This window comes from Zeugodacus cucurbitae, chromosome 2 (assembly GCF_028554725.1).
Source record: "Zeugodacus cucurbitae isolate PBARC_wt_2022May chromosome 2, idZeuCucr1.2, whole genome shotgun sequence".
Taxonomy (NCBI): Eukaryota; Metazoa; Arthropoda; class Insecta; order Diptera; family Tephritidae; genus Zeugodacus; species Zeugodacus cucurbitae.
In genome coordinates this window covers 52,532,916-52,592,133 of record NC_071667.1, presented here as the reverse complement: position 1 = coordinate 52,592,133, position 59,218 = coordinate 52,532,916, and the positions used below count along the sequence as shown (strand labels likewise).

The window sequence follows — 59,218 nt, the reverse complement described above, 5'->3', positions numbered from 1 at the left end:
GTACACTGCATGAAATAAGCTGTGATATGAAATTTGTTTACGTTTCTGGTTTTTTTGTTTATAAGTTATTGAATAATAAATAAAAATAATAAAATAAAGTATCTTTTATAAACTACACATTCGTATTAACAACTAGGAGTTTGAATTATTTGGATATGTGTTTTTGTTGTGAAGATATAACATTTCAAATTTTGTAAATTCATATGCATGAAATAAGCTGTGAGCCACTGTACATATGTATGTATAGTAAACACGATCACCTTCAATGATATTATACAATTTCTCAGCTTGTTCGCGAAATGCGGTAATAGAAATTAATTTGAGCATAGACAGTAATTTGAAATTTTGAGCGCGCTCCGTGAGTACGAGTGTTTCGGGCACAGTACATACAGTAGAAAATCTTATTCGGGGGGAATTCTCGGTGGTAAGATAGCCGCCATCTTGGAAAAACGCAGTGCTGTATATATTGAGTACTCCATTTTAGTAAAACTTTAGTTATAAAAAAAGGTATACAGTAGAAAACCTTTGGTTTGTTTACATTATTTTTCATCTTTTAACACACCACCGAGGCGTACTTGGGTTGTGTGCTACGCTTTTTTTGCAACAATTGTGGTAATTAGGGTGTTGTGCTAGTATTTAATCTTCACAAAAATTTTGAAGTCTGATGAACAGATGATAAATATTATAAAGTTTTTTTCATTATTATTGTGATTATTTTAAAATATTTCGTATGTTTGTTCAATGCTATTGTAGTATTAAATGTTATTTATTGCAAAGTTAGTAATATTTTAGATTCATATGTATAATGAGGTTCAAATATTTATTGCATCTTAAACTTAAAAAATTAAAAAAAAAATTATACCTGGGTTGGTAACAAACCACTTGGTCCTTTAATTTTTTTGAAAATTTATTATTAGATACCAACCGTTATGATATTTACATTAGATGAGACGACACTAGGAGTTTTCGAGAGAAAGGTTTGGCGTAATATATAAAACCCCCCCAAAGTAATTGAATTTTTAAATAATATAATTTAATTCTACATAGTCATTTGAAAAATTGTAATTTGTTGTTTTCAAAGCAATCTTTCTTCCGACGATGTATGAATATGTAAAATAAATGAATACATTAGTCACTAACAGCGTTGCCGTTTTGATACAATTGTATCTTTTTTGATACTTTTTTTCTAAATTTTGTGATTTGATACCTTTTTGTTCCTATTTTGATACTTTTCTGCTGATAGAATTTAATTTTTTGAAACTATGAAAATGTTAAACTAAAAACAAACCTATTGTATCTGGATAGTATTAAAAAGTTGTGGGAATGTAGGCCAATTAAAAAACCCAGAAAAATATAAACTGGACTTTGCCTTATAACTCTGTGGCTGCTGATCTGGATTTTTTTAGATTTAAGGGGAATTGTGAGTCGAAAATGGACTTCTTTTGAAAATTAGTTCTGAACTGAAAAGTCACCAATAAGGTTTCTATTATTTTTTTCAGAGTTTATTGTTAATCATAATATAGGAAAAATAAAAACTCATTTATTATGACTTTCAGTTTTCGTTCCATGAGCAAACTGTTGTGAAATAAATTTAAATTAAAAAAATTATGCTCATTGCAAAAAAATACCTCAGTGTCTTAACTTAACCGCTGATGTAGAAGATCCCGATGATTTCGTTGCTGAATTTAGAATGTGGAAAAGGTTAAAAATCATTTCTTCATATTATATTTTCTAACTAAAATTTTGAATATATTTTCAGGAACTGGTTAAATCAAACAAAGAGATCCAAAACTTTTTTAGACGCGATAAATTGTTGCGATGCAAAAATTTTCAAAACAGTGCATCGTTTTTTAAAGATCGGAGCAACAATCCCTATATCTGTCGCTTCAAGTGAACGCTCGTTTTCCTCACTTCGCAGGCTTAAAACATATTTAAGAAATAAAACTGGAGAAGCACGCCTGAACGGAATGGCTCTCTTGAATATCCATAGAGATATAGACTTGACGGAGGAAGAGATTTTAAAAGTTATGGCCCAAAATAAAAGAAGATTAGACTTCAATTTGTGAATAAAATAATGAAACATTGTCTTTTTACCTAAAATAATAGGTAATGTCTAATTATATAAGACAGCTATATACATAATATTTGCTATATTATGACTAATGTTTTACTAAAATTAAATACTCAATATATACAGCACTGTGTTTTTCCAAGATGGCTGCTATCTTACCACCGAGAATTCCCCACGAATAAGGTTTTCTACTGTACGTACTGTGGTTTTGATATCGCACATTTGTCGATATACATATACATATGTATACACAGTTTATAGCAGTGTTTGACAAACTTACATATGCAACTGACTCACTAGCACTTTCAACCACTCCAAATCTTTCTCAATTTAAGTTTAGGACCGCAGCCGGTTTCTTATCAATTATTTTTGTATAAAAATAGCACACAAAATATATTTAAAAAAAAATCATTTTGTATTAACCACATAATCATTTATAATTTTGCAACAACTGTAAACAAATTAACATAACTGAGAAATAAATAATTGGAATTTTTAATACGAACTAGCTTGCAGAAAAAACTTAAAGATAATAAATCTCTAATAAAGAATCTAATCGCTGAATGTGTTGCTAAGCGCAGATCTCAAAAAACTGAATCGATTTCGCTAATTCTAATTCGTTGAGAAAATTTGCTAGAAAAATCTAAACACAACATTTTTCAATACCCGATACAAAAAATGTGTAATCTATACATATACATATGTATGTATATAAGAGAAAGTCGTGGAAGTACACTAATTATAACCCAAGAACGGTTGAACCGATTTGCCTGACATTTGGTGGGGAGGTAGCTTAGGTCTCGGAAAAGGATATAGGATACATTATATATAGGATTTGTTGTTAGATAACGTCCCAAGCTGCAAGCCTGCTCATGAGTTAGTAAAAGAAACCGAAAACGGAAGAATTTATGTAATTTATTTTCCGCCAATCGTCACTCCAACTCATGGATCCGAATTCAATTCGACCTTTAAAGCTGCATTACCACAGCAGTTTATTGGCAATGGTTGTGACCACGGCGGAAAGTCTTGAGACGTGCCTCAAACAAACCGATTTGTTTAATGCTGTCTCTTTAACTGCATTGTCATGGATGAAAATATCCCAAGAATCATTCAACAAATGCTTTAACATAATTTTTAATGAAGAAGAATTCGACGAAGAGGTCGATGTTCCCCTCACTATACTATACATCGTGATCACAAATACCTTACATTTACTAAAGAACGTGATTCCATATGAATAATTTAATGTCAACTATTTGACCGCTTGGAATAATGAGAATATCGTATCGTTGATGATATACTGGCTTTTAATAATCATGATCAAGAACGTGGCTCCAACCGAATCTGCAATGGAGAATCCATTGGATGCACTTAATTGGTTTCGAAAATGTAAACAGTGGGCAGTTGATAATAATATTGACAGTTCCAAATCGCGTTTACTATGAAGTATGCAACAGAGTTTGCAGATGAAAAACCGTCAGGAATGGACATTTAATGATTATTATTTTTTGCATACATTTTCTTGATTTTAGTTCAATATAAAAGAAAAATATTTCGTGACGATTACGAATAGGTCTGACATTAAATAACTCGTATTAGTGGACATCGACTGTATTTTTTTCCGAACATTCAAAATAATAATTTGGAACATAACTGGTTCATTAAACGGACTATTTTGGCAACAAAAAATGTTGATATTGACGAAATTAATTTCAAGATATACAGTTGTTGCCAGAAGGACTAATCAGGGTTGTTGTGGGATCTGATAGTTGTCGGAATCAGAATTCAAACCGACATAAAATTCTGTTTGCTGTCATGAATTCTGATATTATTGCTTTGATGTTCGAATTAGAATTTTTATAGTATATAATTTCATATGTGACAACCCAGTCCGAACTAGTGATGAGTGATATTTTGCTACCGGTGATTTTTTTCACTGTGATTAAAAATCTCAAATAGCAACTGCCATACATTTTTGTAAATAGCAGTGAATTACAACAATAACAATGGCAGTTCAATAGTATGAGTTCTATCACAGTAGCTATAGGAGTTCATTAAGTCTTTTCCGATCACAGTAACAATAGCAGTTCGGAGAGTAGTAATATCAGTTCAGTGATCACAATAACAATTTGATAATTTTGGATAAAGTGATTACGAAAGCAGTAAAATGTACGCAAAATTTATTAATTAGTTAATTGTGATTACAAAATCAGGTAAATTTTGGATATTGTTGAAATCAATAATTATGAATATACAAAAAATTAAATAAATAAAATGTGGAGTACAAATTCACATAAATTCCTTTTTTTTTGTTGCGATCGCAATAGCAATATGAAATCACAGTGATTTAAAAATAGCAATATCGCCAATTACTACACCGAACAAGACGAAACAAAAACGCATGTTTGTAATTAAAATTCCAAAAAAAATGTATTGGTAATTTTGTCCCATGAATAAATAGTGTCACAGCTGATTCGAATATTGGTCTTGCTTATATTCGAAAATATGAAAATCGAATAGAATTCTGTGACACCATTGAAATTCAGAATTGGTTTGACATTCTGACATTCAGCAATAAGTATCAAAACCTATTAGGTCTATAACTTTGCTTCCACCGTTTTTCAATAGATGTCTCTAGGGTCAAGCACTGGCCGATTAAATCGATTAAATCGTTTTATATCGATCTTGGACATTTGTGTCAACATTAACCCAACAAAATATTTGTAGAGATCTGTTTGCATCGCAAACTTATTCTCAACTGAAAATGTCACTTTTTGAGACGAATTCTCGACATTTGGACGGAATACGCATGCTGCCAGAAAGATTGTCAAAAGTAGGAGCTAGCGACGGCCAATATTTTGAATAAAATTTTTGCAACCGTTTTTATACAAAAAAAAACAGCGGAAGCAAAGTTGTAGACCTAGTTCTACAATGCTGAGTAGTCAGAGACCAACTAGTTTTCTCCTAAACAAATCCATTTACCTTACATTTATTTTCGTATTGAAAAAGTGATTTTAGAATATTAAATAAAAGAATATATGTATTATGTGTAACACGAACAGATAGAAATAAACATAAATAATATTCACGTAAACAATTTCAAATTGATTTAATTTTTGTTAATGCCTGTTAACTCTTTAAGGTTGTTTATCAAATATCGGTGCTAAAGCCACCACCAGCACCACCGGTTCTAAATAAAATGGATTATATGTAAGTAAATAATCAAAAAGTAGTCCACAACGACAACAAACCTGTTGGAAATCATATTGGAAATATGTTCACCACCGCCATTATCGAACCAGCCACGCAGTTTATTCCCTTCCGGGATATCCGGGTTTATTTTCATAACAGAGCTATTGCGCTTGTTTATTTCCTTATCACCATTAAATTCCGTTACACGTGCACCTTTGACTAAAATCACTTGTTGTTGTGCGTGGACATCGAAGTTAACGGCATCATCATCCCATAGTTTTAAAATCACCTAAAAATTACGAAGGTTACTTTCATAACATTATATTGCTTGATTTTAGCTTACAGCAGCATTGCTGGAGTCAACCAGTGTCAGTTCACGCCTTTTTTTGCCGGAAGGGAATGTGTGCAGTTCGCCAACTTCTTTGCAAATACCGATTGTATCTAGAAAAGAAAAACTTTGAAGTTTCTTGAATCATTAGCTCCGTATAGTATAACACACCGACAGTTGTATTTGGTTCTAGGTTCGCCAATTTCGATATGGGAACCAAATCGTATTTAATTTCTGGTATATCATTATCGTCTTCCTCGCATGGTTTGATTTCTGTTAAGCCCGTCAGTGTCATTTCATAATCATGTTTCAGGGTGTTAAACTGTTTATTCGCTGGTTTCAGCTGACATTTCGATATATAGTAAACACGACCAACTTCAATGATGCCATAAAATTTCTTCGCTTGTGCGCGAAAAGCGGTCGCACGTATCTCTCCAGATTCATCTATTAAATTCACACTAAAACTTATACCTTCACCCTTTGCATTTCTAAATGTGTGCATTGGGTCTTTTGCTGTAACACGGGCTTTGATTACCCATTTATTTTGGTTGGGACTTAAGCTGGATATAGGATGAATATGCCCCATGGTCAATGATTGATTCAAGGAAATTTTATTATTGTTGTTGTATGGTGATGGATGGGGTTCTGCTTTCTTTGCATTACTTGTTGCCGTAGGTTTGGGAACAGTACCATTGTTGGACGAACTCGCTTTATTACTTTGTGCTGCGTCTTCCTCGGTGTATGAAACTGGAGTACCGATCTTTTTACCAACTTCAGTACCCGGGTTTAAAACGCTCAATTCGAGTATTAATAAGTACACGCCTTCAAAGATCGGAATTGTTAAAATATGATTCAAAATATACGTTTGTACACCTACTTTCCAGCATCCTTGCCATTGACCACAGATGTTATATATTTGTCCACTCGCACTATCGTGTATTTGGAGAGCTTACCTTCTTCATGCAAATGATTGAGTTGAGTTGCTAATATGCAATAACTATTGAGAAATTTTCCATCGGAAATAAGTAGTCGCAAAAGATCTGTTTCGACGACTGTAATTTTCTTGATAACCAAAATTTGCAAAACAGGCTCGTCGACTTCCTCGCCTCGCATGATCCGCTAAAAAGACAAAGATAAAGTCACTAGCTTACCCACGAACGTTGTTTTGTCATAAATATACATTATTTCTAGGAAATATTTATAAGAAACAACTAACACTGTAAATGGGTGGGTATATTCAAGAGAGGAAGGAAACAATGTAGGGATGATCGCAATGATTTAAAGCAAGCGTTCATCAGTGTTCGTTGAACTTGAAATGGCGGGAGTGTCTGCCAGAAGTTACCTGAAAGAAGTAACGGAGTGTCTCCAAATAGTTGGTCGTCGTTTTTTTATATCTCTTAATATCCTATCCAATGAGGAGGATGGAGTCATATGTAGAAGTTCACGTAAGTGAGGAAAGTTTCTGACTGTCATTCACTTGGGAGTGGCCAGGAACGATTCTTTTACATGTGGCTCAAGCAGCTCACGACTTCCGGTCTTAGACCAAGTATCCTCTGGGTAGCCAACAGACATCCGTTTGGAGGCGAGCTAAAGTGAGAAGGCGAAACCCGCCTATGCGGTTGTGCGTAGGATTTGGGACCCACCACATAAAAACACCCCCCAATGAAAAAGAAAAAACAGCCTCGGATGAGAGACCCCAATTTGGATGACGACCACTTGCTTGCTTGGCGATTTCAACGCTAGGGTGGGTAAAGAAGGTGTCTTTGGCACAACAGTCGGAAAATTCAGCCTCCATGACGAAACATCACCAAACGGTCTGAGGCTGATCGACTTCGCCGGGGCCCGAAATATGGTCGTCTGTAGTACTAGATTCCAGCATAAGAAAATCCATCAAGCTACTTGGCTGTCCCCGGATCGAATCACTCGCAACCAGATCGATCATGTTGTGATAGATGGACGACATGTCTCCAGTGTTTTTGATGTGCGTACGCTTCGTGGTCCCAACATCGACTCGGACCACTATCTTGTAGCAGCTAAGATACGCACCCGCCTCTGTGTAGAAAAGCGTACACGTCAACAAACACAAGGAAGGTTCGACATCGAGAAGCTGCAATCACAACCGACAGCCGAACGATTTTCTACTCGACTTGCACTCCTGCTCTCTGAGAGCACTCATCAGCATCTCGGTATAAGGGAGCTGTGGGACGGCATATCAAACTCCTTACGTACAGCTGCAACCGAAACCATTGGTTTTCGGAAAAGTCAAAAAAACAGCTGGTATGATGAGGATTGTTGTCTCGCAGTGGAGAGATAACAGACTGCCTACCTCGCAATGTTGCGATCGACCGCAACACGAGCGGGATGGGAAAGATACCGAGAGCTGAAGAGGGAAGCGAGACGCATTTGCAGACAAAAAAAGAAAGAGGCCGAAATGCGTGAGTACGAAGAGCTTGACAAGCTGGCCGACAGGGGTAATGCTCGAAAATTTTACGAAAAGATCCGGCGACTAACTGAAGGTTTCAAGACCGGAGCGCACTCCTGTGGGACCCCCAGAGGTGATCTAGTTATTGGTGATCAGAGTATACTGAGTTTGTGGAGGGAACACTTCTCCAGCCTGCTGAATGGCAGTGAAAGTACAACACCAGGAGATGGCGAACCCGATTCCCCAATCGACGACGATGGAGCAGATGTTCCATTGCCCGACCGTGAAGAAATTCGAATAGCAATTACCCGCTTGAAGAACAATAAGGCGGCGGTTGCCGATGGATTACCGGCCGAGCTATTCAAATACGGCGGCGAAGAGCTGATAAGGTGCTTGCATCAGCTTCTTTGCAGAATATGGTCGGAAGAAAGCATGCCTGACGATTGGAATCTCAGTGTACTCTGCCTAATACACAAAAAGGGAGACCCCACAATTTGCGCCAATTACCGTGGGATAAGCCTCCTCAACATCGCGTATAAGGTTCTGTCGAGCGTATTGTGTGAAAGACTAAAGCCCACCGTCAACAAACTGATTGGACCTTATCAGTGTGGCTTTAGACCTGGAAAATCAACAACGGACCAGATATTCACCATGCGCCAAATTTTGGAGAAGACCCGTGAAAATAGAATCGACACACACCATCTCTTTGTCGACTTTAAAGCTGCTTTCGACAGCACGAAAAGGAGCTGCCTTTATGCCGCGATGTCTGAATTTGGTATCCCCGCAAAACTAATACGGCTGTGTAAGCTGACGTTGAGCAACACCAAAAGCTCCATCAGGATCGGGAAGGACCTCTCCGAGCCGTTCGATACCAGACGATGTTTCAGACAAGGTGACTCACTCTCGTGTGATTTCTTTAACCTGATGCTGGAGAAAATATTACGAGCTGCAGAGCTAAACAGAGAAGGTACAATCTTCTACAAGAGTGTACAGCTACTGGCGTACGCCGATGATATCGATATCATTGGAAACAACACCCGCGCCGTTAGTTCTGCTTTTTCCAGACTGGATAAGGAAGCGAAGCGTATGGGTCTGGTGGTGAACGAGGACAAGACGAAATATCTCCTGTCATCAAACAAACAGTCAGCGCATTCGCGTCTTGGCTCCCACGTCACTGTTGACAGTCATAACTTTGAAGTTGTAGATAATTTCGTCTACCTGGGAACCAGCATTAACAACAATAACAATGTCAGCCTGGAAATCCAACGCAGAATCACTCTTGCCAACAGGTGCTACTATGGACTAAGTAGGCAATTGAAAAGTAAAGTCTTCTCGCGACGAACAAAACCAAACTCTACAGGTCCCTCATCATTCCCGTCCTACTTTACGGTGCAGAAGCGTGGACGATGTCAACATCCGATGAGACGGCACTAGGAGTTTTCGAGAGAAAGGTTTTGCGGAAGATTTATGGTCCCTTAAGAATTGGCAACGGCGAATACCGCAGACGATGGAACGATGAGCTGTATGTGTTATTCGACGACATAGACATAGTCCAGCGAATAAAAAAACAGCGGCTACGCTGGCTAGGTCATGTTGTTCGAATGGATGAAGGTGCTCCAGCTCTGAAAGTATTCGATGCAGTACCCGCTGGTGGAAGCAGAGGAAGAGGGAGACCTCCACTCCGATGGAAGGACCAGGTGGAGAGGGACCTGGCTTCGCTTGGAATAACCAATTGGCGCCAAACTGCCAGAAGGAGAGATGCGTGGCGCGCTGTTTTGGACTCGGCTATAACCGCGTAAGCGGTGTCTACGCCAGCCAAGAAGAAGAAGAATGACTCAATCAGATGTTTGTACATATGGGTTATTTTGAATGTTTAATGTCAGCTAAAACGCTGAGTGAGCTGTTCTGCATCCATCTAATAAAGCTGCTACAATGCTAGATGATGCCGTTTTTTTGTATTATATCCCAGCGAAATTATTAGGAGCGAAATTAGGATTGTTTTTCCAGTTCAACCTGGTACATCCAAAAAAACACGAGTCCCACTTCCATTACCGAAACTGTCAGCACAATTCTTACGCACTTCCATTTTCATGACGTAATTTTTCCTGACGAGGAACATATTCTGACTGGCTCATTTTTAAATGTATGTTCACGACAATGTGAGCTTTCCTTGACCCAAGTTCCAATGGCCACTTTGAAATTATTGTTGAAAAACAAAATAACTTAATATTGAATTCGTTTATCTTATTATTATAAAGATTTTAATTTAAAACTATTTCCACAAAATATTGATAATGAAATGTACCGGTAAAGTAACGACCGTTGTTGTCGGGAGCTCACAACACGAGTTGATTTACATATCTATGTATAACACATTTAAAAGTGAAAACAGTCAACCAATCTTAACATTTATGTGTGTATAAAAGTAGCTTATAGCCGATCCTCAGACCTATCCGATATGTACACAAAATTTCAAGAAAGTCGGTTCAGCCGTTTCGGAGGAATTTGGCAACAGGTGACGTGAGAATTTTATATGTGCCGTATATTAGATATGTATGTAAATACATACATATATGTTAATGGATTTTCTTCTACTTCACAATGCTGGAACGGAATTATTACCTCTATAACGCCAGTGGATAAAGGAGCTATGTCCGTCATACTTTAATTTTTATTTTATTAACTTAAAAAACAAAAAGATTTCAAAACAGACGAGAATACGCAATTGGTATATATTCGCAACTAGTATCTAGAATGCACTAAATACAACACTAATAAAAATGAATTTGAACAAAGAAAGTTCAGAGAGCTCAGAGAGTACAAGCGTTTCGAATGTGCCCAGTCTAAAGTGTTTTGTTAAACTTTTTTGATATTGTATGTGTGTCTTGCACTCAGTCTTGCTCTTGCCTTGCTCAGAGCGTTCTCGGCTTCGGACAAAAACTGTTTTGTTGAAAATATGTAAATATATTAGTGAATATCGTAAGCATGCTGGTATCCGTCAATACAAAAATTTTAATAAAACTAATTGATTAGTAAAATACTTTTATATTTTTTATGAGTAAATCATTTGAAAAGAATTGACCTCAGTTAGCTTACACCGAGCATTGTCAGCGGTCTGATATCGAGAAGGTTCATGGTGAGACAATAGTTAAACTGGTTCTTTTTTCGCAGGGTTACTGACATCTATTCAGAGAACTTCTAGAACTCAGAAAAACTCCTATGTTAACTGCTAATACAACAGATACCTCGTCGCCCGAGGGAATGAATTCGCCAATATATAACAGTTATGCACACTGAGATTTACCATCTTTTCACATCATTTGCAACAACAAAATGGTTATCATAATCATAATCTGTATAAAATATTGTTGCGAGCATTTTGTAAAATTATGTACTTCGACTTATTTACTAATTATTTTATAGCTTCATTAATATTAAAATTAAAAAAAAAAAATTCTGCTTTAATACAGTTTACCACTGAGATGATAAATTTGTTCTTAAAAGATTAGTCAATATATTTGAAGGTATGCAGAAGTTATATGTAGGTTAGGTTAGGCTGATCGACAGTCCTTTGTGAAGCCAGGATCAATGTGCTTGATTAGATTTTAACAATCGAAAAAGCGTCCGGAACCATCTATATCCGCTAGTTGTCATTGTTGTCCAAAAAATGGAGATCCACGAAATCTTTTTGTTGATCTCGCAAAGACGGAAATCTACAGATTAAAGAAATGAGATGAAATGAGATGAGAAACCCGTACGACTAAGGAGAGATAAACTTTACTAATGTTTACAAAACGGATGTCTATTGGCTACCCAGAGGATACTTGGATATGCAAAAGAATCGTTCCTGGCCACTCTCAATTCAATAAAAAACTTTCCTCACTTACTTGAACTTCTACACATGACCACATCACTGTCATCAAACAAGAACAGCGGCTACGAGGTCAAAGTCATGTTGTTCGAGTGAACGAAAACACTCCAGCTTTGAAAGTGTTCGATGCAGTACCCGTTAGTCGAAGCAGAGGAAAAGAAAGACCAAGTTGAAAGTGATCTGATTTCCAATTGACGCCAAAATGTAAGAAGGAGAGAAGAATTACAACGGTCCATATGATTTTAATGGTTGGAATGAATTGATCATATCATATACCGCTCGTTTAGAAGATTCGGAAAGGCTGCGTGGTCTGAATGGAGCACTCCAAGGTGCACTCTTCCGAGAGAAGAATTGCTTGGAAAGTGAGCAATCAGAACCAACTTGAAGGCAGTGTTTCCTCGCAGATCTTAGTTCATTTTCCATTTATGTTGTTAAGATACTCCAATTAAAAAGAGCACAACATTACAGATTCTATATTGATCAACAACAATGAATTACTAACGGCACAAACGGTAAATAATGAATGTTTTAAATGTACAAAAGAAATACGCTGAGCAAGGAATTTTAAAAATTTATGGAAATCAAATTGAAAATATTTTCGCGGCCGGCATTATCGAAACAGCCACGCAGTTTATACCCTTCCGGGAACCCCACCCCATAGTGTTAAATACACCTAAAATGTTCAAGGTTAATGTAACCTTGTTTATTTAATTTCATTTTAGCTTACAGCAGCATTGCTAGAGTCAACAAGTGTCAGTTCGCGCTTTTTGAATTCCTTATTGGTAGTGCGTGAGGTGAATGTTTGTAGTTCGCCAACTTCTTTGCAAATACCAATTGTATCTAGAAAAGAAAAGCTTTGAAGTTTCTTGAATCATTAGTTTCGTATTGTATAACACACCGACAGTTGTATTTGGTTCTAGGTTCGCCAAGTGCGATATGGGAATCAAATCGTGTTGAATTTCTGGTATATCATTATCGTCTTCCTCGCATGGTTTGATTTCTGTTAAGCCCGTCAGTGTCATTTCATAATCATGTTTCAGGGTGTTAAACTGTTCATTCGCTGCTTTCAGATGGCATTTCCATACATGTATGTATAGTAAACACGATCAAATTCAATGATATCATAAAATTTCTCCGCTTGTTCGCGAAATGCGGTTATAAAAATGAATTTGGGCATAGACAGTAATTTGAAATTTTGAGCGCGCTCCGAGAGTAAGAGTGTTTCGGGTGTGTCCAGCTAAAGTGTTTTTTGTTAAAGGTTTTGATATCGCACATTTGTCGATATACATATGTATATACATATATACAGTTTATAGCAGTGTTCGAGAAACTTATATGTGCAATATTAATATCTACTCAACTGACTCACTAGCACTTTCAACCACTCCAAATCTTTCTCAATTTAAGTTTAGGACCGCAGCCGGTTTCTTATCAATTATTTTTGTATAAAAATAGCACACAAAATATATTTAAAAAAAAATCATTTTGTAACGGGTGATTTTTTTGAGGTTAGGATTTTCATGCATTAGTATTTGACAGATCACGTGGGATTTCAGACATGGTGTCAAAGAGAAAGATGCTCAGTATGCTTTGACATTTCATCATGAATAGACTTACTAACGAGCAACGCTTGCAAATCATTGAATTTTATTACCAAAATCAGTGTTCGGTTCGAAATGTGAAATCCGCTTTTTTATCGACAAATTTTGTTCAGCGATGAGGCTCATTTCTGGTTGAATGGCTACGTAAATAAGCAAAATTGCCGCATTTGGGGTGAAGAGCAACCAGAAGCCGTTCAAGAACTGCCCATGCATCCCGAAAAATGCACTGTTTGGTGTGGTTTGTACGCTGGTGGAATCATTGGACCGTATTTTTTCAAAGATGCTGTTGGACGCAACGTTACGGTGAATGGCGATCGCTATCGTTCGATGCTAACAAACTTTTTGTTGCCAAAAATGGAAGAACTGAACTTGGTTGACATGTGGTTTCAACAAGATGGCGCTACATGCCACACAGCTCGCGATTCTATGGCCATTTTGAGGGAAAACTTCGGAGAACAATTCATCTCAAGAAATGGACCCGTAAGTTGGCCACCAAGATCATGCGATTTAACGCCTTTAGACTATTTTTTGTGGGGCTACGTCAAGTCTAAAGTCTACAGAAATAAGCCAGCAACTATTCCAGCTTTGGAAGACAACATTTCCGAAGAAATTCGGGCTATTCCGGCCGAAATGCTCGAAAAAGTTGCCCAAAATTGGACTTTCCGAATGGACCACCTAAGACGCAGCCGCGGTCAACATTTAAATGAAATTATCTTCAAAAAGTAAATGTCATGAACCAATCTAACGTTTCAAATAAAGAACCGATGAGATTTTGCAAATTTTATGCGTTTTTTTTTTTTTAAAAGTTATCAAGCTCTTAAAAAATCACCCTTTATTAACCACATAATCATTTATAATTTTGCAACAACTGTAAACAAATTAACATAACTGAGAAATAAATAATTGGAATTTTTAATACGAACTAGCTTGCAGAAAAAACTTAAAGATAATAAATCTCTAATAAAGAATCTAATCGCTGAATGTGTTGCTAAGCGCAGATCTCAAATAGCTGAATCGATTTCGCTAATTCTAATTCGTTGAGAAAATTTGCTAGAAAAATCTAAACACAACATTTTTCAATATCCCATACAAAAAATTTGTAATCTATACTAGGGCTGTTAAAATTATTCGATTAACCTGTAAACCGATTATTCGAATATCCGGTTTGTAACCGTTCGTACGAATATTAACCGGTTAGCACTATTCGGTTAGTCGCAATGTTCCGACTATTCGAATAGTCGTTCTACTGCGGTTATTCGAATAGTTATACTGTCACTATTCGAATAAATGAAAATTGTTTGCAGTCTAAAAGATTTGATTTTTTGATATATGTCCGTATTTTCCAGATATATACAATGTGCGGTATAAATCGGTTGAGAAGTGTTCGGTCAGAAGGGCACGAGCAAAACCGACCACTGACCGACCCAAAAAACCGGTTATTCACACAAAACCGACTACCCACTCGTCGAAGTTTTGCCCCAAAATGCCCCAAAGCCCCACCCACCGACCGCCCACACTGCCACGAGTTTGTCCCAAAAAAAAAACCGGTTCCAAAAAGTAACCGGTTACTGCAGTACTAGGCATATGCCGCAAAAAACCGAAAAAATTCGGCAGCAAGTGGGTAGAGGTATAGAATAGCGACCTCAAGAAACATACCACACAGTGTTGTATCAGTCATATTTTAATTTTGCATGTGAAACAACAACAGTTGGTATAACAGTCATAAAAAATAGCGAGTTTTTTGTTAGTTCTAATATTTCACCTTTTTCAATAAAAATAAGAAAATTAATGAACTTGCACTATTCGAATAGTCGACAACGAAGGGTTAACCGAATAGTCGAAAATGAGCGGTTAATCGAATAGTCGATGACTGACGACTATCCGAATAGTGCAAACCGAATATTATTATTCGAATAATGCCCTATTCGGTTAATTCAGTTAGTCGATTAGTCGAATACCAAGAGCTCTAATCTATACATCTTCTAATAATAATATTTCTGGTACAGATACATACTATTAAAAGAAAGAGATTCCCCCTGAATTAAATTAGAATATCTGAGAGATTTACCGATATTTTGGTTGAAAAATTACCCTAAGGCACCGATATCACAAGTATGATTACAGCTCAAATACAGTATTTGTGTTTTATTCCGTTATCTTCATTGGATCCTAATGTATATATTATAAAGTGAAGGAATCAGAAGGAATTTAAAATTGAGTTTTATGGAAAGTAGTCGTGGTTGTGAACCGCTTTCGCCCATATTCCACCCGTGTCATCAGGGTGTCAAGAAAGTGTTATATAACGAATTTCATTGAAATCGGTCGAGTAGTTCCTGAGTAGTAGTTCCTCATAAAAATCAATCGAACGTATTGAAAATGAAGTCGAATCCGTGAATTATCCAGTGGAATTTCCAAATTCTTTGAATTTGAGTGGCATGCCGCCCAATCATTCGCGTCTCAAAGTTGTATCTGTCATAATTATGCTTCCCAATCTTCATTCATTCGTAATTGAAGCCGACTAATAGTGAATGTTGTTTATCAAACTCAAATGTGGTGGGGAGATAGCTTAGTACCGGGAGGTATTTTATACTTTGTATCCCGTTCCCGTGGGACATCTTCATCATCACAAATTTCACATTACCTTGTTTTTTCTTGATTCATTTTGAGATATATGAGGTTTATATTTCTAATATTACCCGCAATGGCCATCCATTTGACCGTTCTGCCATCTGATCTGATTGAGAACTTGATTAAAAATCAACATATCTTAATACAAATTGATACACTTAACCCTGACAATATGGGAATGTTGGTATTTTAGATGGTCTACTCTTCAAATTTACCTAATATGTGTACAAATTCTTAGTATAATAAATTTAATAGTTTTCTCGGGAACATGTTTGAAACCCCTAATTTGTAGGCGAACAAATTAATTAATTGAAAACCGTCAAAATCTACGGTACCCTTCAGCAGGCTAAAGTTTCCAATTCGTTTAACAGTCGCTAATGCTATAAATATGTAACAAATACACATCTTACACACTGTGTGGCATTGTAAAAACCTACAATAGTTCTACAATGCTGAGTAGTCAGAGAACAACTGAACCTGTCCCCGCTTCTACATTGTTATAACGATTGCAAGTACACTCAGTATGACACCTACATGCATGCATGGCTTTTGAAACCTTTAAACCCACTTCCCCACATGGAAAAGGAATTATTTCGCGAACTCACTGAAAATATATTGTTAGCGATTCTTGATAGGATATAAATTAGAACCCCCTTCGGCTAACTAAACCCAACTGACGCAGGAAAGGTGGTGACTGACGTTGAGAACTACAATCACCATCACAATTAGTTTTCTCCTAAACAAATCCATTTACCTTACATTTATTTTCGTTTTGAAAAACTGATTTAAGAATATTAAATAAAATATGTATGTATTATATGTAACACGAACAGATAGAAATAAACATAAATAATATTCACGTAAACAATTTCAAGTTGATTTAATTTTTGTGAATGCCTGTTAACTCTTTAAGGTTGTTTATCAAATATTTATTGTACTCCTTGTAATCCAGAGGCACGACAGATTGTACTGTCAGCTTGTTACGTTGCATATCCTGTAGAAAAACCCATACAAATTATATTAATTAACAAATTTCAGGGAGAATAACTAAGGGCAGCGCTGTGCTTACACCAAACTGTTCCATTTTGCTGCGCAATTTAAATATGTACGAATTGAAATTGATTGAGGAGAGCACTTCTTCACCTTCCGGTGGATTGTTTTCGAGTAGATCACCAATTTCTTGTGCCGAACGCTTCATTAACTGTTCACCCACTTCGCTGAAGCAAGTGACCCAACGATTTGATGTCCAATCGCCAATACTCATCTGATAGGAGGAATATTGAAAATGACATACATACGCACATATATACAGAAAAGAAATATGCATCCCTAGTAGAACTAATTTATCTTACATTAATTAATAGCCTGTATTTGAAGTTGGGGAAAACTGCATTGCAACGCTCGCAACGATAATGACCATTGTTCTCGTCGATAACCTTTTTATTGCAATCCGCTTGTGGACAAGCCTTGTAGAAAGCATTCTGACATTTAACTATATGGACAACGGCTTTGCATTGGAAATAGTCGGGCTTGTCGCCAGCGCCCAGGTTTCTGCTGCGGGCCTCGTGGAATGTTAACCACTCGGTGCTAAAGCCACCTCCAGCACCACCGGTTCTAAATAAAATGGATTATATGTTAGTAAATAATCAAAAATTAGTCCACAGCAACAACAAACCTGGTGGAAATCATATTGGAAATATGTTCACCACCGCCATTATCGAACCAACCACGCAGTTTATGCCCTTCCGGGATATCTGGATTTATTTTCATAACAGAGCCATTGCCCATGCTTATACTTTTACCACCATTAAATTCAGTTACACGTGCACCTTTAACTAAAATCACTGGTTGTACGTGCCCATCGAAGTTAACGGCATCATCACCCCATAGTGTTAAATTCACCTAAAAATTGTCAAGGTTACTTTCATAACATTATATTGCTTGATTTTAGCTTACAGCAGCATTGCTGGAGTCAACAAGTGTCAGTTCGCGCTTTTTGAATTCCTTATTGGTAGTGCGTGAGGTGAATGTTTGTAGTTCGCCAACTTCTTTGCAAATACCAATTGTATCTAGAAAAGAAAAGCTGTGAAATTTCTTGAATCATTATTAGTTTCGTATTGTATAACACACCGACACTTGTACGTGCTTCTAGGTTCGCCAATTCCGATATGGGAACCAAATCGTATTTAATTTCTGGTATATCATTATCGTCTTCCTCGCATGCTTGGATTTGAGTTTCGCCCGTTAGAGTCATTTCATAATCATTTTTCAGTGTGGTGAATTGTTTATTCGCTGGTTTCAGCTGACATTTCGATATATAGTAAACACGATCAACTTCAATGATATCATAAAATTTCTCCGCTTGTTCGCGAAATGCGGTTGCGCGTATCTCTCCAGATTCATCCATTAAATCCATACTAAAAAGTTTACCTTCACCCTTTGCATTGCTCCATGTTCGCATTGGACCCTTTGCTGTAACACGGGCTTTGATTACCCATTTATTTTGGTAGGGACTCAAACTGGAGATAGGATGAGTAAGCCCTGCTGTTAATGATTGATTCAAAGTAGTGTTATTATTATTATTGTAGAGTGATGGTTTGGGTTCGTTTTTCTTTGCATTATTTGTCGACGTGGGTTTGATAGCAGCACTATTATTGGCCGAACTGCCTTTATTACTTTGTGCAGCGGCTTCTTCGGTGTATGAAACTGGAGTACCGATCTTTTTACCAACTTCAGTACCCGGATTTAAAACACTCAATTCGAGTATTATAAGTACACGCCTTTAAAGAATGGAATTGTTAAAATATAATAAAAAAAATATACGTTCGTACCTACTTTCCAGCATCCTTGCCATTGACCACAGATGTTATATATTTGTCCACTCGCACTATTGTGTATTCCGAGAGCTTACCTTCTTCGTGCAAATGATTGAGTTGAGTTGCTAACATTGAATAACTGTTGATAAATTTTCCATCTGAAATAAGTAGACGCAAACGATCTGTTTCGCCGCCTGTAATTTTCTTTGTACCTAAAATTTGTAAAACAGGCTTATCCACTTCCTCTCCTCGCATAATGCGCTGAAAAAATAAGTATTTAAAGTTATATATGTAGTCATGAATATATTTTGGATTTCACAATGCCGAAATGCAATTTTTACCTCTATAACGCCAGTGGATAATGGAGCTATTCCTGGCATATTGTAATTTATATATTATTTTAACTGTAATGAATAATCAGTTAACGATAATTATTTCCAATTGTAATTATTTCGAAAGATTTCCCAAATGTTTGTAGTCGTACAAGAATTTACAATGTTTTTTGCAAGCTCAGTGGAAATATTCGCAGACGCTGTCAATCGATTTTAAAACAGGCGGGAATACGCAATTGGCATTCACCATAAATTGTACTAAATGTTATGAAATGTGCATAGCAAGCAGTATTGAGAAGTGCTTTAAAAGTACAAAATAAAAATAAAATAAACAAATAGGCTCTCATATATAGTAAATATTTCTTTACTTACGCTGAGAGCTGTCAGAAAAAATCACATCAAGAGCAAACAATTTCTATTGGTTTTATAGGTTTACGATAAGAAAACCCTTTATGCATGTTTCATGAACTTTTAATTATGACACTCTAATCGCTGAATAATATTTTCAATTCTACTGTGAATGAATACAAATATCTTAGAAACAAGAAGAAAAGTTTTGCCGAAAACAAATGTGAATTCTTATATGAATATAAATCTGTAGGCAGTGTTTTCAGAATTTGTAAAAATGGTAAATATTAAATGAATTAATATATATAAATATATAAACAATAATATTAACGAGTATTTTTTTCATTACAGGCACGTAATGCGGAGAAAGCAATGTAAGTAAATGTCGCTAATTATTATATTAAAAAAAAAAAACATTGTGGTCTGTTCCATTTTCAGGACTACATTGGCGCGTTGGCGCGCAGCTAAAGAGGCTGAATCTGGAGAGAAAGATAGAAGACCATACCTAGCTTCGGAGTGCACCAGTTTACCAAAGTGTGAAAAATACCGATTAGAAATTATTCGCGAAATATCAAAGAAGGTAGCGCAGATACAAAATGGTTGGTATTTATAATTAAAGTAGACCCTATACTGATTTTAATGTTTTCTCTTTTCCAGCCGGCTTGGGCGAATTTCGGATACGAGATTTAAATGATGAAATAAATAAGTTACTGCGTGAAAAGCGACATTGGGAAAACCAAATTTCTGCATTAGGTGGCCCTCATTACCGGCGTTATGGCCCAAAAATGTTTGACGCTGAAGGACGCGAAGTTCCCGGAAATCGTGGTTATAAATATTTTGGTGCTGCAAAAGATCTGCCCGGAGTACGTGAACTATTTGAGCAAGAACCACCTGCCCCACAACGTAAAACACGTGCTGAGCTAATGAAGGAAATAGATGCGGAATATTATGGGTATCGGGATGATGATGATGGCACATTAATTCCAATGGAAGAACGCATTGAACGTGTAGCCATACAAAAAGCATTACAAGAATGGAAAGAGAAAATGGCACGTGATGGTCATGTAGATGAGGAAGAAGAAGAGGAAATATATGGTTCATTAAAGACAACTGCTGATGATAATGATGGTGACGCGGACGCACACAAAACGGCTTCGAGTACAGAAGTTGTTAATGATCCTTTGGAAATGTTAGCACCTCGTTTTACAGCACATGTCCCAGTACCAACGCAAAAGGACATTGAAGAAGCACTGCTAAAGAAACGAAAACAAGAGCTATTGGAAAAATATGTGGGCAGTGAATGAAGCATTTTTTTCATTTAATTACTTATTTTTACTTGAAAAGTAGTTATGGGTGTACTATAATATTTTATATTGTTATTAAAATTGCAAAGTATATTTTATACAACATGAGACATGTATTTTTATTAAATGTACTAGATAATTCAGATATTTTCTATATCGAGACTTTAAGACATAATCAAATATGAATTAGACTTATTTCATTACAACTTAAATAAATATTTATTTATTTTTGTTTTCAATTTTTATATACCTACTATATAAATATAACCTGATATATCCCACAAAACAAATACGGTTTTATTTTGTGGATCCTGGTGTGTTTATCTCCTTTTCCATAATGTTGGCATCACTTTTCGATAAATGTCATCGTTGTCAATTACGAGAAGTCTTCTTCTTCTCCGTAAGTCAGCAGTCAACAGCGCAGTAGAAGAAGAAAGAAAAAATTTGTCATTTCGCATTTGGTGTAAAGAAAAAAGTGAAACAGTGAAAAAAGGCTGCGACAAAGCAATTAATAGTGAAAATTTAGATATAAATTTATAAGAAAACCGTGATCAATATGTTAGCATTAATAAACAGAATACTGGATTGGTTCAAGAGCATTTTCTGGAAAGAAGAAATGGAACTGACGCTGGTTGGATTACAATTTTCAGGCAAAACAACGTTCGTGAATGTTATTGCAGTGAGTATTTTGCCAAAGTGCGTGTGCGAAATCGTTTTCAAACCACCCACTGTTGTACACCCGCATTTCTAAACGCTTGAGTATGCGTTAATGCCCACACAAATAATGTGCGTTTACAGTGACACCCTAAGACAATCCCATTTTTCCTTTTTTTCGGTAAGCGAAAAAAGATCCCTTCTAACCAGCAACTAACGCCACTCCCCACCAAAATTTCTTCATTAAATATGCTGCTACTGCTACTATAGTATTCGCTATTGCTTTGCGTCATTGCCCCCATAACTGTCGTTGTACTTTTAGCAGCTATCAACTACAAACATTGAGGCTATTCTATTGTTCTGTGATTTGTTTATATGTTTTTATTGTAATTCACACATGTACTAATTATGACTGCAGATTAGCTTGTTTTCAGCTACCGCAAAACGGACAATATGAACTTAACAAATAGATAGATGTGAAAGACTTGTTTTTAATAGAAATCAATAAACTGTCATCTGATCGCACATAAAAATTTCTGAGCCCTCGCACTAAGGCAATTGTTTCTTTAACGCTCACTTGAATATGTTCGCTTTAATTGTCTTCAATATATATATATAATAGCACATGTAAAGTAAATAAAACACGAAAACAACTAAATTTATGTCTAATAAATATTATGCAGTAAATCAATTCAAACATTGCAATGACAGTTACATAAATGTATAAAGTTTTTTGTTATAATAGTATAAAATGTATATCTGCTAGCACCATTGCCTATGAATATTAGTAGTAAAGTTATTTCCCTTCTTCTATCAAGCGATTAGGGTAATCAACTTTTAAGGTTTGCCAATGACTCATGTGGTGTTGTTGCATTTGTTGTTGATAACATACTTCTGTAAATATAATCCATTGTGTATATGTAGATTCGTTTGTATTTAAATGCTGATTACACTGCTGATCTCAATTACCTACTTAATATTAATATATGTATGTCTGAACTTACATATTAATGTGATCTTTGTAATTTATAATATTTTATTTTCCAGTCTGGACAATTTGCCGAGGATATGATACCGACTGTTGGTTTCAATATGCGTAAAATCACCAAAGGGAATGTCACTATTAAAGTTTGGGATATCGGTGGTCAACCGAGATTCAGATCGATGTGGGAGCGATATTGTCGCGGTGTAAATGCTATTGTGTAAATACTCAATTGCCTATAAATTAGTTAATTTGGGCTAATAACAGTGATCTATTTAGGTATATGGTTGATGCAGCTGATTTGGATAAAATGGAGGCATCTAGAAATGAATTGCATTCATTACTGGATAAACCGCAGTTAGCGGGTATACCTGTGTTGGTGCTAGGCAATAAACGTGATCTTCCAGGTGCACTTGATGAAACCGGCCTAATTGAGCGAATGTAAGTGAATTTCATATATTGTAAGGATGTTTACAAATAATAAATATCTCTGTCATTAATCAGGAACCTAGCAAGCATACAAGACAGAGAAATTTGCTGTTACAGCATTTCGTGTAAGGAAAAGGACAACATCGATATAACGCTGCAATGGTTGATCGCACACTCAAAAAGCCAAAGCCGTTAGAAAATTATGCCTATAGTTTACTAGTGCTGTTGCTGTAGAAAGCAAATTAAATGTGGCGTGAGCATATTTATAAGACAATGAAAATACAAATAAATAACAATTAAAACGAATAATAACAAAATGATAAAACCGTAGAACACTGCAAAACAATTAGGCATTTTAATTAAACAACAAAAAAAAAAACAGAAAAACATTCATTGCTACACTTTGTATGAATCAAATGAGATAAATGTATGCAGTTGTGATTACGCATGATACACTCTATATAGATCAAAAATGTATTCGATTAAAGTGAATTGACAAAAATGAAATTTAACAAAATAATTAGGACTACAGAAACCACAAATTAATTAGCTAAAAGTACATTTCTAATCGTGCATTTGTGATTGCGATCTAAACCTTAAATGCTGTATTTGAGCAATTCAATTTTGTTTCGAAATTTTGAAAAAAGAAATGTGTGTGGTTGAAATTGTTCAAAATTGTGTTTGCCAGTTTAGCACATTTAGTACAAAAGTAATGCAAGAAATTAATATGCAAAAGTAAAACAAATTTGTGAAATGCAATGCAATCTGAATTATTCAATATGCACTAAATTGTATGTATGTATGTATGTATAATTTTTAACACTCATTTGTCCACTTTCTATGTCTCAATTCTTAAGTTTAGTCTACTCTAAACAGGAATAAGTTTTCTAGCGCTCGGTGTGATTACAAAATATGATATATATATATATATTATTTACATTTAAATGCTATATTTAGAAATTTCATTTATATTTACATATGTATATTCTTAATTCGAATTTGTAGGCTACATTTTCACTTACGAAAATACACTAAGAACCTACTCTGTTGAGCACGCGTCTATATTATTTTTTGAAAACTATAATAAGCGCAAACTGGTGTGGCTAAAGAAATAATAATTAACAAATGAAAATAAGCCAACTATAATCGCAAGACACTGTACGAAGTGCATTACTACACGTTTGATATCGAAATGTGAAACACAATTATTAAGCATTGTTTATTGTATGTATTTAATCACGTTATAAAACACAAAACAAAAGGAAAAAAGAAAAACAACAACAAAAACTACTCATGAAAACCTTTCTCATGTAAAATACAAAAAAACGATATGCGTTATATTGTTGTCTTTTATTATTTAGCATGTGTGTATGTACACGAATTGGTAAAAAAGTGTGCACTTGAAGTTGCCACACACAATGAATTGGTTTAAACAATTTAGTCATTAACATTTCCTCAATTCACACACGGAGACTCATAGCATAGTGTTTAAAACATGGAAAGTTCTCAAGAGATAGTAATGCTTAGTAATAACAAAACAGATAAATAAAAGTGTAAACAGAACGATTATATATGAACAATTCTAAGTAAAATAAAAAAAAAATTTAAATAAAAATCACAAACGACTTTGTTCCCATTTAATAAAAAAATATTGCTTTAATAATTTATTAAAAATTTATTTGTATAATTTTTTGGCAACAACCTTAACTCTATTTATATTTATGAAATTTTAATTACTGACCACAAACTATTTTTATTCCAAGCAGGTTCAGTTTTTTCTGGTTTTTTGAATATTTTTTTATGAGAAAATTAATTTTTTTCCAAAGGATACCTTCATTGATTTATTAGTTTGTCTCGTTATTGCTGTTGACTTTCTATATAATGTGGAATGCGTTTAGCAACTGGCTACTTTTGACTCCTTTGTTAAACGATGTGTTGCATTATTAATAGTTTTAACATTATTTAAGCAGTTAATACAAATAAATAAACTCAAAATCCATTATGGTGCAAGCAAAGTGTATAAATACTTTTTATGAAACTAATTTCTATGCCACCCATACAGCTCAATACCTGTCAATATGCGTAAATTCAGGAAGCCAACAACTTTTTGACACAAACTGCGCTGCATTCACAACAACTACGCCTATGAAATGTCTTCAAATTGCTAATTATTTATGCAGGTAGCCGTGTTGCCTTTGCCTGATTCCAGGAAATATGCAGCTACACATGCGCACTCACACTAATTCGCCGGTTGCCACGCTGTGTTCCGATGCAACTGGATGCATTAGGAAATTCCTTTGTATGCATAGCTTTGACTTGGAATTGAGCTCATAAATATTTTTCTAATGTTTAATGGTAGGAATTTAGGTGTAAGGCATTTCCGTTTTGCGTGCAATTACCATAAATATATGTATGTATACCTTTAATTGTTTTCAGTTCTTTCACTTTGTCCTTTTTATCGAATAGTTTCAATGAATCTTTGTGTCTAAGCGCGTGTCAATTCTTTAGAACATTAAAATTATGCACGTATAGATTTGATTTATGTACAGCATACACTTGTTTAAATGCAACGCGCATACAATGAGAGATAATGCGGGTTATCAAGCTAGACCAATTGTCTGCTAGCTTGCATTTGAGTAAAAAAAGTAATTTTTTTCCACATGTGGCTTTCTGTTTACTATCTTCTTGATGGCAGAGATAAAAATCATGTTTACTAATACAAACTCTGAGACTTTAATGGGCACTTACCATCTATCATTTTGGAAATAAACACGATTATTACTTGTTTGCTATTTTTTATTGGGTAAAAGTGTAGATAAAAGACAAGATTCAGTTCCTACAAGAACCATTTATAATTGAATCGTGGAAAAACTTATAAAATATGCCATTTCAAGCGAATTCTCAGCCTTAATGCGTATATATATTTGACGTTAAGCTAGGTAAGTGCAATATAAATAAACATATATATGTAGATATGTAAAAATTGTAATTATAGCTTACAAACATACTTAAAATCTTTGAGCGCATAATTAATTGCTACTTGTCAATGTGTCGATATGAATTGTACTAGATATACTTTCATCATTGGTATATTCCAAACGCGATTTAACTATTTTACTTTTTTCCGTTATTCTTGAATGAAATTCATTGCTATTTTTGATGCAGCTGAGCGGTGTTCTCTTGATGACATTTTCACGTGTATCCTTTTGTTTCAATTTAAGAGATTTCATATTTGTTGAAGCATTTTCAGAATTCTCACATACTACACGATGTGGCGACATTTGCAATTCTTTCGTAATACGACGTGTGGGTAATGGGATTTTTTCATTGGCGCGTGTGCGGCGCATACGTTTATGTGTAATTTTTCTAAAAAGTTGACCTTGTCGATCGGTTTTGTTTGATTCACCCGCAGTCTTTTGATTATTCGAACTAGTTGAGCAAATACTAGTTGATAAATCACTCATATCAAGCGAAAGTGTTGCTAATATGCTTTCCAACAGAACGCTTTCGCTAGTTTCATCGTCATCATCGTTGAATATTATAGGTGTTCGGTCAACACCAATTGTCGGGGAGCGTGGATCAATCTCGTCTTGTAGGATTTTTGGTGTACGCTGTAGCAAGCTAGCTGGCTTAGGTAATGGAACGTTGTTCTTTTCAACTAAAGAATTTTCTTTATAGGATTCTGAACACACCGTAACTTCCTCAATAGCTTCAACATTTGTTTCTACTTCATAAGTCGTATTTTTAGACACAAAATCTATGCTATTACTCATTTTATCAATCGCATTACGGAATTCTTTTTCGGATACAACTGAATTTAGATCATCTACATTGTTAACTGCAAGTAATTCTTCATCAGCTTTCAACAGCGGATTCTCTGTTGTTGTTGTTGTGATAGGCTGTGGTTGAGTGCCGGCAAATAAATCAGCAAATGTATCATCTAGATTTAGTATTTTATCTTGCGAGTCGTCAAAAGATAGCGGCGTACGATTGAATTGATAACCAGGTGAACGTGGATCATTTAAGTTGTAGGAAAATCCTTTGAAAAATCGCTTACGTAGCTGACCTACAGCACTCTCGGCATCACGATTTACTTCCATATTTTGTAAACCGCCGGTGCTCTGACTTTTTGTTGAGAAAATCTAAACAAGTAGTTACAAATAAGCATAAATAAGTTTAAAAAAATTGCGGCTAACTTTAGCAACACTTACATTAATAGGTGTCCTGCAGATATTAGGCGAACGTGGATCCCGTACATCAGTAATTTCCTCATATTCAAAGTCATTTTGCATGGCAATGGGTACACACGTTGAACCAGACGGAACTATAGGTGTCTCTGGCAAATAAGTGCCCTCAATTTTAGTTTGTTTAGCGCCCATATTGAATTTGTATATTTATTGAATAAATTGGCGTTGCTGCTTTATAATTGTTGTCGATGAAATTGAAATAATGAAAATATAGCGCGACTTTTTCGTTTTTCAAATTATAATGGCGGTTGTTTTATGACGAAGTTAGCTGCTATTTTCGTAATGAAACAGATGTTATAATGAGGCTACCAGATCAAATGCGTTGCGAATGTGGCTGTATAACAGTTTGTTTTATTTTATTTTTTCAACGTTAAAAGTTGACTTATTTATTCAGTTATTTGAAATTAGTATTTACAGTTGTATCTTTAGAATAATAATATCTTTTGCAAAATATTTTAATTGTTTTTACGAAAATTATTACAGTAGAACTCCAATTATCCGAACTCTGATTATCCAAATCGCCGATTATTCTAAGTCTAAGTGCGCTATTATTCTTCCCCCCGCGAAGCCAGTGTTTGCGCGTCAAGTCTTGACTTGACTTGTCTTAACTTGCCGTTGTGCCTACACTGACTTCCCCCCGGCCTCGAGACTGCTTTGAAGTGGATGGAGCGTAAGCCCGAGTGTGACCACTTGCAACTGCTCACCGTCAAGTGAGTGAGTGAGTGGTCAATGCGTGACCTGGCTGCCCGAAAACGATTGAAGACCGCAAAAAGGCTTACATTGACGGAGATGTTTAAAAAACAAGGATTTTTATTTCTAAACTTGTACATATGTAAGTACATTTTATTTATATTTAAAACATGTGAAAATTTCGTGTTTCTTTCATTTAATTCAATAAAAAAATAGTGTAATATCAAAACGTAGCTTTTATTCTCTCCAATGGCAATTTAAAAAAAAAAATCCGATTATCCGAATATTTGATTATCCGAATGGGCCCGGTCCCCATTAATTCGGATAATTGGAGTTCTACTGTATCAACTAATTATTTGGTTGATATCGAATCCAATTCTCATTAGTTTCGATAGGCTGTTAAGTAATTCTCAGAATGGATGCTGTTGCGGCTGCCGGATATACAGTAGGTGGAAAAAGTAAGTTATCAAAACAGAAAGTGCCATAATCAATGCATTTTTATTAAAACTTAAAGTAAATTACAAAAATTCGTTAATGGCTGCATCTAAAATAAAATAAAACCTGTACTTGAAGCTTGTCAATTTCTTGCAACAACGATCAACTAGCAACGCAAAATTATGGGTTTTGTTGATTTAAAACAGTTTTATAACTTACTTTTTCTTCATGAAGAAAAACTGTTACTGTTTGTGTATATACAGTGGAACTTCCATAATTTTTTTTAAAGGAGTCCGTCTATATTGTATAGAGGCAAACAAAAAATATGGTATTACACCTATGGGTTGTATAAATCATGTAACAAAGGCATGGGATACAGATGTCAATAGCCAAACAATAGCAAACTGCAACAAACAATATTACAGAAGACATATTTCAACGAACGCACATAAAAGTTTATGCGAAGTATTATAAATAAATAAAACTGTGTATAAATCTATATTTTACAGCTTTTTGAGAAATTGTATGTTTTAATGAAAATTCTATAACTCGAAGTCTCTCTAACTCGAAGTTTTTTTGTGGATTATAGTGATTCGAGTTAGAGAAGTTCCACTGTATTTTCATTTTATAAAATCAATGAATTGGATTTTTGTTTTAAAAATACTTTAATTTGATACTGTGGAATATGCTCTTGTGGAAAAAAAATGTTTGTAAAAATATAAGCATTAACATTTTATTCACTTCGCTGTATTATATTTCACTTTGATACCTCACTTTTTGTATGTATGTATGTACATAAGTCCAGTTACGATCCCACAATAGTCCCAAGTGTAGTGAACTAGGATTCGATTTTAATAGCCGAAATTATATATTTTTACTAATTCCATGTTTTTTTTTTCTTTTTATACTCTTGCAACAAAAGTTGCTAAGAGAGTATTATAGTTTTGTTCACATAACGGTTATTTGTAAGTCATAAAACTAAACGAGTTAGATATAGGTTTAAATATATCAAAATGATCAGGATAACGAGATGAGTTGATCCGGATGTATGTATGTCTGTCCGTCCGTCTGGCCATCCGTCTGTCCGTGCAACGGATAGCTTGAGTAAAAATTTAGATATTTTAATGAAATTTGGAACACGTATTCCTTGGCACCCTGAGGAGGTTGCTTTCGAAAATGGGCAAATTCGGACCATTGCCACGACCACAAAATGGCGAAAACTAAAAACTTTTAAAGTGTCATAACTATGCCATAAATAAAGTTATAAATATTAGTAAAATGTGGCGCCGCCCCCAAATCGGTTATTTGTATAAATCTCGTAAACCAATGAAGCTTTATAAACCAAACTTTCTGCAGTCGGTTCTTTTATGTACCCCACCACGCACCATGAAAATAGTTGAAATTGGATAATAACCACGCCCATCTCCCATACCAATTTTAGGTTGCAAATTACTAAAAGTGGGTTAACTCACTAACGAGAAACGTCAGAAACACTAAATTTTGCAGAAGAAATAGCAGAAGGAAGCTGCACTCAGATTTTTTTACAAAATGGAAAATGGGCGTGGCATCGCCCTCTTTTGAGTCAAAAACCATATCTCAGGAAGTACTGGACAGATTTCAATGAAATTCGGTATATCATATTTTTTTGACACCCTGATAACACGGATAAAAATGTTCGAAATCGGTTCACAACCACAACTACTTTTCTTATAACTCCATTTTGAATTCCACCTGATTCATTCACATTCACTTCGGAATAAAACTTTACACAAATAGTGCATTTCACTTGTGAAAAAATTGTCGAAAAAGGACTACAACTTTTCAAGGCCCCAGATATCGAACATGATGAACTCAGGGCCTAAGGGTAAATTTGAACCGAAAATATGGGTAAATCTCTCAGATAATTTAATGTAATTCAGAGGAAATTGTTTTCTTCTAATAGTATGTCTCTGAACCAGAAATTATTAAAAGCTCCCATATACCTAATTATAAATACGGTGGGCTTTTTCCCGCATATATGTATTGGTTAATATGTGAGATATCTTGGCAAAATTAAGTGAGCGTATAGTCTTGGATATAGTGCACCTTGCTGGTGAAAATGAATGAAATCGGAATTACCTTTGTCCTCATATCTATATATGGCGATTTTCGTTATTCTATTAAACTTTATGTCGAATTTATGGGTAAATTTGTGTGTTATCTTAATAAAATTTCTTCAATGAATAGCGAGAGTATAAAATGTGCGGTTGCACCCGAACTTTTCCTTTTAATTAAGATCTAAAGGTTTAACTTCTAACTTTTATAATTTTATTGGATTTCTTATTTGCAAATTCAATATGTTTGGTTAGTTTTCGTAAAAAAGGTAAAAAAGCCTTTTAGGGTGAGCTAACAGCCATTTGAAGTTAAATAATAGTCCTTAGTTGAAGACACACACATGCATAAATATTAGTCGTTAATTAACTGCAAGCGACCGTAAGAGATCGGTGTCAAAATCAACTTCAACAAAAGTTAGTAAAAGCATCTATATTTACATATATATAAATAAATAAATGTGTTTAAGCCTAGGCCGGTAGGTAACGCCTTTTGACCTAAACAAGCTATTTGTTAGTCACTATTATGAGATATGTGTTAGTACATATGTACAACGATTACAACAAACAGCATTTACCAAACATAATGACGGCGATAACCAAAAACTAGTATGCAAATTTTTTTCACTTAAAAGTTTGTCCGACAAGCCGCCAAATTTATTTGAATAAACTTCGCATGGGCAGAAGTGAGAGATGTCTTTGTTGCGGCGATGATTTTATGCAAGCAAATTATAAAGAAATACACATAAGAAAACATGCAGAGCTGCTAATGTCGCTGCGGTAATGACTAACAAACAAAAAATCATAAAAAAAGAAGCAGTAAAAAGTCAGCTGTGTGTCTTTGCGCACAGTCCGTAAGGGTGTAAGCCGTTTGGCTTATTAATATTCAAGCGTATTTAATGCGTGGTTAGCCAGAAATTTTGGCTAACTTCCAAGTGTGCCAGAAACGCCCAAAGAACTTACCATGTACACATGTGTATGTTGTGCTTCTTGTTGGCGCTACCGTCCTTTTGAAGTTTCCTCAGCTGCCGCCGACATAGGAGCGCATACAAAATACGTTGGGTGCATGCGAAAACTTCTTGAATATTATAATTCTTGTTTTGCATTTGCATTTGCATTTCCATTGCAAATATTAGCTAAATGTCAAAGAAAAAGCCGAAATTTGGCGGAAGGCGCGTTGCGTTGCGCATGCGCACACACGCGTACGCGGCGAGCGGCTGACCCAGCAGCGCACCTTTACATGTCACCGCCAGTTTGTGTGCCAGTGTTTTTTTTTATATAAAAAATTAAATTCTTTTCTTGTTTTCATATGCGTAAAGCTCCCTTTTACATGTTGTGGACTTGCGTCGCATAAAAGACAAAAATACAACAACAATGAAATCGCGCGCATATGGCACACCGTTTACTCATTCATTAACAAAGTGCTAGTAATTTTTGCGTTTTTTTTTTCTTCTTATTTTAATTCTTTTCTTTTAGTACTCAGTGCTTCATGTTGTGGCAGTTATGGTTTTTGCCGAAAAGTTGTTTCATAAAAAAAAAAATATAAAAAAAAGTAAGGAAGTGCTAAGTTCGGGTGTTACAGAACATTTTATACTCACGCAATTTATTTATTTAATTTTATTAATATAACAAAAAAATTGACTCACATATTCGGCACATACATATATGGTATAAAGTCCATTGAAAGTTGGAAACCCTAATATCAAGTACATGGGAGATAGATGAAGTTATGACCCGATTTCACTTATTTTTGGCATGGAGACATATTATTAGTTTAAGCATATTCCCTCTGAATTTCTTCTAATTATCTGAGAGACTTGCCTATAGTTCGGTAAAAAAAATGTTAGAAGCACTGAGGTCCTCATATTCGATATATATGGTCTTGAAAACTTACGGACCGATTTCGACGAATTTTAAAAGGACGATGTCCCTCATTAAATGCAGTATTTTTGCAAAGTTCTGTTAGTGCTTACATTATATATGGTAAGGTAAACTATTCAGATCGACTTTAAAGTTCTGGTATATGAGAAGTAGGTGTGGTTGTGATCCGATTTGGACTATTTTCACACCATATCATTGGGAAGATATGGGTTTTCGGAAATATGGGTTTTGACCCATAAGTGGGCGGAACCACGCCCTTTTAAAATTTTGTATACCAATTTGAATGCATCCCTTTTGTATCTTCTTTATGATGAAATTTAAGTTTTTTGGTGTTTTTCCTTGCTGAATGAAAGTATTTTCAGTAGTTTTCAACATAACCTTTGTATGGGAGGTGGGCGTGGTTATAATCCATTATTGGACTGTATAAGGATGTACTTAAAAGAAACGACTCTAGAAAGTTTCCTTGATATAGCTTTAGTAGTTTACGAGATATGTACAAAAAACTTAGTTGGGGGCGGGGCCACGCCCACTTCTCCAAAAGAATTACATTCTCATATGCCCCTTCATAGTGCGATCCTTCATTCCAAATTTTAATTTATGGCTTATTTATAGCTCTTTTTATGTTTTCGGTTATTGCCATTTTATGGGCGTGGCAGTGGTCCGATTACGCCCATCAAGATATCGTAATATTTACTCAAGTTACAGCTTGCACTGACGGACGGACGGACAGACATTCCTGATCACTTTGGTATATATAACCCTATATCTAACTCGTTCGCTAATACGATCTTTAGCAACTTTGTTGCGAGAGTATAAAACTTAGTATAAAGAAGTTACGCGACGGTCGGGTGTACGCGTAGTTTATGGTGCTTTAATAAATAATTCTTTCTGGTTTTTAATTTTTTTCCACAATTTTTTGCAATTCATATTTGCCTTGTCGCTTGTTCTATAAGCGAGGCTTTTATGTCGCTTGCCAGTATTGTGTCTTATGACTTGAGCTTGTGTCTCAGAAGAGTGCCGTAAAATGATAATAAATTTACTGGTACAATTGTGGTCACACTTTGAGATTTCTATCGCACAAATGTAGTTGTTTATTTTAATTGTAAAATAACTACAAAAAAAAATAAATGTTTTTGTTGTGCTTATTTTCGCCTGCAGCCATATAGTAATTCTTCAATGTTAATGTATTTAAATATTTTGTAAAAATGTATGCGTCAAATATATATTTTTTAAATTAAACGCGTGTCAGACCAACTATATATGTATGTGTTGAGCAGTTAGTAAATAAATAGGAAAAATAAATAAAAAAGTATGTATGTATATGTATATGTATTTCAAAAATGTCAAAATTGAAAATTTTACTTCTATATTAAATTAAAAGTGTTTGCGTTTCGGTCGTTATATAGTAAATAAAATAGTATTAAAATATTCAGGTATCAAATTAGGCCCAGTTCTAAGAGCACTATAAAATTTGATTTTATTTTGAATTGATTCGTTTGTAAAATGAATGAATTTATGTTTTGTGTTTTGTTATTTACTTTCTTCGTTAACGGAAATAACCTAAGAAAATGCGGCAGAGTAGTATATAGTATACATTCTTTCAATTTATCTGCCATCAATTGTATCACTTGAGTAAAATATAATATCGAAGACTAAGACTCAATTATAAAAGTGTATACCGATAGCCGTGAATATGATAATAGTTTTCAGTATCACTATTGAATATAATATTATAATGCAAAAACTTATCTTTCACAAATTCCAACTATGCATATTCACAAAATATGAGCACTAAGTGGACGATGTGAATTGAGGCATATGATCCGCAGGCTAAGCTGAAGTTAAGGCCAATCTCATGCCTAGTATTCATGTTCAAACATACCAATATGAACAAATTTTACAATTCAACATACTTTTTTCCCATACTGAATTCATTTTTACTGGCGTAGGCATCGCTTACGTGGTTATAGTCGAGTTAACAACAGCGCGCCATCTGTTCTTTTTAATTTTTGCTATTTGTGATACCAAGTGCAGCCAGGTACTTCTCCATCTGGTCTTTCCAACGGATTGAAGGTCTTTATCTGATTGGCCCGACGGGTACTTCAACATATACTCTCAGAGCTGGAGTTCTCTCCCATCCTTTTTTTCATTTGGTGAACTATATCAGTGTTCCATCAATTACGGTAAAAACTCTTAATGCGGACTCATCTGTGATTGCCATTGTCCATGCCTCCATACCATATATGTATATGAGGAAGGGAATGTTGAGGGACTTGTAGAGTTTGATTTTTGTTCGTCGAGAGAGGACTTTACTTTTCAATTGCCTACTCGGTTCAAAGTAGTACCTGTTGGCAAGAGTGATTCTGCGTTGGATTTTAAGACTGGCATTGTTCTTGGTGGTTCCCACAGAAACGAAATTATCTACAACTTCAAAGTTATGACTGTCAACAGTGACGTGGGAGCCAAGACACGAATGCGCTGACTTTGGTTGATGACGGGACATATTTCGTCTTGTTCTCGTTTATTATCAGCCCATACGCTTCGCTTCCTTATCAGTCTGGAAAAAGTAGAGCTAAGTGTGCGGTTCAATGATATCGATACCATCGGCGTACGCCAGCAGCTATACACTTTTGTAGAAGATTTTACCTTCTCTTTTTAGCTCTGCAGCTCATATTCTTTCCTCCAGCAATAGATTGAATAAGTCACACGATAGTGAGTCACCTCGTCTCAAACCTCGTTTGGTATCAAGCGGCTCGAAGAGGACCTTTCCGATCCTGACGAATTACTGAATTAGTATTATAAATTATATTTTCTTCGTTAATTTTTTGACTACCAATAGATGTAATTTATAAAAAGTCGTTTAAAATAAAGAATTTTCAGTGTCACAAGTTAGCACCCAGAACAATTAAAGTATTTAACAAAAGACTTAAGACACGAACTTGCTTACCAGCATTTTATGATTTGATTTTATGAGTTGATGATTACTCAAAATTCAATACATTTTTAGTTACGTATATTTTTTATGAACTTGGTTCTTAAGCTACCAATAAATTTTTGATTATACTGTCGAGGTGATAGTTTAGGTTCATGTTCCGGTTACCTAGAATAGACCGTCGCGCGAAGAGACTCCGTCGAGGAGGAACTCTTCTAGTAATCAGCTTTGCCATACTGCATTGAGTAATGAGTCCTTTGAAGAACTGTAAAGTCTCGGTCTCGTCGTCTATTTTTCAATCAAAATTGTTATTTTACTAGGGAATTTAATTCACCCTCTCAAAAAATAACAAAATAAAAATATTAAATACTAAATACAACACAACGCTTTACCAACTTTAACGGTGAATTTCGCTTTAATCCAATAAACCGAGAATTTCACACGTTAAATAAGCAAATTCCAGCTCAGCGCTGACTTACTTAATCAACTGCCAGTTACTTTAAGTCCAAATTAAGTTCTCAGGTGTGAAGGTTTTCATTGCTCGCATTTAATTGATGACATTGCCAAGGAATTTCCAATGGCATTTTGTTGCTGTCTTACAATCAAATCGTATTCATTGTGTTGCACAGGCGATTGTTGTTGCTTTGCAATGTTTTTGTTGTGGTTGCTAAACAAGACAGAGAATGTATTGTAGGTGACACCTCTTATTTCCAGACAATGTGTTCATTTATTGCTTTACTTTTTGTTAACTCGACATGCTTCGCTCGTATGTATGTATGTGTGAGTGTGTGTGCTTGTGGCATGCCACAGCAGCGGTGTTGTGAGGTATTTGTGGTACAGATTTTTGTACAATGTCAATCGATTGCAATCACTTAATTTTCTTATTTATGTTTTGTTTATATTTAAGGGTGCGTGCAATAGTTTACAGTAAGGCATGAAGGTGTTGGGCAGCAACAACAACATATACGTACATATATAATATGTTTCATATGTGTGTGTAATTTTGTAGAATGTTAAATTTACAAAAGTAAAAATAAATTATTTTCTGCATTAATGTTTAAAAGATAATATTTAATATTTTCAGTAAACCAACTGGCGTAAAAAGCAAAGATCTCTCAATGAGCAAAAACACTTCTAGGAATCGTTAATGATCCAATCGTATCCTGTTGATACTCGCTTTTATTTTCACGCATAATTTATTCGTACTCTTGTTTGTATTTCGTGTGTCTCTGTACGAGGACAGTGTGATAAGTCACGACTTTCGAATTTCCTATGTAAATTGAAATGCAACTCTGCTTCTGTTAACAAACATTTTGTCAGAAAACACTCACCTTAATATGTTTGTAATCACTCTGTTGCAAAAATTTTGTGCACAAAATGAAGGGAGTATGGTTTGAACGACCTTTCGCCCTTTATGATTTTCCATCTTTTGGTGCTACTTTGGACTGAGTAGGCATTAGAAAAGTGAAGTCCTCTCTTGACGAATCAACACCAAACTCATTATTCCCGTTCTGCTTTATGGCGCAGAAGCGTGGACAATGTCGACATCCGATGAGACGGCAAAAGGAGTTTCCTGGGGAAAGTTTTGGGAAACATTTATGGTCCTTTGAACATTGACAACGGCGAATACTACAGACGATGGTATGATGAGCTGTACGAGTTATACGACGACATAGACATAGTTCTAGGTAGGCTAGGTCATGTTGTTCGAATGGACGAAAGTGCACCAGTTTTTTAAATGTTCCAGTATTTAAAGTAAAGACCTCCACTCCGTTGGAAAGACCAGGTGGAGAGCGATATGGTTTCGCTTGCTATCATAACTTGGCGCCAAATTGCAAGAAAGAGAAATTAATGGCCCGTCCAGCTCTTATAGTTTCGGCTGCAATCGCCTAACGGTGCCGTCTCTTTCTCTCCCTCTGTTATGATTACGTCTCTCTCTCTCTCGTGCATTTATCCTTCCACATTTCCTCCAAACGGGCAATGAATACATTCTTAAAGACGGATCTGACAATTGGAGATTGCTTAAAATGCGAAGAAATGTCTAAAATGAAAATGATACACTCTAAATGTGGTATGAGAATCACGGCCTAACTTTGAAGACATGAGTAACGTGCCGGGTGGAGACAATTTCAATTATTTTATTTCTTACGAAAAAGCTATATCAAGTTTTCGATCGAAATTCTTTAGATATCTGTAATTTTTTTTTGAGTCAATAAGGTTAATCAGATCAAAATAATTAAAGCCACCGCATTACCTATTTGACTTCTTGTTGCGATAAGAGCACATATTTCTTTACTAATAATTTTCAAATTGGATGGTCACTCCTTCTTTCAGAAAGAGATTTCAGTTTGTTAAGAGATAAGACCTGATATCCCATCAGACATCCAATGGAAAGTTCTTCAGATTTCAAATTAGAAAAAATTATCAGCTTTTTGTTATTTCTGGACTTTTATTTTTTAATCTTTGAAGTCAGGTCGGACACTTTTCTCTGATATCAAGCCAATTATTATAAAAATCTAGGACTGGTGGGAGAAAACGAAAGAGAAACGAGACACATAAAACCCCACTGTCTTTGCTAAGTAACCTCGTACATTGTATAATGCATAAGTATGTATCCATAGACTCTTATGTAGCTTTGGATGTCCTTCCGTATAATTGTGTCCTAAAATAAATATTGATGTTTCCTTTTATCGCATTGCTTCTGTTCGTCGGCTACTGCAGTTAACAACATGCCAAACAGCACAACACTCGTACAAACGAGTGCCGTACGAGTGCCATATAGCAGAGCACTTGCCAACGAACAATACACGACAACAAAATACATACATACATACATACATACATACATACATACATACGAGTGCATACATCGCTGGCTGGCAGAACATGAATATGCTGATATAACATGCAATGCGAACAAACGAAAAGCACCTTGTTAACTAATTAAAATCGAAATATATGCAAATCAAATAGAGTAAAAGCAAATCCAAATCGCCAGACTTTCGACAACCAGTTGGTGGAGGACGGAACGCTTCCACTGCCACTTGGACAACACATTGCGAATGCGAGATCAGTGAACGTTTATCGCGCGCAAAATTTTCGCTTCAATGTTGTAGTTGTTGTTGTTGCATTTGCAGAGGTTTCCTGTCTCGGTGCACGAGACTCAGCTCGCGATGTGACACAAGATATTGAATCGCACGCCTGCGCAGTCTCTCCGCTGGTTGCGAAGTAGCGAAGGCGCTGTTTGCCAGATCGAAATCCGATCAATTAAGGATACGTGCATCTTTTTAGCTAAAGTCCTCATTGTATCTGCTTATTTATTTATTCATTTTAAATGTCGCTTCTTTATTTCTTTACATCAGCAGTGGTAGGTATTTTTATTCATTTATTTTTTTGTGAAAATATATTTATTTTTTGGGTTCAGATACCGAGAATTCGGTTCATTGTCTTAATTCAAGTGCAGTGCGATAGGTCAGGTGTATGGCATATAAATGTGTGTGTTATATGTATTTAGAGATGACTGGGAATATATTAGGTTATGTTTGTGAATAAATTTATTGAAAAATCCTTAAAGTTATATTATTTGGGATTAGATGTCTATTCCCTTATAATCTAGCATATCCTTCTGCCATTGTGCTCAGACGAAGGAAGTGTTTCAAAATGTTAACTGCGAAATGAGTTCAAAATGAGTTCAACTAACAATGAGCTTCACAATGTGATTCAGGATCTTGAGTACAATAAACACCAATCGTTTGATTATCATAAAGCATTTTTTATATATTTAGACCTTCAATCTTATCCTCTTATAAAGAGTGATCCATTTCGGGGGTCTTTACTTTTTTAAAAACACAGGAGATTCAAATTTAATAGCGAATGCTTATTATCATTCGAAAGAACATTCTTTGGCATTTATTTTTTAAACATTATCTCTTTAAAATGTTGGCTGCGGCTACGTCTCAGATGGTCCATCCGTTGAGTCCAATGATAACTGGCAAATGACACGCGTGATGTTTTGCTCCAAAGCCTGGATTGAAGCGGGATTGTTGGCATAGACTTTAGACTTTACATATCCTCACATTAAAAGTCTAACGCTGTGATATCACACGATCCTGGTGGGCAATGGACCTTCCCAAAACGTGAAATTTTCTGCTCACCGAAGTGTTCTCTCAAGAAATCCATTACTTAATGCGATATGTGGGAATTGAAGCCGTCTTGTTGAAACCAAATATCGCCGGCATCAAATAGTCGATTACAATGGCGCTATTACGGTCGCCAATGGCGGTTACATTCTCACCGCTATCATTTTTGAAGAAATATGGACCGATGATTCCTCCGATCCACAAACAACATCAAACCGTTGTTTTTTCCTGGACGAAAGGGCAGCTTTTGACTCTCTTCGTCTCAAATGCCACAATTTTGCTTGTTTACACACCCATTGAGCTAGAAATGGACCTCATCGTTGAACAGAATTTGTCGCGAAAACGTTGGATCTTCTTGGGACTTTTCAAGAGCCCATAAGAGCGAAGCGATGTCGCTTGGGAAGGTCGAGCATCGTCGGTTCTTGCACGAGCTGTATTTTGTACGCTTTCAATTTAAGATCTCGACTTAAAATACGCCAAGTCGTTCTATACGTCAGTCCGCGTTGCTGCGAACGGCGCTGAATTGACTCTCCATAGTCTTCGTGTATATTCTCAGCTACGGCTGCTATATTTTCTTCACTGCGTACTGGACGTGGTCTATTATTTTACAATAGAGAGAGCTCAGACATTGCGAGTCGAAATTGAATATTTTCGATCCAACTAGTTATAGAACTAGAGGGTATAGAAATAAAAGGCATAACCAGATTGTGATGTATTCAAGACGTTTTATTGAGTGATAAGGACCAACTAAAGGAATTTTTCTGGCTTCAAAAAGGACTGCCTTTAACAGTCCCAATGTATTCTTCCTCTTTCTTGGCGATCGGCCATATCACCTAACCTAGTTATGGCGTACATTCGTTACAATCAATTTAGGGCGCCTAGCATTGGGATCACTGATTTGCGAGACCACCTGAAAATCAAAATGTCGCGCAGATAATTACGTTCGTGTGGTCCCATCACCTTCAGTACACCGAGTACCATATCGAGTTAATTCGAGTGCATTTCGGAGAAACCATTGTTCGCGACACAAACATACATGGGTTACAAACGGAAGAATGGCTGCTGGATGCCCCACAGTAAACAAAAGCACAGTGAGTTCTTTGTTTTGTTTTGCCTGCCTTTTTAAGGGATTCATTTAAGTTATTGCTCGCGTCTCTGGGGGATGTGCGGTCAGTGGCGACGACGCCACATACATTCCACCTATTGTTGTATTGTTTTGCATAGAGACGAGCATTGAATGCAACAGCGCGGCACGAACGCGTGGTGCGTACACATGTAAAACAAGCTAGAATACGCGCATGCGCATGCGCACCAGCATGCGAAAATCTTCGAACAAGCAAATACAAATAAATACATGGAAATGCAGCGCGACAGTGTGATTGGGAAGTGAAATATTGTGAATTTTGCATATTGAAGTTCAACGACGCTGAGACTGCAGAGTAACCTCTTGCGCCTTTCGGTGTTTAAGTTGGTCTTCTGCGGTCTCTGGCGTGCTGCAAGTGCCTTTGTTTTCGGGAGCCTCAGTTCCTTTTTTTTGAGACTCTATTGCATGTGGCAACACTTTACCCAAAAAACGCGAACCCTGTGGGATCTTATTGTTTTGTGGGTAAATGATGCTCATGGGAATCTGGGCAGCACCAGCATATATCAATCGCGCTGCAGCTGAAACGCTGATTTCGGACAGTGCAGAGAAAAAGGAGTTGAGAAATGTAAACAAATGAAATAAAATATAATAAATAAATTGAAAAAAAAAACGCTCGACGCTTCATTGCGCGTTTCAGGAAGGAGTGTCCTTTTGGCCCTTGCTTTGTCTTCTCTGGCGATAGCCACGGGAAATTATCCAATTTTCTGTGCGTATTCAAATTGAGCTCGCGAGCGTACGTATTGTCTTCGCTTTGCTTGCAATTGTGTCTACTGTGGTTTTTGTTGTACTTTTTTTTATTATATTACATATATGTTTATATAAATACATTCCGTTTGTGTGTCGTCATTCGTTCGCTGTCAATTTACTGTTCGTACGCACATATAAATAAATTCGACGAGATCAGTCGAGTTGCTTTATTGCCGTGACGTTCGCAACAAGCTGTCAACATGAGCGATTCAGTGTAGATCACAGCTGATGGGTGGTCACAAGTGATGTGCGCTGATGAACCTTCAGTGCAATTGTGCAGTATTTGCGATACATATATATACAAACATACTCACATATGTATGTAAATCTATATATACATGTATAGTGGCGCATTGTGGGTGAACCTTTTAAAGCATATGCAAATGCAGTAATGAGCTAAGCGTACATCGACATCGCGTTTGACATCAATTTATTAGAACGCCGACATATGTTTTATTTTTTATCTCTTCAAATGTCAGACTTGGACTCTGTCCAAATTAGGTATACATTTGTATGTGTATTATAAAGAGAACTAATTATGTTATTATATACATATATTGTGGCTTATAGTAAAAATATTTATAGCAAATACGATTATATAAAATAATGTTTAATTAAATCTTAAAGATATCTGATATGTTCTTTATGGTATAAATGTATATATTCCGGAGTTCATCAAGCAATCAAGTTTATATGAAGACTTCACAAAAAATCATCAAAAGCCGTAATTTGTTGTTCAATTTAACGTATTTTATTGTATTATCTAATGATATTTGATTAACTCGTCTGATACTTTCCAGAATTTTCCATTGACCTTATCATGTTTTGGTTCCGTCGACTCATTCACATCCCGGACTTATGGCCTACTCTAGCAATTGAGAATCATTATTAAATTTATTCAATAACCCCATGATCAAACTACGTTGAATTGCTTATGCCCGTTTAGCTTACTCAATTTAAGGCAACTCTCAATACTCTCAAAACAGAACATAAGAAAAATACCTTGTCGAAATACGTGAATAAATTTTCTCTAGAAAGCTATTGGTTATATTGAATATCGATTCGAAATAAAAACGAATATTTCGATGAAGAGACCCGAGATATTTTTTATCAATATTTAAGATACGGTGAACACTCTGCCTCAGCTATATGAGTAGTTTGCATTGACCGCTAAGATAATATGGTTTGAACCCATTAGACTACTTTTAGAAGAATTAAGTCGCTGATTTATGTTAATTATAATAAACCACGCTCGAGTACCGATGGAACTATTGTATAAGGCTTTTGTTTATTACAAATTTCTCAAAAGAAGACAATTGACAAGAGTTTTCACTGCCTGGAACCATTACATTTGGCTGGTAGAATACGAAAAAAAACAAGTAAGGAAGAGATAAATTTTGGTGAGAGCAATTTGTAAGAATCCAACGCGTGAGCATATTCCAGTATTTGTTGGCTCGAAGAGTTAATGGATCAATATCACCCAATACTTAATCAACTTCGTTAAGATATCTTACATACTGATACATATGATATAAAGCAAACTGGAATCGACTCTATAGATATAGTGGTAAACTATATACATTTTCATTAGAATTATTAGGATATTACAAAAATAATATTTTCGGGGAGTTCTTCTTCATTAATTTAGTATGAAAACAATCTCAGCCGAATATCATCGTATTTTGGTGGAAGTTTATGGTGAACATGCTCTAGCTGAACCAAAGTGCCAAAGGGGATTTTAGCTTAAAAGACAGAGAACGTATTGTACAGCCAAATAAGTTTGAGTATGAGGAACTGGAAGTATTACTCGATGATTGTTGCCAAACGCAATGAGGGCTCGCAGAATCTTTGTTATTCATTCAAGCAGCTTCAAAAGGGTAAATACGACGGATACATTCAAAAGCAAGGAATGCCATATGAATTGAAGGCAGAAGGCGTTGAAAGATGATTTTGCATGTCAGAAAGGCTGCTTGAACGCTATAAAAATAGTTATTTTTTGCATCGACTTGTGATGAAAAATTGATCCATTACGATTCCTGAAAGAAGCCCGGAATTTGCGACTAGTCATGAGGCTATAATGTCAGCGCTCGGCCTCATGTTGCAATATTGGTTAAAACCTATTTAGTGAGAAGTTTTGCTTCACTCTGCTTATAACCTAGACGTTGCCAATTCTGACTACCATTTCTATTGCCATTTACAGAACGCTCTCACTGGAATACTATTCACATCGGCACAGGGTATCAAAAATTTGCCGACAAACCTGGGGCATGTCTTTTGGGATGTAATTCATAAATTTTCAGAATGATAGGAAAATGTTATAGCAGATGGGAAATACTTTGTTTTATTTTGTATAAGTCTTTCATAAATAAATGTTAAAATATTGAAAAAACTGCACGAATTTAGTCATAAATCGAATATATGTATATAAGACCAATGTCTCGGGCCATATCTAACACATAAGTAAAGTTCGTTGCGATTATTTCTTGATAGTTGACTATATTATGTAAAACCTTCTTCTAATATCTGTTTGCATGAGACATGCTATTAGTTGAAACCAATTCCAAGACGCTTATCAATTGGCTTAGATACCAGAGTTCATTGCAACACAAGTTCCACCTGAGTGACCTCCATTAGGGAAATCAGCCTACTTTCCAAAATTTCGAAAATTTTTATTAGTCTAATATTTGGTTCACATGGGAAACTCGATAATACATTACAGATAATCAGTAACGAATTTTTGTAATGCAAAAACTATTATATGTCCATTTCAAAGATATGCACATACACTCATATATACAAATAAATATATGTATGTGCATTGGCGTGAGCCCTTTGGTCGTAGTCGTATGATCATGCACATATCCTCCTAAATATGTACATATATGTATGTATGTACATATATATACTATCACCTCTATTTATTGTCCATACGGACGTTTATTGGCCAGCGGTAGCCCGCAGCAGATTGATTAAAATTATGAGCGATCAGCCGTTAAGTTTTCGTTAATTTCGAACATAACATCAGAATTGTTGCTGTCGATCGAAAAGTTGCGATCATCTGCGAAACGAGCGAGCGCTTCACTGTTGCTAATACCACAGCGTGTGAGTATGAGTGTGTGTATGATCGTGGAGGCAGTAACAATAAAAGATACAAATCTAATTTTAAGCATTTAATACTCATATGTAACAGACATAAAACGAGCTTTGTATGTGTGTGCCCTCAAACGGGCCATTCAACTTGTTCGATCAGGATATTGAACTGTAAGAGGCGAAGCCGCGAAGGCAAATACTCATTAGCGAAAATTTACTTACAAACATACATACATACATACTTACACGCATGCGAAAAAAAATTAAGCTGCACCAGCGAGCGGAGGTGAGGGAATGATTTGCCAACTTTCATAATTTTTCAAAAATATTTTTAACGCCACGCAGTTAAGCGTCCATTTTGTAGCAAGGGTCCAAGAAAATAATACATAAGTACACTCAGATGTATATGTATGTGTGTGAGTGTGTGTGTGAAGGCGAGTGGAGGCGCGTACGCCACTTTCATGCACTGCCCAACACAGATCACTTTGAGCGATTGTAAAGCCAACGAACGTTGCCACACCACTGCCAGAGGAGCAGCGCGTCTGACTTATTGCTGAGCGGCCCAGCGGCACATTCATATGTGAGGTTACAACTTGTAAAGGCCGCGCTCTGCCTCTGTTCGCGGTCATAGGTGGTGTCAGCAGCGTTGCAGCGGCGTCAATCGATAATAATGACGGCGATGATCTCGATGCAATTAATAACTGCCGCTGCTGGCGTGCAATGAACACACACACACATACACACGAATGGCAAAGCGATCGCAACAAAAAAAAATAAAAACATCGAATTATATACGAAGACGAAGCGATCGCTCGCTCGTCTCTCTGCAATGTGTTGTGGGATTGGGATCAAGATTTTGAATCTCCGGAAGCGCAATGAACGCTTGAAGGTGGGCAAATCGTAATTGGGCGCTCAATGAGCGTATAAAAATGCAACAACACCGCATAAAACAGTCAATAACACCAAAGGCTGTACAACAATAACAACAACAATAGCTGTATGTTGTTGTTCAATGTTAATAAACTGTTTGATAATCATGCCAAGTTCATAGCGTTATTGAAGCGACGATTAAAAAATGCCACAAAATCGCTCGTAGAACGAACACAGTGCTTGTATGCAGTTGAGTGTGTGTGTGTATGTGCGTATTCTTCATCAATATTCTGTGCAATATGGTAGCGCATTTATTACCTCTAAAGTCATTCTAGTCCAACGAGACACTAATTAGCTGTGTCATCCTTTTAGAAACAGCGTTTATGAAGACCTATATGGTTCTCTGAATAGTGAGTGCTTATACTCTTTTAATGACATAGCCACACACTCTGTTGTATTACGTTCAACTGGACATTTTTGTTCTTCATTTCAAAGCTCTTTGTTTGTTCTTCATTTCATATCTAAATTATTTAAGAAGAGAGCAAAGTTCAGGGACTGCAATTTGAAAAGTGGCATTTAGGTTAATAATCACTTATCATCTCTGGTATTGATGTTTACTGTGCAGAGCCTTTTGCTCAAAGAAGAAGCTTGCCCCGCATACTATTGTCATCATTTACATTATCGATCTCTTCACAAATAATGATACTTCCGATCTCGATATGTGGATGAGCTAAATACTTTTCGCCTACTCATTTCTTTTCATATCGTTTATGATTTCCTGGCCACTGCGGAATCGCGGGGAATTGTAAGGCTGATGAGCTTGCAAGGCCAGGAACGACGGACTCACTATTAGAAGCATGGAAGCATATAGAAGCACCGTTGTCCTATTGCGGTTTGTTAATGGACAGATCGGCCTCGGCTGAGCTGGGTAAGCGCTGGTCAGTTACCAACACATGCGCAGCCGCAAGATCCTTCTGACCTAAGGTAAATCGTGGTAGGTCTACCGAACTTTTCGTCCTCAGTAAGTCTTACCTCTTGTTAGTCGTAGGGGTTCTTACTGGCCATTATCCCATCGGGATTCACGCTGTAAGGTTAAAAATCTTACCGGACGCTAGCTGTAGAAGCTGCATGGAGGGGGATGAGGTGGAATCGTCTCATCACTTTTTTCTGGTATGTTCCACCTTTGCGAGGTCAAGAAAGAGATTTCTGGGATCTCACTTTTTCGAGCAGGCTCGAGAAATAGCGAATATAGAAGTTAAAAGTCTCTGCAGATTTGTAGTAGCTTCAGGGCGCTTTGTCGACTCCTAATCTAGTCTACGTGTGTTTCCTTTTCTAGGTTCTGTTCCTCGATAGCTTCAGCTCGAAATTGGATCCCAAAATGAAGAAGTCTTAGGATGGCTTAGAATGGTGACGCCCTCATATTTTTTTATGAATTATTTGGTTAAGGCAAAGTTATAGCCTGAGTTTTATGGGTTTCACTGTTGAAACATTCTACAAGAACAAGATTTAAACCAACAGATTTGCTAATTTTCAATTTGTTGTCATAATTTTCTTCATATTTTTTATATTTTCCTCTAAATAATAGTCGAAAAAGACTAACTATCTTTCTCGATAAAAGTTTGAGCCTCAACAATACAATTTTTATATACTACTTTAATGAATTTTTCTCGCATGATTTCGAAGTTTTGTCTATAATTCGGGAATTAAGAAGTGTCACGCATCGTTCTTCGGGCATTCGAAAGTGAATTCGAATTTAAGCGTTGAGTCCCAATACATAATAAAATCAGGACGTTTTAGTATCAAAAGAAGGTGAAGAAACTGGAAACCGAAATAATACTGGAAATATATAAAAATTGTTATCTAATATTAATACATTTTCGGTTCGTAAATTATGAATACCTAAAACTTTTTTTCTGATACTATAAAAGATGCTATAAAATCCCTTCCACATGTAGCAAAATGTCTTAGCGTAATCCTCGCACACTCAATAATTTGCCACATTTGACCCTTGATTACTTAGTAATCCCTGCAGAAAGTTGAGAGTGGCAATAACATTTCTTAATGCAAGACAATTCGTTACCTTGGGTCTAACTGCAGCCATTGAACCCTAACACTCGCTGCATGCCTTGTTGCTGTTGTTGTTGTCAAGTGTTGCCACCATGTGTCCGGCTGATGATAAAAATGTGCGCACAACTTGAAAATGTCAAAGTAATAAACATAAGAGAAATTGCATTCACTCAACCTGAAGAATTCTTATTTATTTTATAGCGCAATTGACGGAAAATCCACAAAAATAAAGTAGAATCGTATTTGTGAGCATATAAAGTGGACAATTTACCAGAACACATGTGTGTGTGTTAGGACTATGTGTGCGGCCAGCCAGCGGCGATGTGTCACCTAATCTCGATGCGCAGCTAGCCATTGAAATTTATGTGGCGCACACAAATTGCCAATTGAAAAGTAAAATTCGCTCGTAATCCTGACCAGCGAGCGAATTTACTTTATTTATAAACAACAACAACAGTGGTGCTTAACGGCATTCACTTTTAGCTACAACCACCTACACAATAACTGTGTGTTGTCAGGCCGCCCTCAAGCTGGTCAAAGTTGTTTGAGTGGACATTTCCCGCACCGCTTTGGTGTCTCCTTTCGCTGGAGTTTTATTGCTTAGGATTAGCGCAGGATTCATGTGAAGAAGTTTGCTTACTTTACCGTTCAATGCGCAGATAAATTCCATACGATTTGCAGCATCCGAAGTGAACGGCCACTGACCAATGGCCGTTAGTTGGCCGATTGGTTGTGCTGAGTCCGGCGATTCGTCAAAGGGTTGATAATTCGATTTTATATCCACATTTTTTCATGCGTTTCTTGATAAATTCGTGTTGCTGCTGCTCATCGTTGGCGCGTATTAATGTGTTTGTGTGCGTAATTGAATATTGTAATCTAATATCTCTGCACGTGCGCAACTAATTTGTTTTGATGTGCTTATTGGATTTAACAGTTTGTGTTAATGTGACACAAATCTGGCATTATCTTTAGCACCTTGCAGCTTATTTTTATATTTTTGGGAAAATAAAACGAATTATAATAAAATTTTATGGATTAGTAAAGGCTTATAATACATATTATCATATTTAATAGATTTCATAAAAGTATATGAATAATTCTTAAACTTAGATAAGTTGTTGATGAACGTAACGCAAATACTTTCAAAATTCTCATGATTTGCTGAAATATCATGAATGGCACTAGCTCTTGGAATTCAGACAAAGACTATACATAGTTCTTATTCATTTGAACAAAAAAGTTGAGTTGAGTTTTTACAGCATAATTATTATTATTATTTTACCGGTTTCTGCTTGCATCAGCTATAACTACCTGATTACCAGGTGTCATGAGTTCTACGTTTAAAAACTCAATATCTAAAATTTAATTTGTATACATTAAGTTATTAAGACAAGGGCTTAAGGCTTCAATCATTTGATGAGATTATCATCCACACCTCTATTCTATGTTGTTGTTAATAATGTTGATGATGCTGTTCAATTCTACAAAATTAGATATGGTTTCGGACTTCGCTCAGTAACTTCGTGACGGAGATGACGTGAATACAATTTATATAATCCAAACACCGGTCCTTTGGATGCACAAACTCCTAGATATTAATCAAAATATCCACAATTCATTTAGTTCACTGAAGTTATCATAACTGGATAGTCGTAGAGAAAGTGTCCAGTTGTGTTTACTTTACTTTCCTCCAGATAACTGACCGATCTTTGCAGCTGCGAGAAGTTCAACCTTCCCGAGTGGTCGTAGTTTAATAATACTCTTGCGTTCAATTTTATTAAAAAAGTTCGGTGAATTGTTACGTCCATGGCCCATGATAAATCAAGAACACCTTATTTGAAATACATGAATGAACAAAAAACTGTTCATTTGTAGTATTCTTTCATTCGTGAACGAAGGGTTTTGCTTAAAAATATTATAAACGGAAATTGCGTACACTTTCATATAAAAAATAAAAATTTTTTTCTTTTCAAATTAAATTTCCTACGTTCATGAACTAGTCATTCTTAATATAATATAAACAACACCTGAAAATTTCAGAACAAAATGGGTTTTGAGAAATCATGCTCACCGTTAAGGCAGTTTTCAAAAAATAAAATTTCGAGATAATTGAATTCAAAGTTCACATTTTTCATTAATTAAATTATCTATTCAGGCGCGCTATAGAGACCAAAAACCTTTGGTTCTATAACTCCAATCGCACTGAAAATTTTCGAGGATATTCTTAAAAGTTAACATTTTGAAAATATGACATACAAAATTTTTCGAATTTGTTGACAACATAAAAGGCATATAACCCCTTAATAATCATCTCTAATGTAAGGATAAGGAATCGAAGCGTTTGGGTCTGGTGGTGAACGAGGACAAGACGAAATATCTCCTGTCATCAAACAAACAGTCAGCGCATTCGAGTCTTGGCTCCCACGTCACTGTTGACAGTCATAACTTTGAAGTTGTAGATAATTTCATCTACCTGGGAACCAGCATTAACAGCAATAACAATGTCAGCTCAACAGGTGCTACTATGGACTAAGTAGGCAATTGAAAAGTAAAGTCCTCTCTCGACGAACAAAATCCAAACTCTACAAGTCTCTCATCATTCCCGTCCTACTTTACGATACAGAAGCGTGGACGATGTCAACATCCGATGAGACGACACTAGGAATTTTCGAGAGAAAGGTTTTGCGGAAGATTTATGGTCCATTAAACATTGGCAACGGCGAATACCGTAGACGATGGAACGATGAGCTGTATGTGTTATTCGACGACATAGACATAGTCCAGCGATTAAAAAAACAGCGGCTACGCTGGCTAGGTCATATTGTTCGAATGGATGAAAGTGCTCCAGCTCTGAAAGAGTTCGATGACTGCATCTGACTGTACTGACCCGCTGGTGGAAGCCGAGGAAGAGGGAGACCTCCACTCCGATGGAAGGACCAGTTGGAGAGGGACCTGGCTTCGCTTGGTATAACCAATTGGCGCCAAACTGCCAGAAGGAGGGATACGACTCGCTGTTTTGGACTCGTAAGCGGTGTCTACGCCAGTCAAGAAGAAGAAGAATGTAAGGTCATATAATAAAAACATTAAAACTCGAATTTGCGAAAATAAATATACAGTAGAACTTCCATAACTCGTAGATCTCCATAACTCGAACTCTTGAATGAGCAATAGAAGTAAAATTTCATACAAATCTCCTTCCATAAATCGCACTTTTCGACCAGGGTATAATACAAAATTTAAAATTTTGCTATCGAGGCAGAATTTGAAAAGAGTCCCTCTATATCTTATGGAGGCGAACAAAAAATTGCCTAAATCATGTAATAAAGGCATGGAATTCAGACGATAAGAGCCAAATAATAGCAATCTACAATACACAAAATTACAGAATACAGGTTTTATCTTATGTAAGCAAATTTGTTTACCAAGTAAATAAATAAAACTGTGTATAAATCTATTATTTATGTTTTAATGAAAATTCTATAACTCGAAGTCTTTCTAACTCGATTTTTTTTTGTGGATAATGGTGATTCGACTTAGAGAAGTTCCACTGTATATGTATGTATTTCATTCCTGGTTAAAATTTTGTTTTATGTGTTCGAAACTCATCTCTAAATTAAAGACAAAGCCTGTATTCCCATTTTTGCACGCATTAGTTTAAAGCACTTAGATTTAGGGATAACTTATAACTCGATAATACGATTAATTTTATATATAACGGTACTTTAGGTACTTAGCTGATGAAACTGAAAAACTTCATATGAAAAGCAAAAAACAAAAATGTATAACAGCTGATCGGTTATCGAGTAGCCGGCAGTATAAAAGGAAAAAAAGGGTTTCTTGATAAAAATTTTAATTGATCAATTAATTTGGCTGTCTAAAAACGCTATTAGGATAACAGTATATAACAATTTTTTCTGTAGATACCCAAATCTAAGCAACCTTTTGAGTGATTTGTTAATAAATGTATAATAACCACGCATTATCCTTTATTGATGGATGTTTAACATTAAACAAATATATCAATAAAATCCTCATCGAATTAAAATTATATGTATGTATATACTTTGAAATAAACAATATTTATTATATACCTGCTTTATTTGTAATTAAAATTAATCCCAAATGCTGAATTGCAATTGAATCCTTTGAATTATTGATAAGGCCAAACTAATGTGTAACACTGAATTTTATTAATTACTCAATTTGGTGTAAGTAGGTTAACGATATGAGATATACTCGTACGTGTGTGTGCGAATGTATTTTAGACAATTAATAAAACCACTCACTTTAATCGAACTAATCAATCTGAATGTATTCAGCGCTACTAATTAAATAATCTATCAAGTTTTTCATATCAATTGAGAATGACATTTATTTGACGTGTGTGTTAGACGTAATGACAAATCAGCGAATGAGATAAAACTATGCAAAGTATCAAATCATCAATGCTGCAAGCGCACACTGCACACAAACTTAACCATGTAAGCATATTGTGTTACAACAACAAATAGTTATAGTGCAAATTGTGGTAGTGCATTTTCGCCATATTTCAAAGCAAATTAATTTCAATTACAATAATAGTTGAAGCGGTTCGCCTTAAACGCATTCGAGTGTAGATTTAATTAATATCTAGTGGCAACTGGCAATAACAATTAATTCTTAATTAATATAACAAATGAAGTAGTAGTGCGAAATTAATGCGTATAAATATTTGTATTTTTAGTTGTAAAAATTATATATATATGCCTTATAACTGTTAATGGGTGAAGAAAACCCATCAAGCAAATTTCAAGAGTTTCAAAAACAGATTTAACAGATTTTGATATTCTCGATCGATATACGGTTTCGAGTATGCCTAAATTATTCGAATGACGAGACAACCTCAGTGAAAATTGTGATATTTAGGTGAAACTTGGTTAGCATATTCCTATCAGTTCTGCTAGAGAAGGAATGGCACTTCCATTATAGCTGAATATTCAAACCTTAAAAACTAATGGACAATTTTGAATTGAGTTTGCCACATATTTTAGTAATGATGCTTCTTCTTAATGTAGTACTCTTGAACCAGGCCTACTTGGGATATAACTAATTTACATTCCCAACAGTTTAACAGACTTTGGAAAAATAAATGCTTTCTTTCTCAAAATTCGTCATCATAAATTTGTTCTGATAGCTCAATGATCTGTATATTCTTTAGGCTCATTTGGGTTGCGATTCTGACCATAGGAAGAGGGGTGTTATTCACTGTTTACATAGAAACATAATAACAGACTTCATGAATAGAAAGGCCTTCGTCCTAACAATGAAAAAACGTTTCCGTGACAGAAATAAGGCCATCTTCGACTTTCAAAGGATTAGTTGCTGGGGGTCAAATCTGATAAATACGATGACATTATTATTATTAGGTTCAGGTACCGTGCTGTTTCGACAGGGTAGGACCATAGGAAGAGGGGTGTTAGATGAGGCGGGTTCGTTGGACATCCAAGGAGGCGTAGAATATATATTATGTATATCTGAGTTCAGTCTGGATAAGTAGTAGTTTAACCTGCTTATATATCAAGAACGAAGTTGCGCAAGTGTCACTCTGGTTCCACGTGGCAACTTGATCTCATCGTCTCCTACCAGTGGTGGTTCGACTCCAAGGACCCTATTCACGTGTCTGAAGCCATCCGCGACCGCAGTCTGGTTGGCGTATTCGATAATGTCGTCCACATATTGTAGGAGCGACCTCTTAATGCACCTGAGGGGCGATTTCGTTTCAAGCAGATGGCTACATGGGTCTTCCAACCGGCCTGCCGATTGGCTTGTTACGGTTTAGACTGTACTCCTTCGTTGGTAAATATGATCGATTTAGCAGGAAAGAGAGTCAGGCTCCTCGCAGAGAAGATGCTAGAGAGTTGAAGGAGGTAGTCGTTTACTTGGCAATGGCATTAATGTCTTTAGTGGCCTTCCTAAAGAAGAAAGAAAGAAGAATTTTTGTTAAAATATTACTCCAAGTCAAGGATAAAGGTTTTTTGTTTCATTTTTGATCTATAGATCAGCTTAATACTTTTCAGTCCATGTGGTAGCTTTTCCTATAAGGGATTTGTTATATATTTTTTAAGTGATATAATCTCTTTCTTCTTAAGCATATTTTTGATTTATGCTGCTATATTTTCCAAATACGAGTTGCTGGTTCGTTTCAGCACTCGTCAAGTTGTGGCCAATCGAAGACCTTTAATAATCGAAAAAATTTGTTCACTGGGTGTCACTCAATATGTGCATGTGTTGGAGTGGTTGCTGTCGCTTAACAACAACAAATGTTAATATAAAATGATAAAAGCAAAACGATCAAAATTAATAAATAAATAAAAAGCAGCTGTGGCAACAAATTTATAAGCACACTTTGCTGGACATAAAGATCGTATCGCCAAAGCGGCGGTCCCAACCAATGAATAATGAAACATAAAAATCGATACTAATTAAAATTTATGGTAAGTATGAGTTTAGAAATGCATACAACTGTACAAATATGAATGTAAATACTATATATGAAAAAATATATATTTTATGCATATATAAATAATTAACTTATTGATTAAGTGAGTGAAAAGCGAGTTAGCGCGGCATAATCGTAAAATAAATATTTGTTTTGATAAAAAAATAAATTAATTTAAAAAACTCAATGCATTAGCGATTCGGCGTAAAATTGTTAGTGCATAACCGTAAAAGCGTTTGAAAGCAATTGTCAAGCTGTCGGCAAGCGATGCGCTAATGCAAGCCAAGCAAAAATGCAGTATTGAAAAAAAAGTAAAATAGAAATCCAATTCCAAAATGCGATTTGCCAATTGAAAGAAATAAAAAAAAGAAAAAAAAAACAAATAAAACCGCTATTGATACAAATAATTGTTAAATTGTTTTGCAAATCCGATCAGTGCGGTTGAACGATTGTGGCGACGATCAGTTACATTTGCGCAAATCCAATGTGCCACATTTGGATGCAACACAACGCATTGGTATTGTTGCGCATGCGCGACGGCGCCGGCGAAGCGTTAAATCACCGAAGAGGGAATACGGTATTTAACGGCGCATGTGTGGAAATCATACATACATACATATATATGTGTGTAAATGTACTTATGCGATTATGTTGCGGCAGCTTGTGCATTTGCGCATGCCTCTTCAATCGCATTCTCATGCCTCATTGCAGTTCGGTTGCAAGCAACTTTTGATTCACCTTTTTGTTTGGTATTGGCAGTCAGAGGCAAGTATTGCAGTCGATTGTGTGACAATTTCAAAAGCGATTTTCGGTTTTTTTCGCTGCATTGTATACATTATAATATTATTTGTTGTTCTTCTTTTTTGCTGTGCTTCTCGGATTGTGTTGACATCAAGTGAAGCGCAAGTATTTCGGAAATCGACACACACTATAAGCTGATGAGGCGCCTAGGATTAGCTGGCGTTTCCATTTCCAATTTGGCTCATCAATTTCAATTGCCGACGGCTGTTGGATTGGAAGTACATACTTATGTATGTATATATCGCTATTGTTTTATATTTGATTGTATCTACATTTTTGCGTGTGTATATTTATTGAATATATAATTAAATGAGTTATATCAATGAGTTATATCAAAACGTATTGACGCTATACCCTCCTAAGTTACTTGTTCAACTTTGCGCTAGGCATTTCTACCAAGTCGCAAACCAGCCCATCAACTCTTCGTCAGTTGAATGCGAAGATCCTTCTTGATCTGCCATTTTCAGTTTGTTACGCTGAATCTTTAAAGTTTGAGGAGTTGTACTTTCCAGAGAGAGCTTTCTTGATGTCATAAGCTACGATCACATTTCATTCGCCTTTTGCACTGGAAATTATATATACAACTTTTGTGCAATATATATGTACATTTCCAACGTAGTCAAAATATAAAATTCAGATTTTTTTAATTTTAACTGTTTTGGTCATAAATTGAGTTTTGTATTCCGTCATGAAAAAGCTTTACATATGCCCAAATTGTCTTAATTTTTATATCCTCTGTTAACCGTGAGGTAAGAACCTTAGCATTAAATTTGACAAATATTCGCAACAGTGCCAGCTGCTCTTACTAGATCTACGGTATCATCTCTTTGGCTACTGATATGAATTTAAACAAGTAAGGAAAGACTAAGTTCTGGTGCTCCCGAACATTTTATACTCTCGCAATTTGTTGAAGAAATTTTATTAAGAAAACACACAAATTTCCATAAATTCGGAACCAATTTCATTCATTTTCACCAGCAAGGTACACTATATGCAAGAATATATAAAAGATATCTCACATATTAACCAATACATATATGCGGAATAAACCCCACCGTATTTTTGAAATACCTATAATTAGGTAAATGGGAGCTAGGAGAAGTAATGACCCAATTTTAATAATTTTTGGAAGAGAGACACACTATTAGAAGAAATCAATTTCCTCTGAATTACATTCAATTATATGAGAGATGAGGTTTCGGTTAAAATTTACCCTTAGGCGCTGAGTTTAACATGTTCGATAACTGGGCCAGAGATGATATGCACTATTTGTGTAAAGTTTTATTCCGCTATCTTCATCGGTTCCTTATGTATATATTTTAAAGTGAAGGAATCAGATGGAATTCAAAATTGAGTTATAAGGTTGTGAACCGATTTCACTCATATTTTATCCGTGTTATCAGGGTGTCAAGAAAATATTATATACCGAATTTCATTGAAATCTGTGGAGTAGTTCCTGTCATATGGTTTTTGACCCATAACTGGGCGATGCCATGCCCATTTTTTCATTTTGTAAAAAAATCTGAGTGCAGCTTCCTTCTGCTATTTCTTCTGTAAAATTTAGTGCTTCTGACGTTTTTCGTTAGTGAGTTAACCCACTTTTAGTAGTTTTCAACCTAACCTTTTTATGGGAGGTGGGCGTGGTTATTATCCGATTTCAACTATTTTCATGGTGTGTGGTGGGGTATGTAAGAGAACCGACTGCAGAAAGTTTGGTTGAGAGACCACGGGACCACGCCCAGTTCCCCAAAAAACTTTCATCCAAATATGCCACTCCCTAGTGCGATCATTTATTCCAAATTTTACTATATCTAACTCGTTTAGTTTTATGACTTACACAACTTTTGTTGCGAGAGTATAAAAATACGGTTTTGAGGCTGGTTGTCTATTTGCTCCATTATAACTTTTGGTTAGTTATTGTTTTTCATAGCTTCTATAATAATTCGTTATGCTTACAGAGCTTTTTTTCTCAACTGATCATTACACTCGATCCTAGTACTGGGGCTACCACCGGCTGGCGAGTTGTTCCAGCTTAAGTCTTGCGAACGGTGGACAGTACAGCAGGAAATGACTTGGTGTTTCCACCTCACCTCCCTCAATACAGCTAGGGCAGTTTGCGTCCGGCAGGATTCCCAGTCTCATCGCGTGTATTCCTATTTCCCCTTTTTCGGTGTGTACTCCCACTCTTGCGGCAAGTTGAACCTTTTTAAATGCACACTGTTCCGCCGACCTCTTGCGCTCCACTTTGGGCCAAAAAAATCTCGCAACCGATCAGGTTTTAGTTTTTAACCAGCGCTTACCAAGATCGCGAGAGGTCTAGTGAGTCAGTGCTAGTGCTCAAGAAGACAGCGGAGCTCCGATCGTTCATGGTCTGACAGGACGACAGGTACCCCTTCTTCGAGTTCATTCCGTGACGCGGCATCCGGCGTGGTATCATATACAACCCATAGAATTAAATGGGTATTTTGTTCTAGAAATTATAAAAATTCTGTTGCGAACATGATATAATTTTTAGATTTGGGAGGCGTCCGATGGGGTTCATAAAGTCTTATATGGAACTGATAAGTTTTTATATTCGAATATATCATTCATATATAATCTGTGACATGAACAAATACAAGTAAAATACCACGAATAAGACTTTAATTGACCACTACACATGCAATACTGGCGTTACGAAGTTAATAGAAAATTGTTTACCAATATCTTGTTGAACAATGTTTTGCATACATTTACATGTTGTTAAGCCATTTGGTTGTTAAACGCGAATTTTTATTATATTTTTTCCTTGCTTGCTTACTTATTATCATTATAAGCAATTTGCGTGAACTGTTGTTGCTGTCATTGTCATTGTTGTACAAGTATTGACTCTATACATGTGCACGAGTATGTGTTTGTTGCATTTGAAATTGCAACAACGCAATTTGACCGCATCTGCCAAGTGAGGTGCGCTTCTCTAGCCGCCGGACGCTGAGAGCTGAGACGAACGCCACGATAGACGCGTCTGACACATGCTGATGCGATGTGCGGCAGTGTGACATGTTTATTGCCAAACGTGCCACATCGCATAAATAGCACGAGCACTTACATATGCACCTACATATAATACATACATAAATACACATCTTGTGGCGTCGGTGCGCACGATGGCATATCGTACACAAATTCAATTAAAATTGACATTTCGCTGGCCGTTGGTGCAATCGGTAGACTCGGCGGGCAAAGACGCCCATATATTTATATGAGTACATACATATACTTATATTATAAACTTATGTAATATGTAAATACATGTGTAAGTCGGCGAACGAAGATTAATGTCGTGTATTCGCATTTGCAATAAATCGCATGCATCTTATTATGTCTAACAATTAATTTATGCAAACAAACTTTTGCAAAATAAAAATACATTCATAAATAACAAATACTTAATCGGCGAATTGAACAATGAAAATACAAATAAACATTTAAATTTTATTTTGTCCACTGATTGTGGTCCTCCTTATATTTCCCAATATAACTTTTTCTTTTATTTAAGACTTTACATCGAATATTGTTTAAAACCATGAATCAACGAGTTTTGAATCAATTGGAAATTCTCGCAAATTATTGGATTGTAAGATAGAATTATAAGAACTTCAAACATAGGTAAAAAACGAATGTTTCTGAAATTTTTTAAATTGTAAAATGTAAAGAGACACACCATTAATCTTAGAAAGAAAGAACGATTTCGAAAGAAGTACAAGAAATCGGTAAAGAATTAGCCAAATATGATTTTATTGGCGGATACTGGCCGATTAATGGGTCGGACTCTACTTCTTTATTTGGCATTCGCAGATAAGTTTCGCAGTCAGACATTAAGTCTAGATAAATTCAAAGTAAACCTTCCGGCTACCTCTACAAAAGCACTTACTTAAATTTAGGTTTGGGTATTACACAGTAGTTTCCCTTTTTGGGATCAGTATTTGAACCTACATTTGAAGGCACCTATCTACCTTCGTCAGTTATGATAAATTTCAATTGAAGACAAATTCAATAGTTGCAAGGTCTGCCTATTCGGCGCGATCTGAACACCTCGATGATCTTTGATCGATATATACTAGAGTGATAATTGATTGATAGTGGTTTCGCATAGAGATTGCCTAATAACGCGCGACAGTGTAAATATGACACACGTTTTATAATGCTACAGATAGTCAAGCTTTTGATTGGGTTATACAATAAGTGATATTATGATATCTCTCATCCCAACAGTATTTTTTTTCATTATTTGCTAATATTTATTTATATACTGTAGAACCACAAAAATATTTTCCAATTACTACTTAGAAAGTTTAGATCCCGAAAAAAAATTAACAATATTGGTTTAACTATTCTGTATCAGGTTTTATAGTTGTGCTTAGAGAGTTATCCAAAGGTTAGCAAAGTCATACACGATACAAGCATTTGCATTCCCAATTATTGCAACAACAACTTCTTATTTACCTTTATTATTTCTTCTACACATTTGCCAAGCTTCGATGTTTTCACTTTTTTCTGTTGTCTTATATTTAATAAGTACATTTTCGATTTACCTTTATAAACCATTTCGTTAATAAGTTGCTGCTGCGATCACCTCTTCACACACCA

General features: G+C 35.8%; 6 protein-coding genes across 8 annotated transcripts; 2 read left to right on the top strand and 4 right to left on the bottom strand.

Annotated features, from left to right (window-relative positions):
• Positions 1-5,073: 5,073 nt before the first annotated feature.
• LOC128922000 (replication protein A 70 kDa DNA-binding subunit-like) lies at positions 5,074-6,773 on the bottom strand. Its single transcript, XM_054231232.1, has 5 exons — positions 6,743-6,773; positions 5,763-6,539; positions 5,607-5,704; positions 5,323-5,552; positions 5,074-5,261 (listed from the first exon to the last, which is right to left on the bottom strand). Exons 1-5 carry the CDS (start codon positions 6,771-6,773, stop codon positions 5,222-5,224), a joined length of 1,176 nt encoding a protein of 391 aa, XP_054087207.1. The 3' UTR covers positions 5,074-5,221.
• Positions 6,774-12,602: 5,829 nt separating this feature from the next.
• Positions 12,603-12,917, bottom strand: LOC128919823 (replication protein A 70 kDa DNA-binding subunit-like). Its single transcript, XM_054225210.1, has 2 exons — positions 12,783-12,917; positions 12,603-12,724 (listed from the first exon to the last, which is right to left on the bottom strand). Exons 1-2 carry the CDS (start codon positions 12,904-12,906, stop codon positions 12,603-12,605), a joined length of 246 nt encoding a protein of 81 aa, XP_054081185.1. The 5' UTR covers positions 12,907-12,917.
• Positions 12,918-16,858: 3,941 nt separating this feature from the next.
• LOC105214220 (replication protein A 70 kDa DNA-binding subunit) lies at positions 16,859-19,547 on the bottom strand. Of its 3 annotated transcripts, none has more exons than XM_054225205.1 (9): positions 19,414-19,547; positions 19,271-19,333; positions 18,949-19,190; positions 18,244-18,893; positions 18,070-18,182; positions 17,789-18,015; positions 17,466-17,727; positions 17,183-17,377; positions 16,859-17,107 (listed from the first exon to the last, which is right to left on the bottom strand). In XM_054225205.1, the coding sequence occupies exons 2-9, from the start codon at positions 19,307-19,309 to the stop codon at positions 16,994-16,996; spliced, it is 1,842 nt and encodes a 613-aa protein (XP_054081180.1). In that variant the 5' UTR covers positions 19,310-19,333; positions 19,414-19,547; the 3' UTR covers positions 16,859-16,993. The 3 variants fall into 3 exon arrangements, with proteins under 3 accessions (XP_054081180.1, XP_054081181.1, XP_011185815.2); XM_054225206.1 differs by having other exon boundaries at positions 19,424-19,513; XM_011187513.3 differs by lacking the exon at positions 19,414-19,547 and having other exon boundaries at positions 19,271-19,407.
• Positions 19,548-19,756: 209 nt separating this feature from the next.
• On the top strand, positions 19,757-21,021 carry LOC105214221 (pre-mRNA-splicing factor ISY1 homolog). The gene is made up of 4 exons (XM_011187514.3): positions 19,757-19,889; positions 19,961-19,983; positions 20,048-20,208; positions 20,267-21,021. Exons 1-4 carry the CDS (start codon positions 19,887-19,889, stop codon positions 20,911-20,913), a joined length of 834 nt encoding a protein of 277 aa, XP_011185816.1. The 5' UTR covers positions 19,757-19,886; the 3' UTR covers positions 20,914-21,021.
• A 293-nt stretch (positions 21,022-21,314) lies between these two features.
• On the top strand, positions 21,315-24,279 carry Gie (ADP-ribosylation factor-like protein 8). The gene is made up of 4 exons (XM_011187515.3): positions 21,315-21,592; positions 22,615-22,769; positions 22,829-22,990; positions 23,054-24,279. Exons 1-4 carry the CDS (start codon positions 21,470-21,472, stop codon positions 23,172-23,174), a joined length of 561 nt encoding a protein of 186 aa, XP_011185817.1. The 5' UTR covers positions 21,315-21,469; the 3' UTR covers positions 23,175-24,279.
• Positions 24,280-25,753: 1,474 nt separating this feature from the next.
• Positions 25,754-27,507, bottom strand: LOC105214223 (uncharacterized). The gene is made up of 2 exons (XM_011187516.2): positions 27,190-27,507; positions 25,754-27,120 (listed from the first exon to the last, which is right to left on the bottom strand). Exons 1-2 carry the CDS (start codon positions 27,355-27,357, stop codon positions 26,008-26,010), a joined length of 1,281 nt encoding a protein of 426 aa, XP_011185818.2. The 5' UTR covers positions 27,358-27,507; the 3' UTR covers positions 25,754-26,007.
• Between the last annotated feature and the right edge of the window lie 31,711 nt (positions 27,508-59,218).

Bases quoted from the DNA above. Each gene is read 5' to 3' on its own strand.
- LOC128922000 (XM_054231232.1), bottom strand. From the start codon at position 6,773: ATGTATATTTATGACAAAACAACGTTCGTGG. The intron at 6,540-6,742 runs GTAAGCTAGTGA...GAAGAAGGTAAG, and splicing joins TGACAAAACAACGTTCGTGG to CTCTCCAAATACACGATAGT. The intron at 5,705-5,762 runs GTGTGTTATACT...TTTCTTTTCTAG, and splicing joins AGAACCAAATACAACTGTCG to ATACAATCGGTATTTGCAAA.
- LOC128919823 (XM_054225210.1), bottom strand. From the start codon at position 12,906: ATGACACTGACGGGCTTAACAGAAATCAAACCATGCGAGGAAGACGAT. The intron at 12,725-12,782 runs GTGTGTTATACA...TTTCTTTTCTAG, and splicing joins AGAACCAAATACAACTGTCG to ATACAATTGGTATTTGCAAA.
- LOC105214220 (XM_054225205.1), bottom strand. From the start codon at position 19,309: ATGCCAGGAATAGCTCCATTATCCACTGGCGTTATAGAG. The intron at 17,728-17,788 runs GTTTGTTGTTGC...CATTTTATTTAG, and splicing joins TCCAATATGATTTCCACCAG to AACCGGTGGTGCTGGAGGTG. The intron at 17,108-17,182 runs GTAAGCACAGCG...GTTTTTCTACAG, and splicing joins GCAAAATGGAACAGTTTGGT to GATATGCAACGTAACAAGCT.
- LOC105214221 (XM_011187514.3), top strand. The intron at 19,984-20,047 runs GTAAGTAAATGT...TTCCATTTTCAG, and splicing joins CGTAATGCGGAGAAAGCAAT to GACTACATTGGCGCGTTGGC. The intron at 20,209-20,266 runs GTTGGTATTTAT...TCTCTTTTCCAG, and splicing joins GGTAGCGCAGATACAAAATG to CCGGCTTGGGCGAATTTCGG.
- Gie (XM_011187515.3), top strand. From the start codon at position 21,470: ATGTTAGCATTAATAAACAGAATACTGGATTGGTTCAAGAGCATTTTC. The intron at 21,593-22,614 runs GTGAGTATTTTG...TTTATTTTCCAG, and splicing joins CGTTCGTGAATGTTATTGCA to TCTGGACAATTTGCCGAGGA. The intron at 22,991-23,053 runs GTAAGTGAATTT...GTCATTAATCAG, and splicing joins ACCGGCCTAATTGAGCGAAT to GAACCTAGCAAGCATACAAG.
- LOC105214223 (XM_011187516.2), bottom strand. From the start codon at position 27,357: ATGGGCGCTAAACAAACTAAAATTGAGGGCACTTATTTGCCAGAGACA. The intron at 27,121-27,189 runs GTAAGTGTTGCT...CTACTTGTTTAG, and splicing joins TCTGCAGGACACCTATTAAT to ATTTTCTCAACAAAAAGTCA.